Source organism: Lynx canadensis, chromosome B1 (genome assembly GCF_007474595.2).
Source record: "Lynx canadensis isolate LIC74 chromosome B1, mLynCan4.pri.v2, whole genome shotgun sequence".
In the NCBI taxonomy this organism is placed as follows: Eukaryota; Metazoa; Chordata; class Mammalia; order Carnivora; family Felidae; genus Lynx; species Lynx canadensis.
This window is the reverse complement of record NC_044306.2, coordinates 174,602,688-174,668,983: the sequence shown is the minus strand read 5'-3', so window position 1 is coordinate 174,668,983 and position 66,296 is coordinate 174,602,688. Positions and strand designations below refer to the sequence as shown.

At 41.2% G+C, this 66,296-nt stretch overlaps 1 protein-coding gene across 1 annotated transcript; it reads left to right on the top strand.

Annotated features, from left to right (window-relative positions):
- Positions 1 to 12,706: 12,706 nt before the first annotated feature.
- On the top strand, positions 12,707 to 52,537 carry PGM2 (phosphoglucomutase 2). Its single transcript, XM_030314054.1, has 14 exons — positions 12,707 to 12,832; positions 17,864 to 18,031; positions 22,498 to 22,604; positions 26,305 to 26,389; positions 28,422 to 28,505; positions 28,643 to 28,836; positions 32,505 to 32,694; positions 33,892 to 33,989; positions 35,342 to 35,522; positions 35,611 to 35,704; positions 37,147 to 37,276; positions 38,337 to 38,526; positions 45,470 to 45,603; positions 51,150 to 52,537. The coding sequence occupies exons 1-14, from the start codon at positions 12,782 to 12,784 to the stop codon at positions 51,250 to 51,252; spliced, it is 1,809 nt and encodes a 602-aa protein (XP_030169914.1). The 5' UTR covers positions 12,707 to 12,781; the 3' UTR covers positions 51,253 to 52,537.
- Positions 52,538 to 66,296: the final 13,759 nt, after the last annotated feature.

The following is a 66,296-nucleotide window of genomic DNA, read 5'->3' as shown; positions in this document are numbered from 1 at the left end:
TTCACATACAGCTTATTTGGCTTTACCTCAAAGCTTCTCCAATAGAGATTTTTTGGTTTATTTAATACTTTTAATTTATTTTTTTAAGTAGGCTTCACACCCACTGTGGGGCTTGAACTCACGACCCTGAGATCAAGACTTGCATGCTCTACTAACTGAGGCAGCCAGGTGCCCCCAATATTTTTTATTAAATAAAGTTACTATGTCTATAAAGAGTTATACATAATTCTAAAAGGGCTGTTATGAAAAGCAGCAGCCTTTACCACCACACCATTTCCAAAACACAAGTTCATTTAACTTTTTTTAACTGGTTATTTGTATTTTCTTCAATAATTCTAAATAGCATGCTAATAGAAATATGCGTTGGGGTACAAGTGCCCCTATGCATTCAGTACTCCTGTATCCTTTGGATAAATTCCTAGCAGTGCTATTGCTGGGTCATAGGGTAGGTCTATTTTTAATTTTCTGAGGAACCTCCACACTGCTTTCCAGAGCGGCTGCACCAATTTGCATTCCCACCAACAGCGCAAGAGGGTTCCCGTTTTTCCACACCCTCTCCAGCATCTATAGTCTCCTGATTTGTTCATTTTGGCCACTCTGACTGGCGTGAGGTGATATCTGAGTGTGGTTTTGATTTGTATTTCCCTGATAAGGAGCGACAATGAGCATCTTTTCATGTGCCTTTTGGCCATCTGGATGTCTTCTTTAGAGAAGTGTCTATTCATGTTTTCTCCCCATTTCTTCACTGAGTTATTTGTTTTTCAGGTGTGGAGTTTGGTGAGCTCTTTATAGATTTTGGATACTAGCCCTTTGTCTGATATGTCATTTACAAATATCTTTTCCCATTCCGTTGGTTGCCTTTTATTTTGTTGGTTGTTTCCTTTGCTGTGCAGAAGCTTTTTATCTTCATAAGGTCCCAGTAATTCATTTTTGCTTTTAATTCCCTTGCCTTTGGGGATTGTCCATCAACTGATGAATGGATAAAGAAATTGTGGTTTATATACACAATGGAGTACTACATGGCAATGAGAAAGAATGAAATATGGCCCTTTGTAGCAACGTGGATGAAACTGGAGAGTGTGATGCTAAGTGAAATAAGCCATACAGAGAAAGACAGATACCATATGGTTTCACTCTTATGTGGATCCTGAGAAACTTAACAGAAACCCATGGGGGAGGGGAAGGAAAAAAAAAAAAAAGAGGTTAGAGTGGGAGGGAGCCAAAGCATGAGAGACTCTTAAAAACTGAGAACAAACTGAGGGTTGATGGGGGGTGGGAAGGAGGGGAGGGTGGGTGATGGGTATTGAGGAGGGCATCTGTTGGGATGAGCACTGGGTGTTGTATGGAAACCAATTTGACAATAAATTTCATATATTGAAAAAAAAATACGCGTTGATTTTTTTTTTTTTTACTTTAAACATTATTTACTTATTTCCCACCATAGGAGATTATGATTTTACATTTTCTAACACATACACTCTCTCTCTCTCTCTCTCTCTCTCTCTCTCTCTCTCCTCAGTATCTCACCCTTCCAATGTGTTATATTTGGTTAGATCAATATTCAGAGTTTACATTTTATGGCCATGTAACATGTAAACACTATTGACAGCTAATTCATGGATTATTAATTTTTCTTTCCTGTGCCACTTATCTCTTGAGAGTTTTAGATGCTTTTAAAATTTTTGTTTAAATTTCTAATACTTATCACTAATTTATCCCCAATCTTGTCTCCAGTTGAGTAAATCTCCCAGCACGTCCAAATACGTCAGGCACTTTATCACTTTCCATTTTTTTAAAGACTTAATTTTTTAGAGCAGTTTTAGATTTACAACAAAATTGAGGTGGGGGGTGGTACAGGGATTCCCGATGTAGCCCCAGCCCCATATATCTTCAGTCTTTTGAAACCATATCTCTTGCTGCCTTCTGACCTGCAATAGACTTCATGCACTGACATCCGGGCCAGCTGCACAGAGGTCGCTCAGATGGCTTCCTTCAATATCACCTTAGAGATACCTTTCATCTTATTCTTGCAGATACCTGGTCCTCAGATCTCATGTCTTCCTCTCATTTGGTTCACTCCCTCATTTGGGCAGAGTGTTCTGAACTTCACTATCCCGTGTTTTAATGCAGGTCTTTCCAGGTGTACTTTGTCAGGTACTCAGTGGGCCATTCATTCTAGAACCTCATGTTTGGGAAATTTTCTTGAGTTATTTTTTTGATGATTTCCTTCCCTCTATGTTTTCTGCTCTCCTTTTCTGGAATTCCTAAAATACTCTAATTTCTTTACATGTTCCCGCTTTGTGTATTTTGCTCTACTTTTTGGGAGAGTTCCTTAACTTTTTCTTTCAACCATTCTTTAGGATTTTTAATTTCTATTATTATGCTTTTAATTTCCATGATTTTAATTTCCACTATTTTCTATTCTCTAAATCCCCTTTTGTTTTTTTAATCATCATGTTATTACTTAATAAATTTTCATTACTTTTTCAAGATACTAATTTTTCCCCCACATTTTCTTTCCCACAAATAATCTCTTTCATATAGGTTATTTCCTTTCTCTTGTTTTATTTTGTCTCTGTCTCTCAAATTGGAGGATGCTTAAAATCTGGTGATTCTTAGCTATCTTCTCATACTTAGGAGTAGAGCACATGGGCACCTGGCTGGCTTAGTTGGTGGAGGCGTGCAACTCTTGATCTTGGGGTTGTGAGTTTGAGCCCCATGTTGGGTGTTGATATTGCTTCATGATAAAATCTTAAAAAATAAAATCATAATAATTTTGGAAAAAAAAGAGTAAAGCACAAAAGAACTGGTTGGAAGTCTGATGTACTACATGACTTCAGGGTAAGATGACTTAGCTGCCCATTCCATTGGGCTTCCTTCTCCTTGGACTGGTTATATTCTCCAGATAAATCTCCACGCTCTACCCCATTCTGGTAAGATGGATTGTCAAGAAACCTGGGGCGGTATCAATATTCAGCATATAAATTTTTACTTATTCTTCCTATTTTCACTTTGGTAACCTGATCCTAACCCATATCAGGGATCCCTCAGTCAAGAGACCCTCAGTTTAAACATCAGAGTATAAACCTGCTGTCCTCTGCTGGTGTGTGTGTCAAAGGAACAATTGTCACTGGCATGAAGGGCAAGAAGTCTAGAGATCTAACTGCTTCTTTTTTATAATTTCTAAAATGAAAATTTTTTTTAGTGAAAGAGAGAGCGTGAGTGGGGGAGAGGGACAGAAGGCGAGAGAGAATCTTAAGCAGGCTCCATGTGCATCATGGAGCCCAAGGTGAGGCTCGATCTCACGAACCTAGGATCATGACCTGAGCCAAAATCCAGTCGGATGCTCAATCAACTGAGCCACCCAGGTGCCCAAGATCTAACTGCTTCTTAAATACACTTTCAACTGATCTTTCTATTCTTAGCCCCATCTTTACTCCCAGAAGCATCTTTGTCTACCAATTCCTGAGTCTTTTGGGGTTCTGCCTTTGAACTGGATTGTTCCTGGCTTTCTGCACCAGTTAAGGATTCAGTGCTCTTAAGGCTGCTAAGTCAGTTACTTTCTTCCAATGGCTTCCCAGCCTCCAAGATTTGTTGCTGTCTCCCACCTCTTCCCATACTCTTTGTCCGTGTGGGTTTATATCTTCTTAAAATGTCCCTTTCTTTGCATCCTGGTATGGCTTTAGAAGAAGGAGAAGGAGATACATAGCCAACCTGCTATTTTTGGTGCAAAGTCTCAATCCAGGTCTTACTATTAATAAAACTTATATCTTAATGCTTATCTATGGGATTGATCCTGTGGTTTCAGGTTGTTTACCTTTCTGTTTTTCTTGTTCATCATAATAGTTCCTGCATCTAGCCTTCTGTGTATTAGATTTATACCACCAATGTTGGAGAAAACTAAACCAGTCAATGTTTTAGCACATTCTTGTGAGACACAATAATGTTTTAAAACGTAGTTTTAAAGCTGAGTGTGGAACTTTTCCTGCATTACTAAAACAATTATAAAAAATTATACACACATACATGCGTACGTAACACGTAAGTGAATGCTAAGACATAAAGCTAAGCGATGGAACATTTGACATTCGGAAATGATAAAATTCACTGAAAACCTTTAATTATTTAGATGTCCAACTATATAATTATCTAAGCCTTTAATTTGAGAAGGAGCCTGTCTAGAGCAAATTACAGTTGTCAAGCCACATTTTAATAAGATTTCATCAAGTCAAAGTAGGACATAGCATTTTTCAGAATGTGATCATTACCAGTATTCAAGAACTGTGGAAAAAAATTCATTCGTGCTTTTTTGCATAAGCTATTTATCTGTGTGCTAGTCAGAGGACATTTTGAAAAGCCAAACATGAAAAATTTAATAGCAAAACTTTTCAGTTATTTAAGGCACGTGGTGCCTGGAGTTGGCTGAGAGACAATTGGGGTTTTTGCCATTGAGAGGAGGCTTTTCAGCCTCCTGATTGTGATAAGGAATGGTCCCCTAAACCCCTCGTGGTTCACAGTAGCAAATGTGTCTCTCTTGGCCACATTACACGGCAGTGGCTCTGGGTCAAAGCCAGACTGCTTCAGCCAGACTGAACAGCAGCACCATCTGGGACACGTGGCTCAGTGGCAGAGGGAAGGAGAACCGCCTGAAAGATGTGGCACCTGTTAAAACGTTTTTCAAATGGGACCCATGTCTCATGTGCCCACGTTCCACAGAGCAAAGCAAGTCACACGGCCAAGCCCAACACAGTGATGAGGAGGGGAAGTTTCTCCTCCAGCAGGAAGTCCCTGCATGTTGTATGGTAAGGGGTGGATATAGATCTACAGTAGAACCTTGGTTCGCGAGAATAATTCATTCCGGAAACATGCTTGTGATCCAAAGCACTTACGTATCAAGGCGACCAACGTCATGATCAGCGTCAGCGATCATGTGATGTTCAACGTCATGTCCTACTCCCGTATTGCAAGGCATCTCTCGTTTGTCAAGTTAAAATTTATTAGAAACGTTTGCTCGTCTTGGAACGCTCACAGAACAAGTTACTCTCAATCCAAGGTTATGAAAATAGTATAATCTCTACAGGTAGAAAAGACAAAGTGAGAGAGAGAGAAAATGAGAGAGCAAGAGCAGGAGAGAGTGAGGGAGCTTAACTGATTTAAGAAAGAAAAGAGGATTTGAGAAAAGTTGAACAGTGATTAGTACAGGAAACTTTACAGGTTGAAAATAGTTTGTTTTTTACTTCAAAACAGTGGTACCTTAAGGAATTTAAGGTTGGATTATCCACCTTAAATAATGATTTGTCGGTTGTCCTTGCAACATAATTTATCGGAGACCAGTATTTCTTTTAACAGTACGCTCTTGGGACTCCTTTCTAACGCTATCCGTTCAAGAAGTACAAACTAAATTCCACTTTAATGCAGGTAGAATTAACAGAGTGAGTTGAGAAGATTGTAGATCAAAATGATTTGGGTAAAAAAGCAAAACACAATGTATCAGCCGGCTTCATTCGGAGCACAGCCATTTACCCAGTGGCTACCCAAACAGAAACTGTGGGTCCTCTGGGTCCTGGCTTAAAAAGCGAGGCTCAATATTCAGTTGACAAAACAGTAATGTCTCAGAAACACCAGGAATTATGTGGTGCTCAGGAAAAAAAGAAAAAAGAAAACAAAATTTCCCTTCCTAGTAAGTCTCTTAGATTCAACACTTTGTAGGGGGATGGATACATTTTTAGTCTAAGGCTTAGTCCCAAGCTGAGTGTACTAGCACTTTAGCGTTAGTGTTTAGAGGGTGTTGAGCTTTTTTTTTTTTTTTTTTTTTTAATTTTTTAAGGTTTATTTATTTTTGAGAGACAGAGAGAGACAGACCATGAGCAGGGGAGGGGCAGAGAGAGAGGGAGACACAGAATCCAAACCAGGCTCCCCTGACAGGGAGCTCAAATTCATGAACCGCAAGATCATGACCTGAGCTGAAGTCAGACGCTTAACTGATTGAGCCACCCAGGCGCCCTGAGTTTTTAAACACAAACCTTTTAGAGAGTTTTACCCTCACGGACTCTGACAATGTGGTCAGGGCATCTCTGCATCTGACCAAGGCAGGAACCAAGACATGCAGCAGTTCGGTGACAGCACTTTCCTGAGTCTGCTGGCTCATCAATGCCTGGCCAAATAGCCCAATACCTCAGGCCAAAGGACACGGCGATGCTTAACTGGTCACCCAAGTTCTAATGAGAATGAACCACTCTTTCCCTGAGATCTATCTCGTTGTGACAGGTTGGAGGTGAGGGGTAGAGGGCAGTGTGCTAGACTGGGCACCACTGAGAAGGAAAAAGAGATGTGAAAATTTTGAAAGCAGAAGCTGGGGTGAGGGAACACAAACCAGGCCTGCTGTTCAATTTCTAATGATCAGAAGGCCTAGTGGGAATTCACGTGCAAACAATTATTAAAATAAGTAATCAGAGAGGGGCATCTGAGTGGCTCAGTAGGTTAGGCCTCCGACTCTTGATCTCTGCTCAGGTCAGGATCTCGCAGTTCGTGAGATCAAGCCCCTCAAGAGCCAGCCTGCTTGGGATTCTCTCTCTCTCTCTCTCTCTCTCTCTCTCTCTCTCTCTCTCTTTCTGCGCCTCCCCTGCTTGCACTCTCTCTTTCACTCTCTCTCTCAAAAATAAATAAACTTATTTAAAAAAAGTAATGAGAGGAACCTAAGCAGTTTCATGAATTTATTTAATGAAAATAGGCATAAATAACAGATATTTAAATCTTTTCACTGAGAAAGACCTTTGACCTCCAGCTGGTCTGCAGAAATAATTGCTCTGTTTAGGTTTATGGCCAGTAATGAGTACACTGATAAAGTCTATTGACGGATTATTATTCATTCTCTCGTCAACCTTGGAGTTGGGGCACTAGGGAATAGTGACAAACATTTCATTTTCTTGCTTAAATTCAGAAATGCTGGCTCGTCTTAGAGAAAAGGCTTGTATGGGAGTAACTTGTATTATTATTATAATCCATCTTTTTTCTTTCTTCACAAATATAAGGGAACCCAATGATTCATTCTTCAACACATACTTATTGAATATCTATTATGAACCAAACACTGTCCTAAGTGCTGGGGACTCAGACAAAAAAGAATTTAATTATAGCAGAGTAGAGAGACAACATTAAAATCAAATGCATAATATCATGGCAGCTACCGATAAACACTTTGAAGAAAAATAAAGTAGGATAAGAGTGGGGGAGATCCATTTTGGGAGAGGCAATGGTGTGCTGGTAACAGCTCTCACCACTTTCATCAGAGCTGACTACGAAAGTTTTAGGAATTCTGCTGGTCAGATGTTAAAAACAGCTATTATTATAAATTAAATTGTGCAACCTTATAAGTAAAAATACATTATAATAAAAGCAAAGGTAATAAATACTCAACACTCACCATTTATATTTATTTTTCTACTTGTTACTATCATCTATGCTCTTTATTTACATCTATTATATCTGTGTGTTGGAAATTTTCTTCCCAACTCTGTGTTTAGTGATGTCACGGTAGCTTGAAATCAGCCATGGCGGATATAATTACACCATGGAAATGGGCAAATAATACTAACCACGGTTTCTTTCTTTCTTTCTTTCTTTCTTTCTTTCTTTCTTTCTTTCTTTCTTTCCTTTTTTATTTCAGAGAGCCAGTTAAACATTTACCAGCACTTTACAGAGAGGAGTCCTTCCGATAAGGTGATATTTGAGTAGAAGCCCGAATTAAATGTGGGCATTGTCATCAGGATATCTGGGGGAGAATAATACATGGTCAAGTATCAGCACAGAGAACAGCATGGCTGTTGATTGCAGTCAGTGAGAAATGTGGCAGGAAATCAGGACAGGGACAGATTAAGTAGACCTTTGAAGCCCGTGGTAAAAGATACTTTTTATGATAAGTACATTATGAAGCCATGGAAGGATTGAAAATAGGAGAGGCACACGTGCTGATGTCTATCACAAAGGAGCATTCTATTGTATGGAGGAGACCAGACTGTTCTATTAAGTGATTTGTTCCAAATTTCAAGTGAATGCTGTCTGAGAATTACTCCTTGCTTGTTGCAAATCTCCCAGAACCGTTGATATTTGCGATCATGCTAACATTCAATCACAGGCAACATAGAGCATGTGGAAGTGACTATGAAGGCTCATTCCTATCCACACTCCTTCCTGGGCACACGGGTAGTCAACACATCCCAACACTCTTGCAATTAAGTGGGTTCATGTGATGCGTTTTAGATCATTAAACGTTGAGTCGAACTGATGTGTCACTACCAGGCAGAAGCATTTAAAAGCCACTGTGTGGCCGCTACACTTTTCTCTTGTCTTCCATGGTAAATGCAGAGGCCACATATTGAGATGAAGGAAACCACAAGATGAAAGCATCCTGATCCCTGAGGGACTGGGTGGCATATACCAGCCACCAACTTACTCTGGACATGTAACATGAGCAAGAAAAAAAAAAAAAAAATCATTGTATCTTTGTTTCACAAAGCCCTGAGATTTAGGGATTAACTTATTCCTTCAGCTTGACCTAGCCTATTGTGACTAATACAGAATTTCAAGTTCGCAGTATTTTGAATAATAGCTGACACTTGTTGAATGCTTACCCTATGCAAGGCACTCCAGTAAGCATTTTATATGTATTTCCTCATTTAAGACCCACATCCCCCCAGTGAGGTGGACACTATTACTGCTTCGTTTTACAAATAAGGAAATTGAGGCCAAGAGAGGTTAAGTGGTTTGCCCAGTGTTCCCCAGAGAACCAAGATTCAGCCCTGACTCTGGTGCCTTCCCTTTTCCTACATGAGGAAAGAACACACAGCCTTCCGACTTCATCCATTTCTTCACCCACTTGCCAGGCACCTACAGTGGTAGCCTCCTAGTAGGCAAAGATGAATAAAACACCTCTAGGAGCTCACAGTCTAGTGAGGGAGACATTTTGAAGAGCAGATTATAAAGAAGTGAATTTACAGGAAATACAGGTGACAGAGGAAGGTGCTGAGAGACTCCAGTCAGCAAAACCCAGATTGTGCAAAACCCTACAGGACAAATAACCCAGTTTATTCAACAAATAAATTGCAAGGAAATAGAGGCAGAACGTATAGATTAAAAGAGATAACAAAAGACTTACCAACCAATGGCAAGATTATCTGGCTCCGGATTCAAGCAAACTGTTAGCAAACAAACAAAAAGTGAAGGTACTTACTAGATACTTGAAAATTTGAGTACTAAGTGCACATTTAATGATATCAAGAAATTTTTAACTTTAAAAAGTTTGGGTCAGATAATGGTTTCGAGGTTATTTTTAATGTGTCCTTACCTTTTAGAGATACATGCTAAAATAGTTATAGATGAAATGATATGATGTCGAGAATATCCTTCAACATATATAGGAGGGGGGAGTGGGTAGACAGAACAAGACTGGCCATGGATGATCATTGTTGGCCTGGTGATAGTTACATGGGGGTCAATTTTAGTAAATATTTTAACCTTTCCAAAATAGAAAGTTTTAGAATTACTGTTCCTGGGTTGGATACAAAGGAACTGTCAGTTTTAGAATCACTGACAAGGTATTTGGGGAAGTTGGGAAAGCTTCCAAGGAAAACAGGACATCCACGTGTGAAATAGCTCTTAGGCAGCAGCAGAACACGCACAAACAAATCAAATTATTTTAAGCATCACCCAACATTATCAATGCCAGAGATGGTTAATATTTATTTTCCAACCACAGCTGGCTGCTAGCACAAGGAAACAGGTTACCAGAGTTCATGAAACTTCCTTCCATGGACATGTGCAGAAATGAGCTGAGGGAACAGGAGATTAAACAGTGGGTTAGAAAGTCAGGAGACTGGGCAGTGAGTCGTGGCTCTGTCACTGACCAGCTGCGTGTCTTGAAGAAGGATGCTTACATTTTGGGTCTCTGTTCCCTCGTCTGCAAAACAAGGAGGCTCGAACTGTTCCTGCTCCAATTATTCTAACAAATGTTATTTGGGGTCCTCTGTGGGAATCACCTGCCCCAGGTCACAGCAGCATCATTATCAGAACTGGAGAGACTTCCAGTTCGGGCATCTCAGTTACAGGAGACTCTGGGGAAGTCCTTGCACATAGAGATCCCCTGAAGCAACCATCTGGAAGAGTTCTGGCATAGGAGAGGGAAACAAAGGGCAAGTGAGACTGCCTGGTCTCTGATTCTCTGGGTCCTGCAATTTCTGTCCTAGCATGATTGGAAAGAAGGTTGGTCTGGGGGAGAGAATGAAACAACCCAAAGCAGGGCAATGTGCAGACAACCTGACAGATGGGGACACTCCATCTGCCCATCCTTCTTCACTGTCATTTGCCTATGCTCCAGTCTCTCAGGCCTTTTGGTTCAGGAGAAGGACCACACTCCCAGGGTCTATCTGAAAAGCATTTTCCAGACCGCCTCCTGCAACATTAACCGTGTCCTTCCCTCATGTCTCCACATGTGTGTAGGGAAGACTCCCAGAGCAGGACAGCCCCCTAATGAGCATCCTTCTGGAATTTCTTTGTTTCTATCCCAACAATTGCATCAGTCTGTAATTATGTAGAAACTGGTACAATTATATGATTAATCTGTCTCTATAAACAGATATCATAAATCCTGGATATTTGTTTTCTTTTTAAAATTGAAATAGAACCTATAGAAAATGTACAATTCATAAGGTCAGCCCAGTGAATTATTACAAAAGGAACACATGTGGGCACCCACTATATGGGTCAATAAAACAGTCCGGACATCCCAGAAGGTACTCTCCTCCTTCCTAAAGTCACCACTTCCCCTGACATCCATTGATTAATCTTGCCTCCTTTTTAAAGTTTTTAATTATTAAGATTTTTTTAAATTGAGATATGCGGGGCATTTGGGTGGCTCAGTCGGTTGGTCATCCGACTTCGGCTCAGGTCATAATCTCACTGTCGGTGAGTTCGAGCCCCGCGGTGGGCTCAGTGCTGACAGCTCGGAACCAGGAGCTTGCTTCAGATTCTGTGTCTCCCTCTCTCTCTGCCTCTCCCCTGCTCACATTCTGTCTCTCTCAAAAGTAAATAAACATTTAAAAAAAAACTTTCTAAAAAACTTTATAAAAATTGAAATATGTACCATGAGTTTGTGTGCAGTGAAATTTACCTTTTAGAGTATGCAATCCTATGAGTTTTCATAAACAGAGCTGTGTTTATCACAACCTCAATCAAGATACAGAACAGTTCCCTCACCCCCAAATTCCCTTGTATCCTTTGTAGTCAACCCTTCTCCTTATCCCCAGTTCTTGTAACCAACTGATCTTTTTTCTTTCCCTGTAGTTTTACCTATCCTACCATGGCATATACATGGAATGGTCCAGTATTTGGAGAGATGGGGATGGGGGACGGGTGGGGGGAGGTGGGAGGGAAGGCCTGGCTTCTTTCAACCTAATATTTGTAAGATTTGTTCATAATGTGTATAACAGTTGTTCATTTTCATTGCTGTATGAATCATAATTTAGTTACATTATTGAGTGAACATACCACAGTATTATCCAATGTATTGTTGATGGACATAAAATTGTTTCTAATTTGGGGCTATCAGAGATAATGCTGCTAGAAACGTTCTTGCACATGCCTTTTCATGCTCACTCTATGCATCTTCCTCATGGTTTAGTGATCCCAAAGTAATGAAGATGTTCTCCTACCTTAGTTTCTAGAATTTTCATTTTACTTTTCACACTTGGACCTACAACTGACCTGGAATGCGTAGTATTTGTATGTGATATGAAGCAGGGGCTCAAATTTCTTTTTCCTTTTTGCTACCTAGATATCCAGTTGACCACCACCATTAAATAAATAAATAAATAAATAAATAAATAAATAAATAAATAAAAAGTCCTTTCACCTTGCTCTACAGTGTCACCTCTGAAATAAGCTGTGTATACATGTGTAATTTTGTTTCTGGACTCTCCATTCTGTTCCACCGTCTAGTCATGTTAATCCTCCCCCTGTGTTCTTCTTTTTCCAAAATTTTCTCATTTATTTGTGACCCTCAGCATTTCTACATAACTTTTATGCTCCTATCTGAGTTTACTCATCCTTGGTCCCAGCACTGACAAGGTGCCTGCGCACACTAGGAACTCATTGAATAGCTGTTGCGTGAATGGAGGTGACCTCGGGAACTTTCAGGATGATGATAAAGACTTTCTCGAATGCCTGGTCTCAGCAACGCCCTCCCCACCCCTACTACCCCGGGCACCCCTCTCCCCCCCCCTCCACTACGCTGGCCCCCTCCCAGACCACCCACTCATCCGGCCCAGCTCCTCCTCCCCCACCCCCTCCCCACTCCCCGTCCACGCGGAGGCACTCGGCTAAACTGCTAGGAGACTGAGTTCATCACTTTCCTCCAAAACACACCCTTCCCAGCAGCGCGTTCTCCTAGTCCCGTCTCCGCCTCTCCCGGCCCCTCCTCCGCTCCTCTCGGCCCCGCCTTCGCCTCTCCCGGCCCCGCCTCCGCCTGGCCTGGCCCCTCCTCCGCCTCTCCAGGCCCCGCCTCCGCCTGGCCTGGCCCCTCCTCCGCCTCTCCCGGGCCCGCCTCCGCCTGGCCTGGCCCCTCCTCCGCCTCTCCCGGCCCCGCCTCCGCCTCTCCCCGCCCCGCCTCCGCGTCTCCCGGCCCCTCCTGGGCCTCTCCCTGACAGGCCGGAAGGGCAGTCCTTCCCCACTGGCTGCTGGCAGCGCCTGGAAGGCAGCGGCGGCGGCTCCGGGAGGCTGCGGTCTCGGCATGGACACCCGGCTGGACCAGGAGACTGCGCGGTGGCTGCGATGGGACAAGGTGAGGGACGACAGGGTGTGGGAGCGTCGGATGGAGAAGTGAGGTTCCTCTGCACGCCCCAGGAGCCCCCACCTTTCCTGCGGGGAGTGCGGGTGCCTGAGCTTCCTTCCCTCCGGCCGCTCGCACCTGCAGGGCCCACGGCCGGTGGAGAAACGGAGGTGGAGTACCGAATTACGAATATGCAGATTACGACCTGCTACGACCTGTCATAGGGAGACACCCCCTTGAGGCCACAGCTCGCTCCCTCAGCTGCCGGGCTTCCTCTTTGGGGAAGTGGAACCCACCGGGGCATATTGATGCAAGGCGCGGTTGCAATACATCCACACAAAGGAAGTAGAGCCACTCACTGGTTGTATTACTTACAGATTCAAGGGGAGGGGGGCGGTATGCAGAGAGCCGGGGCAAGGTCTGTCCTCCGTCCCAGGTATGACGTCCCGGGGAGCCGGAGAGAGGGTAGGGTAGCAAGCACCCAGTATAAGGTGGTTAGGGCGGCGGTCACTAACTTTTCCCCCGGGCTGAACTCTAAGTGGTTATTTAAAAGATGCCCCGAGAAAACCAAAGGAAAACTTGGGGCGGAAATCCCTCTGGGTGTGAGCTGGGTTATAAAGTAAAATGACTTGGCAGCAACCCAGAAAGACTAAGTTGTTTTTCTCATCAAATGCGGGAAGACGGAAGAGGAAGCTGGGGTGGCCAGGCCTCCTTGTGTTTGGCCTGCACGTGGCAAAGCCGGGGCAAGCCCGGAAAAGTTGTCCCGGGACAAAGCCAGCCCTCTGGCCGTCTGGGGCTCCAAGTTCGGGAGAGGGAGAGCGAGCCCGAGCTGATCTGAACTCGGCGGGGCTCTGGGGCCGCGTCCAATTGGGGCGTGCCCGCGTGCCCGCGTCACTCGGACCGCTGGCTCGTCCTTTAGTAGTACGCTGTGCATCCCCAGAAACCCAGAATCGTTCCGTCCAGCCTATTCCTTTTGCTCCTCGGAACTTTGCAGGGAGCAGTATTTCCATCCACCTCTCCCAGGTGCTTGGTTGAGAACGTGCGTGCTCCTGATTGGGCCCGCCTGGCTTCAGGCGTTGTCTTCTGGTCTCCGACTTTGTTGGAATGACAGAAGGGAACTCCTTGAGCACAGCACCGCTAGCTTTTCTCCTGTTCCCTCTCTTAGGTGCAGGAGCAAGGAGACCCCGCAGCAGACAGCACCTCCTCCCTTCTTTAACTCTCCTACTTGCCCCTTGGGGCAGGCTGTTTGTTTTCCCGGGAATGTTCCTTCCTCTTCTGCTGAATTTGTTTCTCAAGCTGTTAACTCCTGTTTCTGGCCTGAACTTACATGTGATTTATGTAGAGGGGCCTTCCCTGGCAACCAGGGATAAATTATGTCTCCCTAATTTGTCTGCATTGGTCAAAACAAAACAAAAAACAAACCAAAAAAAAAAAAAAAACCCCACAAAAACTTGTTTGTAAGTGTATTTGTTTAATGTCTGGCCCACCAGGGCTGACTTCGAAGGCAGGACATGTGTTGGGTGGCACGACCCTGTTCTAGGAGGGTCTAGCACTTGGTACAATCCTCTGCTGTCCTGTTTTGAAATTCACTTGTTGAACAAGGAGTCCCACATTTTCATTTTGCACTGGGCCCAGACAAATTATGCAGCCGTGCCTGTCCACTCCTCCACTAACATACATGGTTTTTAGAGCCTGACACAGGGCACTGGTCTTAGCAGACACCTAAAATACTGGTAGGGTGAAAGAGGGCAGATTGTAAGCTCTGTCAGCAGGGGCCAGGCCTTCCTCCTTCCCCGGGGCCCCTGTACTTGAAATGTGAGCACATCCCGCCCAGGATGCTATTGGCAACTCCTTGGGTGGCTTTTCTTTTCCTGGAAAGACAGCCTGGTAATTCTTTAGGGAGGGGAAAATGTTTCCATTTGTGATAACTTCGTAACTTGAGGTGGGTAGAATCCTTTTAAAGTCATAATTGATCCTGTGTTTTAAACCCATGAAACATTCTCTTTGAAGAAGTCAAAACCTAACTTCTGCAAGATCTTGTATCTGTATATGGAGAGAGAGTACTTCCCTGGGTAGAGGCAAAGGGGATGTTATCCTTTTTAGTTTTTAATTTCTACGGCTCCTCTTGCTTGTTTTTCCTGTCTCAGTGTCTTCCTTGGTTTGAGACAGACACCGGGTGGGGAATGTCCTGCCCACCAAAGGCACTGCAAGCCCTCTGGTCTGATTCCCCCACGTTGTATAGCTGACCCTGTCCACTCCCTCACTGGTGCGGAGGGCCTGACACAGCACACTGCACAAGGCAGGCACCCTCTGCATTTCCACTGTGCCTTCATCCCCTGTGTCTCAACTGTCAGCTTTAGTCACACTCAGGGCGGGTTCTGATCTCTGCCGCCCTCTTGACTTTGTATTCTTCTCTCTCTGCCTCCTTTGGTTTCTCTCAGGCTATTATTAGGCCTTTGATGGCTATCAAAGGCCAGGTGGCATTTTCCAAATCTACCCTGTACACAGGGGAATCACTGGATATTGGGTGTGACCTTAAAGTCTGTGTTTTCTCATTCACTCAGCAAATAGTTATTGAACCTCTTTAATGTGCCAGATCTGAGCCCTTCCTTGAGGGCACCTGACAATCTGGTTGCTCAGATGGTGCTCTAGGATCACCGGCTATGGCTCTTAACCCAAAAGGTGGGGTTTTACTTGATCCTAATCAAGGTAGAACAATATGGAAATGTGGGCTCCGTTCCAGAAAGCAAAGGTTTTATTGCAATAGCATTTCAAATTTTAATGGCGTGGCTTATCTTGGCTGCAGGTTCATTTAGTTGGATCGTGACTGTAAGATAAAGTGCTTACCCTCTTGTTCCTCTGAAGTCTTACTTTAAAAACCTGATGTGGAATTAATGTGATTGTCGTTTTCCTCCATTCTTCACATTTTCTGCAACTCTTGTACAAAGAAAATAGGGCAATGTAAAATGAACTTAAATGGTTCATATGAGCATCTATTTGAAACAGTTCATGTAATAGAAAAAGCACTAGATCAATGTTCAAGCAAGTCACTTAACCTCTGAGGATCCCCATCGACGAATTGGGGTTTTTGTTATTTGTCTCTTGCACCCACTGCATGCTTCACATTTGAGAGAATTGTACAAATTATAACATGACAATAGTAAGTTTTTTTTAAGTTTATTTATTTATTTGAAAGAGAGAAAAAGCTTGAGCGGGGGAGGGGCAGAGAGAGAGGGAGAGAGGCAGAGTCCCAAGCAGGCCCTTCATCACGGGGCTCCAACCCAGGAGTCATGAGATCATGACCTGAGCTGAAGTCGGACGCTTAACTGACTGAGCCACCCAGATGCTCTAGTAAGGTTTTGATTTAAATTGTGTAATCTCACAACTCTGTGGGAAAATTTGAAGATATTAGGGAAGAAAATGAACTAAATGCCAAGCAGAGAAAAATGTTTTACATTAATTTGATGTAAAGTACCTCCAAACCACCTTGTGAAGGAGGTTATAGACTGTTCCCATTTTACAGATGAGGAAACTGAGAATTCAAGAAGCTAAGTAGGCTACCCAAGTATACAGAGTTGGTACGTGATGATGTGACTGGCATGCCATTCTGGGTGTTAGATCCCAAAACCATGTGTTCGTTCCATTTCTCCGAAAGCACTTGCCTTGATGGGCAAAAAAAATAACGTATTATAAAGGAGAAAACAGGGCTCCTGGGTAGCTCAGTCGGTTAAGCGTCTGACTTCCGCTCAGGTCATGATCTAACAGTTTGTGAGTTTGAACCCTGTATCAGGCTCTGTGCTGACAGAACGGAGCCTGGAGCCTGCTTCGAATTCTGTGTCTCTGCCCCCGCCCACACCCCTGCTCATACTCTTTCTCTCTCTCTCAAAAATAAATAAACATTAAAAGAATTAAAAAAAAAAAATAAAGGAGACAACTATTTTCTTATACTCACAACACTTCCGACTTCCGACCCCAAATGTGTGGTTTTTCCACAGCAAGTTAATTTCCAACTCTCCATGGATACCAACTGGGCATCCTACAATGTAACTCAATTCCGACACTACCCAGAGTCAGCACAGACCTCCCTCTCGGAGTTTAGGGGCTCCGTCCCACAAAACTACCCCCACTTCAGATGTCAGTCCAAAGCCCCAGGTGGTCACCTGGCCAACCAGTGATAAATCAGGGGTTCCCGAGACCCCCTCCTCGGGTTTGATAATTTACCAGAACCGCTCACAGCCCGCAGGAAAGCACTTTACTTACTATTACCAGTTCTATTATAAAGGATACAACTCCGGAACAGCCAAATGAGAAAGCTGCATAGGGTAGGGTGTGTGGGAAGGGCTGCAGAGCTTCTACGCCCTCTCCAGGGATGCTGCCCTCCCAGCACCCCAAGTGTGCACCAGCCTGGAAGGCCTCAGAATCCAGTTGCTGAGAGTTTTTGTGGAGGTTCTGTTAACCTAGGCGCGATCGAATCATTGGCCACTGGTGAGTGGACTCAATCTCCGAGCCCACCAATCCCAAGCTGGTTCCCCTGCAACCAGCCCCACCCTCAGGAGTCACTCTATTAGCATAAACTCCCGGAGTGGTTTGTAGGGGCTTATTGTGAGTAACAAAAGATACTCTCACCCCTGCCTCTCAGGAAATGCCAAGGGTTCTAGAAGCTCTGTTCTAGGAGCCGGGGACAAAACCAAAATAGTATTTCTTATCATATCACAGTATCACACATTATAATTTTTAAAAAATTGAGTCATGGTGTTGTACACCTGAAACTAATGAAACATTGTGTTTAACAATAAAAAAACTTACTCATATTTCAAATTGCAAAACTGAGAAACCATATATATATGTCTCGTCAAATATATATATATATGTATATATATATATTTATATGTATACATATTTACATATATATGTATCTTTTCAGATATATACATTATTACTCTATAGGTTCAATCATTGTGGTTTTTTTATTAATACATATTTCAGACTTTTTATTCTGCTATTCAGCTGGCTGTGTCTGTTGTATACATTTCTGTTTTGCAGAATCCTTTAACTTTGGAGTCAGTGAAACAACTAATTGCAGATGGGAATAAAGAAGAACTAGAAAAATGCTTTGGGGCCCGAATGGAGTTCGGGACAGCTGGCCTTCGAGCCCCAATGGGAGCAGGAATTTCTCGTATGAATGGCTTGACCATCATCCAAACTACACAGGTACCACATTTTCATATTTCTTGGTCATTCTTAACACATCCCCAGCGTTAAAAGATAAAACTGAGGCATGGTAAACATTTTAAGAGTTCGTTTCTGTTTGAATTGGTCAGTGCCAAACCGGAAGTAGTTAGAATCCCACTGGCAGGGGCTGGAAGAAAGACTTACATAGGAGAGGAAGAGGCAAGGCAAGGCAATTCGCGGATTTGGGAGTGGTTGCCTTATTTGGGAATGTCTTGCAGGCAGTTTGTGATTAGCTGTCCTTAGGTGTTAATTTCTTAACCTTTAGGCATTTACAGGCTTGGCCTTTGGTTTGCTTCTATAGATAGACTACTAAGGCATTAAGCCTCCTCAGTTAATATAACCCCAGGCTCCTTTTGCATTTGAGGGACCTAATTTGTTTTAATTATGGCCGGGTCTTGTGGGTTTGCCAAGGCACAGGGACATTTACTCAGTCAAGTAAGGCTTGTGCAGTTGGTTAAAGGGGTAACTTGTTTCAAAATTCATACAAAACTCATACAAATTCAAAATTCATACAGAATTCATACAGCCTAGGTGGCTCAGTCGGTTGAGTGTCTGGCTGTGGCTCAGGTCATGATCTCACGGTTCATAAGTTCGAGCCCAGCATCGAGCTCGTTGCTGTCAGAGCAGAGCCCGCTTCCCTATCCTCTATCCCCTCTGTCTTTGCCTTCTCCCCGCTTGCGCTTTCTCTCTGTCAAAAATAAATAAAAACATTAAAAAAAAATCATACAGCCTTCCTTTCTTCCTTTCATTCAGCAGAGATTTATTGAATGCCTACTCTGTGCCACGCTTTGGAGATATAACAGTGTGACTCAAACAGACAGATTCCCTCGTGGAACTTTCATTCCAGTGCAAATCCACCTGCTAAACTGATGACTTTTATGGTTTTGTAATTTTTGCAATGGTGGAGCAGGTGCAAGCATTGAAAAACGTTTCTAACTACCAGAATACCCGGGAGCTGATTCTATTTCATTTTAATTTGTAGTATAGGTGGAAATTACTGCTGAGTTCCTTTGCCTTCATTTGTGAATTTTACTGTCAGAGTCTACACCCAACTGCCAGGAATAGACATGAATCCTTTGATGAAACAGAAGAGCTCCCATGGAGTACCCGGAGTTTTGTTTATGAGGGAAATGAAGAACAGATTATTCTCTTTCTTCAACTACATATGCTTGTTTAAAAATGAAGGTGGCTTTGGGGCACCTGGGTGCGTGAGTCGGTTAAGCACCCGACTCTTGATTTCAGCTCAGGTCATGATCTCACGGTTTGGTTTGTGAGATCGAGCCCTGTGTCGGCCTGTGCACTGACAACGTGTAGCCTGCTTGGGATTCTCTCTCTCCCTTTTCCTCTGCCCTTCCCCCACTTGTATTTGTGCACTCATGCACGTTCTCTCTCTCTCTCTCAAAAAAAAAAAAAGAGAGAGAGAGAGAGAAAATGTAGGTGACTTTAATTCTGAAAGGTAAAAAGGCTAGAAAAAATGACTAATGATTACGTGTACCTTACACGTATCTCCCAGCATAAAAGGGAGACTTGAGCATGTTCTAGTGAAACCCAAATAAGGAAGTCTTGTGTAAGGGTATGGACTTATGCCATGGGAACCCTGGCTACAAATTTCTGTAAGCCAGAGGGCTCCCTGAGATCTTCTTGGAGGGAAGGCTTAGAATGGAGCGAGCCTGGGAATCCTGTTCTAGTTTATGGTTTGCATGGGATCGTGCCGCTCGGGAAAGTCACCCTCTGCTCTAGGTACCAGGGCTGTATAACTAATCGCCCAAAACAGCGGTTTTGAACAACAACCACATTTATTTTGCTCACACATCTATAATACAGGTGGAGTTCAGTCGGGACAGCTCATCTCTGCTGGACCTGGCATCCCTTGAGCCAGCTTAGAGGCTGGAATCACCTGAGAGCTCTTTCAAGCACACGTGTGCAGTTACTGCTGATTTTGGCTGAGAGCTAAGCTGGGGCTGGAACGTTCTGTGTGCCCCGGGCTTCCTTACAGTATGGCTTGGAGAGCAGCCAGTGACAGCATCCAGAGAGAGTGTGCACAGGTGGAAACCCTATTGATTTTTATGACCTAGCCTTGAAAGTCACACAAATTCACTCCCATCATGCTCTGTTTGTTAGAACGACTCAAGGCTGTTCCTGTTCAAGGAGAGGGCACATAGATACCCACCTCTCAATGGAGGAATGTCACTGTCCCATTAGAGGAGCACAGGGAATGGGATGTATCCATATGGCTGTCTTTGGAAAGTCCAGTTGGTTACGTCTCCATTAGGCTTAATTGCTAGGGGATTCTTAATTCTATTCTAGAATTCTTAATTCTAAGGGATTCAAGATGAACTCGGAGCCTTTTCTCCTACATTCATCTACATCTAGTTTCTGAGTATGATGAAATCTATCCTCAGAAAGGTCTTAGGCCCTGTCTCACACATCGTCTCCCCTAGGGGAATTGGCCCCTTCTGAGAGGAGACCTTGTGATTGTTAAGAATCCCACAAAACTGAAATGAGGAGATCCTTTAAAGGTCCGCTGATTCAACCAGCCACCCCTTGTGATAATTTCTTCTACAGTCCCCACCACTTTGACCTGATTATCCAGCCTACTCTGGAACATTTATAATGGGAGACAAGGATGTTTAAATGTACGACAGTTTTATGACATCAGCAGGTACGTTTTTAAAGTCTTAGGAGTGGTTTCAAAATCAGAGAAAGAGGATTCCCAGGACAAACCACTCATAGTTTGAGATTTTGAAAGCGTACAGAATTCCTTTTTTATGTCCTTTGATAACATTTCAGTTCTGAAAACCTCCCTGATCCCACACTGAGTCCTCTCTAGAATAAACTTTCCCTCTTCCCTTAGCCATTTTCTCGAATCCTTAGTCTCAGCTGGCCCCAGTGTTTTTTGTTTTTTGTTTTTTAAATATTTGTTTATTTTGGGGAGAGTGCAAGCGGGGGAGGGGCAAGGAGAGGAAGACAGAGGATCCGAAGTGGGTTCTGCATTGATAGACTGACAGCATCGAGCCCAATGTGGGGCTTCAACTCATGAACCCAGGAGATCGTGACCAAAGCTGAAGTCAGACACTCATCTGACTGAGTCACCCAGGTGCCCCAGCCTCAGAGTTTTTTTTTAAAGAAGTTTGGTGCTGTGAGGGTTCTTGGCTTACACTGAGTGCTTTTTGTGCCCTTAAACACTGGGGCCATAGGACAGGGGTTGAGTGGGGCTGGGGAGAGGGTGCTGTCGCTGATGGAAGCCTTAGGAGCATCTGAGTACCTTCTGGAAAACCCACAAAACCAACGCACATGTGTCTTTATTTCCTATATCACTCAAACTCAGAAGATCAGCCCAACACAATATTTTGGGGGATAACTGAAGGTATTCTCAATTGGCACTGCTCTGGCCACAAAACTGTGAAGTATCTCCCCCACCAAAAATAAGTTATATTTATTTTTAAAAGACTTCCTTCAAGGGAGGGGACAAAAAAAAAAAAAGACTTCCTGCAGTCGAAGTGAAATAAGTAATATTCTTACCCAATCAGCCAGAGTTCTATTTGTTCTGTAATAAAACCTATTTTGTCCAGTGATATAAACCTATTGAGTTCAAAGTTCACTGTTTTCTAATCTTTCATATTTCAGATCGATGTGAGGTTATTGCACACACTGAGATACAGGAATTGCATGTTCCATTAATTGTAGGCAGATGATAATAGCCCAAACTCTGCACAATTTTTATGTGTATAATTGGCTATGCCATGCAATTAGACTGATAAGGCCTCCATAAAAGTTTGGCTTGCTAGAAAACAAGATCACAAGTAGAACAGGTTTAGACCAGATGATTGCCAAAAGCTTATAAAGCATATTAAGTTTCTTTGACCTTCTGATGTTACCGAGCAGGCTGAAACGTCTGAAACACCTCCCTGTCCCCAGACATTTTAGAACTAGTGTAAAGGGAGGAATATAGACTTTAAAGGAAAATAATAAAAATAATGTTCATAACAGCAAACACATAGTGCTTACTTGGTGTTGGATTGTCAGCACTTAGCATATTAATTCAATCCTTAAAACAGCCCTTTGGGGTAGGTACTGTTGTTTTCCTAGAAAACAGAACAGGAAACTGAGGCACCAAGCGATTAAGGGATTTGTCATTTGCTCATAGGTGGCAGAATGGAGTATGAAGCCCACAGATGCTGTGTGTTTTGAACCCCTGCACAATCCTGCCTGCAACCAGACCCAGGCAGAAATCCAGGCTCTGCTATTCATGTGTCCGGCAAGCCTCCCTGAGCCTTAACTTTCCCATCCATAAAATGGGATTCCTTGGCAAAACTGATCTGGGGGTTACCAATAATAGATACTAAGTATCTAGCACAGTACCTGATACATATAGTTAGACAATAACTGAAGCTGTTAGTTTCTTATTGTTCAGTGTGTTTCATTATCCATGGGATATTTTTTAGGGATTTTGCAGATACCTGGAAAAACAATTCAGTGACCTGAAGCAAAGAGGTGTGGTGATTAGCTTCGATGCTCGAGCTCATCCACCAAGTGGAGGCAACAGCAGAAGGTATTTAAGGATATGGAAGAAACCTTTTTTTGTAGTGTATTTGGTGGGTTTGTTTTTAATCACTTTACATTCATTTGTCAGCTACATGGCTTAACTATAAAAAGGAGTCCGTTCTGCCTTGCAACTTTAAGAATTCTGGTTTTTCATTTAAGGGAATGAAATTATTTAGACAATTTAGAAGTTAATATGTATCTAAATGAAAGACATTTTTTTAAACAGGCAACATTATTTCTCCCTCTCGCTTTCTTCCTCTTATGTCATTTTTTTCCTCCACTATTCATAAGCCGCAGGAGCTTCTTCCCATTCTTGAACACCTGCTTTAAGCCTCATTCTTATATTGTTTCCAAACCACTGGGACCCTTTTGTAGCCAAAGGCAGATGATGACGGTGATGAGGGGAATAGCAGTTATTTGAGTGCTGAATATGAACTAGGCCCTCAGGTGTTTACTCATTTCATTGTCACAACAGCCTATAAAGTGTACTTTTATCTCTGTGCTCTGAGATCATGACGTGAGAGAAGGAGCCACAATTTCAGTGTAACAAAGCTGACACCAGCGGTCAGCAACCTTTACTTCTAAAAGGTCAGTAGTAAACGTTTTACACACTGTGGACTGCACAGTCTGTCACAACTACTCGACTCTGGCGTGGAGCACAAGCACAGACATAGGTTATACATGCTGAGTGGGCATGGTGGTGTTCCAATAAAACTTCATTTACAAAATGGGCTGCAGATTGCCAACCGCTGCTCTCGACTCCCTTTTTTACTTGAACACTTCCCCTATTGTGATGAATTTTTTTGTCACTCCAGAGTAAGAGTATTAGTAGTTTCTGAGGTTGGAAGAACATACAAATATTTAATATTGATGAAAAGTCTCCATAACTTTAGATAGTGCAGGATGAGTTCATAGGGTCCTAATCTTTGCCCATCAGGAGTTTCTAATCTAAGAGAGAAGCATTGACGGGAACCAATGTGCAGCTTCAAGGAGGGGAGCATAGCCAGGGCATAAGATTAGATGACACCAGCCACCAGACTGAACTCAGAATGACGTAAGATTTTTGCTTTTAAGCTGCAGGCTCAAAAATGTGTTTTTTGTCAACAAAGCAAGAGAGAAACTGTAGCCCTGTGTTTGTAAGAGAGTGATGTAGTATCAGCCAGAATATCAGTTTGTCAGTTTCCACTTCATGAATTTACAGTTAGAATTAGGGCATAAGCATGCGCTTTCCTGGCCCCAGGGGCAGGTCATATCCTCCAGCCAGAGCGCACCCAGTGCACGTATGTGGCCAACGGTGCCTGCTTAGCTTCTGAAATTGCTTCAGTTTAGGCTGACTATCCTGCTTCTGGTTGATATATCCTTCAAACATGTTCACGTTATCAGTGAAGTTACAGATATCTCTTGCTCTGGCCTTGGAGCCATATCATTTCCTTGAAGTGACTGCCATATGAGTTTATGGTTCACCTCTCAGTGTTTGATGGGATGGAGTGGAGCTCAGGGTCGCTCTCGATCACCTACAACATGCAAGATGTTTAGAACTTGTAGCATAAATATTAAACCAATACCTGGTAAAACCTTCATGATGAGTAAATGGAAACTTCTTAAAGAGCTAGAAATGATTGGTCTCAGAATTTTATGTAAGGAACTGTTTATTCTTTAATCTTCCAATTTTAAATATCTGGTGGGAAACATAAACAGTAGCTGTCAAGCATATGCAGAGAACACATTGGATCTCTCTTGTGCAGATCTGTAACTTAGTTTGTATATGTAACGTATATGCTGAGTGTCTCCCTTGCTCCTTTTAAGTCAGCGCCTTTAAAAGCAGCCAGAACACATGATAAACATGTCAAGTCACTTCAATTCTAATAAATGAAGTTTAGACTTAATTCAGATTTTTATTAATATTGTTTTTGCTGAGTTTTATTTTTTATGAGTCTCCTTGTATGGAGCCTTTTTTTTTTTTAACTGTCAAAATCATTTTTGTGTTTCTGTGGATCCTAAGAATTTTAACGCTTGAGTTGTTAAAGCACAGAGATCTCTTTGTGCCCACCCAGCTCCAAGAAGAGTGTTGGATAAGGCTGGTCCTCAAGAAATACTTGGGGAGAGAATGAATATATATCTGGTTGCTTAATCCTGTAATAGTATAATGTAGTTCATTGGAAGAAAACTGCTCAGTTATTGTGATAAAATATTTCACCGCAAGCTGGAAGAAAGATGCAATGCCCAGTTCTGTCCTGCCCTAAGCTAGCCACCATGGAAGATGAGAAAAATGTCAGTGTCAAAGATTTAAATCTTCTTTTACTCTCTTGCACTGTTGGTGGGAATGCAAACTGGTTCAGTCACTCAGGAAAACAGTGTGGAGGTTCCTCAAAAAGTTAAAAATAGTACTACCCTGTGATCCAGCAATAGCACTACTAGGAATTTATCCAAATAGCCAGGAGTGCTAATGCATGGGGACACATGTACCCCAATGTTTACAGCAGCACTTTCAACAATAGCCAAATTATGGAAAGAGCCTAAATGTCCATCAACTGACGAGTGGATAAAGAAGATGTGGTTCATATATACAATGGGATACTACTTGGCAACGAGAAAGAATGAAATCCTGCCATTTGCAGCAATGTGGTTGGAACTGGAGTGTATTATGCTAAGTGAAATAAGGCAGTCAGAGAAAGACAGATATCATATGTTTTCACTCATATGTGGAAATTGAGAAACTTAACAGAAGACCATGGGGGAAGGGAAGGGGAAAAGTAGTTACAGAGAGGGAGGGAGGCAAACCGTAAGAGTCTCTTAAATACAGAGAACAAACTGAGGGTTGATTGGGGGGGGGCGGGGAGAGGGGAAAATGGGTGATGGGCATTGAGGAGGACACTTGTTAGGATGAGCACTGGGTGTTGTATGTAAGCGATCAATCATGGGAATCTACCCCCAAAACCAAGAGCACACTATATATACTGTATGTAAGCCAACTTGACAATAAATTATATTAAAAATAATAATAATAAAATAAATTAAAAATAAATTAAAAATGAATCTTTTCTTAAACAACTGAATGGAGCCAAGATGTATATATGCCATATATATGTGTGTGTGTGTGTATACACACACACACACACACACACACACACATCACATGCACACTCACATACATATGTCAATATGCCTTATGTTTTATGAGAACATCTAATCAAATGCTAGTCTGTGTGGCTCATGCTGGATTGTGATAACTTCAGACTGGGATTTCTCAGCCTCTGCACTGTTGACATGTGACTTCATACTGGGTTGGATAATTCTTTGTTGGGGACTGCTGTGTGCATTATAGGATGTGCAGCAACATCCCTGGCCTCTAGCCTGCTGGTAGCACGTATCCCAGTCCCCAGTGACAATCAGAAATGTCTCAGACACTGCAGACGTCCCACGGGGGCAGAATTGCCCTCCACTGGGCTCAGCCCTGGCTCAGCTGCTGTGTGGCCATTGGACGTGGGATGACTTCTCTGGCTTTCCTTGGCCTTAGTCCCATGTCTGTCAAACAAAAGGGTGGAACGAGACGACTCTTAAGATTCCTCCAGCTTGAATGTTCTATGCCAATGGAAATATAACAAATGAACCTAAAGAAGAGGGCGGGCATTCATTTCCTGCTTCACTGTCATGCACAGTCCTGACAGCCCTGTTCTCCTTTCTCCCCCATCACACTGCATTTCCAGATTTGCCCGACTTGCTGCAACCGCATTTATTACCCAAGGGATTCCTGTGTACCTCTTTTCGGATATAACCCCAACCCCCTTTGTGGTAAGTATCCCTTTTGTTTATAATTTTCTATCACGGGGTCAGGGATGGGACATGGCTGCATTTTAGTCTTTGGGCTTTGGGTATTTATGTGACAGAAGAGCCCCTTGGCATTTATCAGACATTCTCTCATCTCTCTGGATATGTTTTCCCACATTCTAGTAATATTTGTATGGTGTTCAACTTTCAATATGTCAGAATTGATTTTTTCTTTTTTTAAATTTTTTATTATTTTTTTATTTTTTAACATTTTATTTATTTTTGAGAGAGAGAAACAGAGTATGAGGAGGTGGGGAGCAGAGAGAGAGGGAGACATAGAATCCAAAGAAGGCTCCAGGCTCTGTGCTGTCAACACAGAGCCCAATGCTGGGCTCAAACTCGTGGGCCGTGAGATCCTGACTTGAGCTGAAGTCAGACGCTTAGCCAGCTGAGCCACCCAGGCGCCCCAGAACTGATTTTTTTCTGAGTGCGGTTTTCCTTTAGTTACCATTAAAAGGATATTTTAGCTAGTTAGCAAAATATTTTGTTGGTCATCTGTGTTTTCATTTGATTTGTAGTTCTTTTTCTCACTGGCACAATGTCTCGGGTCCCAAAGGAAATGTCTTGGGTCTAAATCTGAATTTACCTCAAACTGTGCCTTACCCCGAATATTTTTGACAAGTTGATGCACCAACTTTTTATACAAATGTTTCGTTCTAAATGCTATTCATGACCAGGACAAGAAGCATGCTTGGCATATTTTAGTAAGATTTTATATATATATATATAAAATATATATATATATATATATATATATACATATATATATATATATATACATATACATATATATATATATATATACATATATATATATGTATCTTAATAGCAGAACCTAAAGAAAAGGTTAAGAAAAGAACCTTAATAGCAGAACCTAAAGAAAAAGACAATAGGGACTATGACAACTGTTGTTTTTAAGTAGCTAGAACTTTTAGGAACAGGGCCAGATGCTGAGAATATGCACTTTCAGAAATTAAGCCAACAACATGCTTAGAATGCAGTTATTTACATGGAGTGGAGAAGAGAACGTATAAATACAGAAGGCAGCCCCACAGTGTGGTGCTTCCTGTCTCTAGTGAGCTGACAGGTAGGTGCATCACCTCCCAGATTGTAAATGAGCCAATTCACACGCAATGTCCCATGAGAACGTAGCTCAGATTTCATGGTTTGATGGAAAGATTGCAGTCTGTTCAAGCATCCTTGGGCTTCTGTACTATGTAAGTGTTAACTGCCATGATTTTTATATCAGACACGAATCATAGGAGTGTGTCGTGATCATTTTCCCATGCTGTAGAGTGGTTCTCCTTTTTTCTTTGCTTCGGCGATGGAAAATAACTCCTAAAGGGACAAATGACCACAGAGATGCTTGCTGGGAGGCTGGAGGGGGGCAGATGGTTAGAATCTCCGGTTGCCTGTGTGTAGGAAGTCTCAAAAGCAGTATCATAGGGAGGCTAAGCCAGCCCCTCTCCCCATTTGGAGAAGTAGTCTTGTAAAAGTGGGGGGGCTGAGTAGAAATACAAGAGAAGGATTTCTAACCCTGGAGTAGGACATAAGTGAGCAAGCTACAGGAGCAGTCTCCATTTCTTCATTTCCCTCCACTGTTTCCTAAAAGCAAATGGGAAAGAAGAGAAAGCCATTGGAGGGGAGAAACTGAATCCAGACGCTTCTGTCCCAAGCAGAAGGCTTAAAAGAATGTGAAATGAAAGATTAGACCTTTTTGTTTGAACAGTTGTCTCGCTCTACCAAGTGGAAGACAGAATGAGAAGAAGGCACCTAGGAAAATCCCCACGTGCCTTGTTAGGGTGCACATCCTAGAGTTTTGAGCCGTGAGTTTGCGCTAAGGGAAATGCAAGTATACTTGGGTGTGGCACAAAAATATTGAATGATGCGTTATTTATGTTTATTAAAGGAAACATTGATACAAATAATATACAATAAACACACTAAGTATATCCTGTTCTTTGTTTGAAACGGTTCTTTTTTCCTGCCTGCACAGCCCTACACAGTGCTGCATTTGAAACTCTGTGCTGGAATCATGATAACTGCCTCCCATAACCCAAAGCAAGATAATGGTTACAAGGTATTCATTCTGGTTTTTTTTTTTTTCTCTCCACACCTGTATCCTTCTATGTGCATCCTATACCTTTACGGTATAGGTAACAGAGGCTTTATTTCCATTGACCCTAAGCCATCTGGATATGTTCCTACATCCTCCAGGTCTACTGGGACAACGGAGCTCAGATCACCTCTCCTCATGACAAAGGGATTTCTCAAGCTATTGAAGAAAATCTAGAGCCATGGCCTCAAGTTTGGGATGATTCTTTACTTAATGGCAGTCCACTGCTTCATGACCCAAGTGCTTCCATCAATAAGAGCTACTTTGAAGACCTGAAAAAATACTGTTTTCACAGGTAAATGGATTGTAAATTCACCTCAAGTGAGTTGAAATTTGTGATTCAGCCAAGTTCTATCAGTTTTCATGAATTTTTTCTCTTCACTCGGTATATCTTCTGTAGCTGTATCTGGTTTTAGAGGCCGTAGGTCAGGGGTTGGGCATTTTTCTTGAAAGGGCAGATAATAAATTTTGTTGGCTCTGTGGGTATTATTACAACTACCCAACTGTTGTGGTGGTAGGAAAGCAGCTATAGATGAAACACGAGTGAATGACAACAAACATAGCTCGGTTAAAAAAAAAAATTATTTACAGAAGTAGGTGGCTGACATATTGGCCGTACTTCAGTGACCTCTGTGGTAGAATCATAGATACGTGTATATATGCATGTGAGTGTGTGTATGTGTATGTAAAAAAAAAAAAAACTTGCTGAAACATGGCAAAAGGAAACACTGATGTTTTGTATCTTTCCAGAAATTTTCTGTGCATATGCTAGCATATTGAATGTGTAGTGTGTTTCAAAACCATAAACAGGAATATAGCGTGCGTGTAGTTTGTTCCATGCCTTTCTCCCCCCAGTTAGTCATGGATACCTTCTGTGTCAGCCCCTACTAGTCCTGACTCCTCTGCTGTAAGGGATGCTGTACACATTGATTTAACCCGGTGGCTCAGAGACTTGATACGTATAGTTAGGTAACAAGCAGACCAGCTGAGTGACCGTGTGGTCCTTCTGTAGCATGCTGTGGGTCCCACCACTGCTGACTGTCCTCCAGCAAGAAAGCACTGGTTTTAAAGAAGCAGAATTTCTAGACCGTCTCTAATATTGTATTTGTTGGACCACTGGGACCAGTTGCAGCTGAAGGGAGTGGCCCTACAGGCTGGGTGTTAGCATGTGCAAATGAAAGTCCAGAGCGGCCAGATCGCCTGACTTGTTCTCCGTAAGAGAAATGAGAAACCTAAATTTTCCATGTGAAATCTCCTCATTTTTAAATACTGGCGACCATTTTGCAAATGGCGAGTTCGAGGGTAAGGGTCTCGAGTTGTTTGCTACTCAGAGCACTGGCGGCAGCACGCCTCGGTACAGTTCCTGGAGAACCTGTGTGTGCGCACCTGTGCGTGTGCATCATAGGAGACATTTCTGGCATCAGCGTTGTACGTGCATTTACAAAGTTGGCAATGATTAATAAGTTGCTCTCCAGAAATGTTATTCTAGCGGACACTCCCACCAACGTCATCATAACAATATCAAATACAATGATGGAATATATCGAGTATATCTTAGCAGTGTATGATCCACACATCTTACCCATACTGAGTATTATCAACTTTCTTATTCTGCTAGATGAAAGGAGTGTCTGGGGGCGCCTGGGTGACTCAGTTAAGCGTCCAACTCTTGATTTTGGCTCAGGTCATGATCTCCTGGTCCTGAGAGCTTGCCGGGAGTCGGGCTCTGTGCCCTCTGCACCGGGCATGGAGCCTACTTGACAGTCTTTCTCTCTCTCCCTCTGCCCCTCCCCCACTAGCACTTGCACTCCTGCTCTGTCTCTTAAAAAAAAAAAAGTAATATTGTATTTGGATTCTTTAAGTATGAATAAACTATTTTTTCATATTCATTTAGCCTATATTTTTCTATGTATTTATTCATTTTTTGCATCTGTGAAACCTCTTTGCTTACATAGAAAACTAGTCTTCATTTATTTCAAATATTGTTTTCCATTCTGCTCTTGTTACCTTTGGACTTTTTTATTGAAACTTTTGGATGAAATCTTATAAAAAAATTGATTAAAAAGTTGACTTTTTAATTTATGAGTTCTGAGTTTTATGTCAGATTTAAGACTTTCTCTACACCAAGATTATTTTTAAAAATCCCCCTTTTTTCCCTGGGACTTGCATGTTTACATTTTATAATGTTTAAATCTTTTCTTTCACTGGTGATTTTTAATTGTGCCTGAGACACAAAATAAAAAAGCAGATTGGGGCTTTTTTTTTTTTTTTTAAGTTTTGTGGTTATATCAATGCATTAAATTGAAGAATCTGTCTTTTTTAATTGGAAATTAAAAAGCTGTCTCTTTTAATTGGAAATATCACCTTTATCAAATAATTTCTTTTTTTTATTTTGAAGTTTATTTATTTATATGAGAGAGAAAGAGGGCATACCAGTGGGGGAGGGCCAGAGAGAGGGAGAGGGAAAACCCCAAGCAGGCCCTGCACTCTCAGCACGGAGCCCGACATGAGGCTTGAACTCACGAACCTTGAGATCATGACATGAGCTGAAACAGAGTTCGATGCTTAACCGACTGAGACACCCAGGCGCCCCTATGAAATAATTTCTAACAAAAATTGAGTGCTTATATAGATAACTTCTATAGGACTTTCACTTGTGCTAATTAATTTAATCTCATTTTAATCCTCACAGTAATGCTGAGGGTAAGTTCAGGTGTATTATCGTTTTATAGATGAAAAACTTGTGACACAGAGAGGTTAAGTTAATAACCAACAATCACACAGCTTATAAGTGGCAGAGCTCCTAAATTCAGAGTCTGTCTTCAAAGCATGTTAAGGATGAAGCTTCTCATATATATTTTCTATGTCAAATTTGATCTACTTCTGCTTTCTACTCTGTTCTTCTAATCTGCCTTTTTATATCTAGTTCTAAACCCTTCTATAATTATGATAGCTTTATAATTCACTTTAATATCTGAGTGATTTTTTTCAGGTTTGTTCTCACTAGTCTTTAGCATATTTATTTTTCTGGATGCATTTTATTTCTTATTTTAAGAGAAGACCTCGTGCATTTATTCATTTTCAAAAGAAATGGACAATAACCTAAGATTCCAGCAGTCAGAACACTGGAATTTTTCTAAGTCTTATTTTTACCTTTCTATTACCTTTACTTTTGATATTTACTGTTATTCTATTTTAAGTCTCCGGAGCCAGGCAGTTTGACCAATAGGATTGTTACTTTACAAAGAAAAAACATTTTTATACATCCCTATATAAGATGTTCCATCACATTTTGTTAAAAGGGACATTTTGAAAACCATTTTGAAGCTAGTTAAGAGTACTTGGAACTGAGGCCCTAGCACTGCCACAGGTGGGCACCCATGAGCAGCTGAGTCTCTCCTGGAACCTGAGCCCAGAGTTCTTTCTTTAATCCTACTCTAGGTGCTGCAAAAGCTATCGCATAAAACAGACTCTGAAAGTAATCAGATTTACTGGAAATAACTACAGAGTAAAATTTAAGGCATGAATATGTTGGGAGTAGGGTATATATTTGGGAAAGAGTGAATAAGTTTTGCTCTTTTGAAAAACTTTTTAATGTTTCTTTATTTTGAGAGAGAGAGAGAGAGCATGCACAGGGCAGGGGCAGAGGGAGAGGGAGAGAGAGAATCCCAGGCAGGCTCCCTCCGTGCCATCAGCACAGAGCCTGATGCAGGCTATCCCTTAACCCCGTGAGGCCATGACCTGAGTCAAAATCAAGAGTTGGACACTCAACCGTCTGAACCACCCAGGCACCCTGCTTCTTTTTTTAAATGGAATTAGATAGTTGTCTTGTACATCTTTATTACATTGATTTCTTCCTTTCTTAGCAATCTGGTTCCTTAATAGCAAAGTTTCTAGTTTTGCAAGCCATATTTAAATATTTTATCTATATTTTATCCTTTCCCATCATGTGTTTAATCCCAGGAGTGTGAACAGGGAGACCAAGGTGAAGTTTGTGCACACCTCTGTCCACGGCGTGGGTCATGACTTTGTGCAGTCGGCTTTCAAGGCTTTTGACTTTGCTCCTCCTGAGGCTGTTCCTGAACAGAAAGATCCCGATCCTGAGTTCCCAACAGTGAAATACCCGAATCCTGAAGAGGGTAAAGGAGTCTTGGTAACCTAATCTTTTTTGTCCTAAAACTTACCTCTTATATTGAAACTTCTTACTATCAAGTAAAATAATTTTTATGTATTTTTTTTAGTTTTGTAAAGTTTTATTTATTTAAGAGACAGAGAGAGTGAGTGGGGGAGGGGGGCAGAGAGAGAGAGAGAGAAAGAGAGAGAGAGGGAGAATCCCCAAACAGGCTCCACGCTGCCAGCACAGAGCCTGGCGCAGGACTTGAACTCACAAACCATGAGACCATGACCTGAGCCGAAACCATGAGTGAACACTTAACCAACTGAGCCACCCAGGGCACCCCTTTTTATGTGTTTTCATTGTGCTAAACAAAAAAACCAACTTTATCATGAGAAATATTTATATCTATTAGTCATCCATTTCTTATAGGAACCTTCAAAACACATATCTTAGCATCAGGATGTGAGAGCTGAAATTGAAATGATATTTTAAATTGAATTGAATTAATGAAGTTAAAATTTTGTTTACCCTGATTTTTTAATGTTAAAAAGAAACAGTAATGGAATGAATATTTATCACATGTTTTTTATTCCTTAATATTTTTATTCTGGAATTTTCCTAATATGAAGCAGAATTATTTAAATTATGGTTCCTTTAGCCTTTTTTTTAATTTATTTTTTTTAACATTTATTCATTTTCGAGGAACAGAGGGAGACAGAGCAAGAGCAGGGGAGGGGTAGGGAGAGGAGGAGACACAGAATCCAAAGCAGGCTCCAGGCTCTGAGCTGTCAGCACAGAGCCCAATGTGGGGCTCGAACCTATGAACCATGAGATCATGACCTGAGCTGAAGTCAGATGCTCAACCGACTGAGCCACACTGGCACCCCGCTTGTAGCCTTTTTAAAGGTTAACAGTGATATTCAGCAAATTGGCTTACTTTGGTTTGTTTTGAGGTCGATCACTTGGCAAGGCCTAGAAACACCAGTCCAGCCATACATACGCTATTAAATGTGAGGTGAACCCCACGGGCAGGTGTGGGTCGTGTGTTGATGTTCCCATTATCTGACCTCTGGCTTAGGAAGTAATTCGTGATCAGCCAAGACCAGCTCCAGAAATAAAACTCAGCCTTCGTTTGGGGAAAGTTTTTTTTTTCCTCAAGAACTGAATGTTTTTAAAGACGGCAATATGCTCAGTTCTTGACTGAAATAATCTTTTCTTTTCCTACTTTTTCAGACCTTATCTTTTGCCTTGGCTGACAAAACCAAGGCCAGAATCATTTTAGCAAACGACCCGGATGCTGATAGACTCGCTGTGGCAGAAAAGCAGGACAGGTACAATTGATTGGGATTACCTATGTAGTAGCAAACATAACGGGTGACATCTTGAGCAGTTAACTGCTCCTGGAAATATTTACTGTTCATTGTACACATCATCACCTCATGGAACTTCCTGTCACTGAACCTCTAACATACAGCAAAATGCAGTTCTGGGGCCCACACGATGATTGGCGAGCAGAACTGACAGAGTAAACAGCCCAGGGTGTATTTGGAATTGAAATTACTATTTCTCTTCTATCGTTTCATCATCAATTTTATAATTAATGACTCAGTTTCTAATGCAGGCAAGTACTTTGTTTGATGCTGGATTTACAGGTCAGTATTTACTGAAGGGTTTGCTGAAGGAGCTGTACCTTCAAGGAAACTTTGAATTCAGGTCGAGCGGACCAGAGAGGAATAGCACTGGGGTACCCAGTGTTTAAGACAAGTTTGGCCATAGAGTCTGTGCAGAGGAATAGGACGTAAGTGGAGGGAAAAGATGAAAAGCAGGCAGGGTCCAAGCAGTTTTGGAGGTCAAACGGCACACGTGATGTTTTGGGAGAAGCGAGCAAGCAGGTTTAATTCTAATCACTTTCTAGAAAGTTAAGCAAGGTGGTACATGCTAAAATGCAAGATGTACTGCTAGGCACCCAACTACGGAGAGGAAAATGAATCACACGTCTGTTCTGTGGTGTCCTGACCATTTTAGTGCAAACTCACTCTTGAGACACACTAGGATATTGACCTCCCAGAACCTCAATACTGACCAGACCGAAAATTGAGATTCACACACTATAATCCTGTGGGGGGCAGGGGAGGAAGGGGGGGCAGCATATTTCTGTCATCTTTAAAGCCAAACCCTTTGACAAAGACAAATAAACGTGTTATGTGTCGTCACTCTTCAAAGATGGGATGTTGGAGCAAACCGATTGAGACAGAGTAGCTGCTCAGATGTTTGTGGTGAAGTGACACTTTTTCGAGCAGTTATTTAAGCAAGAGTGACAAGAACACTCTTATAGAAACCGCTTTGGGTCTCGTTTGGCTTAATTGTCCCGTCCAGTCACTTCAGTGTCTGTCTTTTTTTTTCAACGTTTTTTTTTTTTTTTTTTTTTTTTTTTTATTTATTATTCTTGGGACAGAGAGAGACAGAGCATGAACGAGGGAGGGGCAGAGAGAGAGGGAGACACAGAATCAGAAACAGACTCCAGGCTCTGAGCCATCAGCCCAGAGCCCGACACGGGGCTCGAACTCACAGACCGCGAGATCGTGACCTGGCTGAAGTCGGACGCTCAACCGACTGCGCCACCCAGGCGCCCCCAGTGTCTGTCTTAAGATCACAGCAATGCATTGGTTGTTCTTTCTTTCAGCGGTGAATGGAGAGTGTTTTCAGGCAATGAGTTGGGGGCCCTCTTGGGCTGGTGGCTTTTTACTTCTTGGAAAGAAAAGAACCAAGATCATAGTGCCCTCAAAGACATATACATGTTGTCCAGCACGGTCTCCTCCAAAATCTTGCGAGCCATTGCCTTAAAGGAGGGCTTTCACTTTGAGGTAAGGTGTTTCTGGGACTCGCTCTTAAATTTCTTTTGCTCTGTAGGAGGTCTAAGGCATTTCTTTCTCTTTTGGGTTATCCCTTTAGGAAACACTAACTGGCTTTAAGTGGATGGGAAACCGAGCCAGACAGCTAATAGACCAGGGGAAGAATGTCTTATTTGCATTTGAAGAAGCTATCGGTAAGAAGCGATAATAGTGATTGTAGCATTAGTTAATATATAGAATGCAAATAAATGGGATTTGGATTTGGGTTCAAAAAATTAACAGTAGAACAGGAACACACCAGTGCTCAAAGAGCACTGAACTGTCCTACCCCAAAATTGGCATCTCAGACATGCTTTCAGCTGAAAAGAATATCTCTTTAAAAGCCAAGCCATTAATATAAGAAAGTGAATCCTTTCCCTGGATGACTGAAAACAGTGATGTTCTGCCCATGAATGCTCGTAGCTCAGGAATCATGTATTTGGGGGAGTTGTGGTATTTCCTCAACTGTGGTGTTGATCTCCAGGTCTGATATGGTTCACTCCTGTTCTAAAAATGCTGGGCAGACATCTGTCCAGAGGAAGAGACAAGGCCTGGTTGTAGGGCTTTCATCAAAGTGACTGTCACCCAAAAGGACAGCCCGAGTCAAGTCAGAATGACTGGGAAACGCTCGTCAGTTTATGTAAGGAAAAAGGGGAGCTAGGTGTAGAAACTTGAAATTCAGATGTTTATGTGAGGGATATTTTAGCTACATGTTTAGTAAAAGCTATTATACCTTATACTTATTATATAAGAAGATTCACCTATTCCCTGCAGCACAGATGCTCACATATTATTTAACAAATTAATAATAGCTCAGCTTTTGCCCTTTCGTCACAAATGTCAGTCTTATCTTTCTATAGCTTTTTATTAAAAAAATGTTTTATTCAAATATTTATTGCATATCAGTTAAGCAATGGATGAACACTGACCTCAGTCTATAGCACTTTGCATCGATCTAGATAGTAAACACACAAGATAGCATAGGCTAGGTGTCAAGGTGAAGGATGTAACTCACAAGAACTATTGGAATTCAGAGAAGACAGAAGAAGCATTGACTAGAGCACCTGGAAACTATTTTTGTGTGAGCTGAAGGAGTTGGGGCTGGACCTAGGGAATGAACAGTTGATCTAGGAGGGAGAATCTCCTTATAGGTTATTCAACCAGTACATCTTGAAGGCCTGCTATGCACTAGACATTGGCCTGGATTCTCGAATATAAAAATGATAAATGAGGGGCGCCTGGGTGGCTTAGTTGTTTAAGCGTCCGACTTCTGCTCAGGTCATGATCTCGTGGTTCGTGTTTGAGCCCCGCATCGGACTCTGTGCTGACAGCTCAGAGCCTGGAGCCTGCTTTGGATTCTGTGTCTCCTTCTCTCTCTGCCCCTCCCCCACTCATGCTGTGGTTGTCTCTCTCTCTGTCTCAAATATAAATATTAAATTTTTTTTAATTTAAAAAAAATGGTAAATGGGAAGCATTCACATATTCGTATTGTACAACCTCTTATGAGATGGGCAAGTTGCATATAGGTGTGTGCATGTACAGTGTTGTAAAGGAACTCACTCCTAAGCGTGTGTGTGTGACGTGTGTTTCTCTGCAGGATATATGTGCTGCCCTTTTGTTCTGGACAAAGATGGGGTCAGTGCCGCTGTCATAAGCGCAGAGTTGGCTAGCTTTCTAGCAACCAAGAATTTGACTTTGTCTCAGCAGCTAAAGGCCATCTATGTTGAGTAAGTGTCTATTAATTCTGTTTAATTGAAGTAATAGTGTTAAATATTTTCTTATGGTTCTACGTGTGAGATACTAATATTCTTTCTAATGCTCTTTGGTTGTGAATTCTATTTCTTTTTCTTTTTTTAATGTTTATTTATTTTTGAGAGAGAGAGAGAGATGGAGTATGAGCGGGGGAGGGGCAGAGAGAGAGGGAGATACAGAATCCAAAGCAGGCTCCAGACTCTGAGCTGTCAGCACAGAGCTCCACGCGGGGCTTAAACTCACAAACCATGAGATCATGACCTGAGCTGAAGTCGGACACTCAACCGATTGAGCCACCCACACGCCCCATGAATTCTATTTCTTATGAAACTAAATAAAGAATCATCTTTTCTTTTGATACTTAACCATGTAATGGTAATTATCATTCATGATCGCACGAATCCTTAACAAATGAGGGCATCAGTTGCAGAAATAGCTAATTGAAGAATGTGATTTTAAGTGTGTGATGTCAAAAAAGATTAAAGGTGTTCATGAAATCTCCATTAAGTTTTTAGAGCAATGACCCAGGTCTGCCTTTATAAAGACGTTGCAGTAAGACTCTTACAAATACAGGCTAAAGGCCAGGGAGCAGTTTGGCAATCCCCAGGGTCAATTGTTGTACCTCTTTTTTATGCTAAATTATTCCTTTGAAGGTACTCATGGCATTTGTTTCATTTGGTTTCAAATATACTGGTTGACAAATGTACACTGTGTGGAATTATGTGTTCCTCATTTTGCATATTTGTATTTCCTTAACTGAGATATAACTGACATTAGTTTCAGGTATGCGATATAGTGTTTCAATATCTGTATATATTACAAAATGATCATCACAGTACATCTAGTTAACAGTCGCACCACACATAATTACAAATATTTCTTCTTATGATGAGAACTTGTAAGATCTATGCTCTTAGCAACTTTCAAACATATAGTGTAATATTATTAAATATAATCACCATGCTGTATTTTACTTATTTTATTCTAATAAATTTTTTATTTAATTTCTAAAATGATTTGTGTTTGTTTCCATAGGTATGGCTACCATATTACCAAAGCTTCATATTTTATTTGCCATGATCAAGGCACCATTAAACAATTATTTGAAAACCTTAGAAACTATGATGGGAAGAATAATTATCCAAAAACTTGTGGCAGATTTGCAATTTCTGGTATTAGAGACCTTACAACCGGCTATGATGATAGCCAACCTGATAAAAAAGCTGTAAGTAATATCTTTTATCAGTTAAACACTTCTCTATTTACCTTCTATTATACTTGGCATAGTTTGACTTATTGAATCATGGAGTTAGTTGAAGCTGATTTTAGGCATCCAGGCATTATTATAAATAAGCTATCAAAATACATAGAAAGAGTAGGGCAGCCCACCCTGGTGTCTCTGAATGAGTAGATCTGGGGCAGAGGCCAAGAATTTGCATTTCTAACAAGTTCCCTGCTGATGCTGATATTACTGGTACACACTTTGAGAACCGTTGTTTGCTTCCTGGTTAGTTTTACCCTATTCTCTGAATGTCTGGGAGCTGTTAGCTATAAAGCATGAGTTTGCATTCTTCACATCATGTGGATCCTCCACTGGAGTCAAAAGAAGGCTCAGAGATGGGCGAAGAGTATTGCTAACTAAAGGCAGGAGATAGGAGGAAGAGAGTAAGAATAGCCTTATGAGATATTAGACATCTTGTTAGTTACCTTTTTTTAAAATTTTCATCTGCACACAATGTATTTTTTAAAAAGAAGTATTTTTGGAAGAGTCCTGATGAAACATGACAGCTCCAGCCCCTGCCATCTCTTTGCTATGCTGAGACAACCATGTTCCCTCTCAGTTGTTTCTCCTGGTATTTACCACCAGATTTTTTTTCAACGTTTATTTATTTTTGAGAGACAGAGGGAGACAGAGTGCGAGCAGAGAGAGAGGGAGACAGAGAACCCCAAGCAGACTCCACATTGTCAGTGCCAAGCCCGACATGGGGCTCAAACCCACGAACCGTGAGATCATGACCTGAGCCAAAATCAGACACTTAACCCACTGAGCCACCCAGGCGCCCTTACCACCAGATTTCTAAATAATGTGCTCATATGGTGATGTTTTGACTTCTCAGCATTGTACTTTATTAATTTTCTATTATGGAGGTAAGGATTTAAATCTTACATTTCTTACATTCACTATTCCGCCTTCTCTCCTGTCTTCGCAAACGCATGTGCCACAACATTTGATGAAATCAGATTCCGTGCTTGTATTATTATGACTAGTAACTATTGTTTCCTGCTTAGCTAAGTAGTGTACTTTGATTAGTTTCCCCTAAATTGTATAATTATTTTTCCTATAATTAATAGTTGCTTTGTTCTTTTGTGTGCTTGGATTTTTATGTAACTATCACCAGTCTTTCTCACATCCTTCAGATACCTCTCAGTAGGGTTTTCCACATGCCAGTGCTGTTTTATCAGTTCTGTGTTGTTTCCAGCAGCTTCTGTCCTGATCCCTCCATCCGGGCAGGGCCAACTGCTCTATGTGTTGAGTACACACACGTCATCCTGGGAATGTCCTTCACCACTTACCGAGTCAGGTCCTTTGCTCCTACACCCCATGACTTCTTCCTATATTTGTTTTCCTAAATCATATCCTCTAGTAGATTCCTTAAACGAAGTGAATAGGAGGTAAATTTTGAGAGGCATTTAAATCTGGAAATATCTTATTCTACCCTCACATTTGATTGACTCGCAGTTTTGAAAGCAGCAGTGCTCTGTCATTTTTTAGTTCCCAGTATTGCTGTGGAGGGTCTGATCTTTCAGGAAATAGTTGAGGCGTGCTGTGAGCCACATAAAGGGATGTCGATGCCATACTGATTCAGTCCTTTCCATGCAGCTTGTTTTTTCTCTATGGGAAGATTTCAGGAACTTTCTGCTAAAACTCTGAGTTCTAAAATTTCAGTGATTTGCTTTAATATGGGTCTTTTTTCAGTCATTTTTCTGGGTAGTCGGTGGGTCTCTGTTGGTCTTTGGAGTCATTTCTTTCAGTTCTGAGTAATTTTCTTAATTTTGTGTCAAAGAAGAGGGCTGCATGGTCATTTCCCAAGTATTCTCTTGCCCTGAGTTTCCGGCCTCCTTTTCTTGTTGAGTTCTTAGTTAGAGGCTGGCTCTCCAGGACTAATGTTCTCCTTTCCTTGTTTCTCTCTTTCTTACTGTCCATCTATATCTTCTTGCCCTACTTTTTGGGAGATTACATCAACATTAATTTTCAGTGCTTCTGTTCATAATTTTAGCTCTTATTGTCCAACTTATTAAAAATAACACCCTGACGCTTCCAGCTGACTCAGTTAGTGGAGCATGCGACTCTTGATCTCAGGGTCGTGAGTTCTTGAACGTTGGGTATGGAGCCAACTTAAATGAAAATATTTTAAAAATAAAAATAACATCCTATTCTTGTTTTATGTATATAATTTTTTTCTTTTTTTTAAATAATGTCATGGTTCAACAGTTCTTTACATTACTTGGCTGTCATCACAGTAAATGTACTCGTGACCCCTTTTGTCTGTTTCATCCATCCCCCACCCACCTCCCCTCTGGCAACCACCAGTTTGTTCTCTACGTGAAGAGCATATATTTTCTGATGTTGTTGTCTCTCTTTTTCTTAGTTCATTGTTTTGTTCCTTAAATTCTCCATATGAATGAAATTATATAATATTTGCCTTTGTCTGTCTTAATTCACTTAACATTATACCCTCTATGTTGTCCATCCATGTTGTTGCAAATGACAAGGTCTCATTCTTTTTTTTTTTTTTTTTTCTCTTAAGTAATCTCTACACCCAACATCAGGCTCAAACTCACGACCCTGAGATCAAGAATCACATGCTGTACTGACTGAGCCAGGCAGGTGCTCCAACATCTCATTCTTTTTAAAGGCTGAATAATATTCCTGTGTGTGTGTGTGTGTGTGTGTGTGTGTGTGTGTGTGTCCACACACATACACCCTTGGACTGCTTCCATATCTTGGCTATTGTAAATAATGCTGCAGTAAACATTGGGGTGCATATATCTTTTCTTTTTTTTAATTTTTATGCTGCAGTAAACAGTGGGGTACATATATCTTTTCTTTTTTTTAAATTTTTATGCTGCAATAAACATTGGGGTGCATATATCTTTTCTTTTTTTTTAATTTTTATTTATTTTTGAGAGAGAGAGACAGAGCGTGAGTGGGGGGAGGAGTAGAGAAAGAGGGGGACACAGAATCTGAAGCAGGCTCCAGACTCTGAGCTATCAGCACAGAGCCCAATGCGGGCTCTAACTCATGGATGGCGAGATCATGACCTGAACCGAAGTCGGACACTTAACCGACTGAACCACCCAGGCGCCCCTGCGTATATCTTTTCAAATTAGTGCTTTCATTTTCTTTGGGTAAATACCCGGTAGTGGAATCATTGGATCATATGGTAATTCTATTTTTAATTTTTTGAAGAACGTCCATATTATTTTTTATATTGGCTGCACCAATGAACTTTCCTACCACCAATGAACAAGTATTCCTTTTTCTCCACATCCTTGCTGACACTTGTTATTTCTTGTCTTTTTTATTTTAGCCATTCTTATAGGTGTAAGGTAATATCTCATTGCAGTTTTGATTTGCATTTTCCTGATGATCAGTGATATTGAGTATCTTTTCATGTGTCTGTTGGCCATTTTTGTGTCTTTGGAAAAATGTCTATTCAGGTACTCTGCCCATTTTTAATCCGTTTGTTTTTTGGTGTTCTGTAAGTTCTTAATTCATGTTCGATATAAACTGCTTATCAGATATATCATTTGCAAATATCTTCTCTCATTCAGTAGGTTGCCTCTTTGTTTTGTTGATGGTTTCCTTTGCTGTGCAAAAGCTTTTTATTTAGGTGTAGTCCCAATGGTTTTATTTTGCTTATGTATATAATATTTTATCTCTCTTAAGTATAGGCATTATAACTTGTTATTTTTTTTATTTTTTTATTTATTTTATTTTTTTCAATATATGAAGTTTATTGTCAAATTGGTTTCCATACAACACCCAGTGCTCATCCCAAAAGGTGCCCTCCTCAATACCCATCACCCACCCCCCCTCCCTCCCACCCCCCATCAACCCTCAGTTTGTTCTCAGTTTTGTTTTTTTTTTTTTAATATATGAAATTTATTGTCAAATTGGTTTCCATACAACACCAGTGCTCATCCCAAAAGGTGCCCTCCTCAATACCCATCACCCACCCTCCCCTCCCTCCCACCCCCCATCAACCCTCAGTTTGTTCTCAGTTTTTAAGAGTCTCTTATGCTTTGGCTCTCTCCCACTCTAACCTCTTTTTTTTTTTCCTTCCCCTCCCCCATGGGTTTCTGTTAAGTTTCTCAGGATCCACATAAGAGTGAAACCATGTGGTATCTGTCTTTCTCTGTATGGCTTATTTCACTTAGCATCACACTCTCCAGTTCCATCCACGTTGCTACAAAAGGCCATATTTCATTTTTTCTCATTGCCACGTAGTATTCCATTGTGTATATAAACCACAATTTCTTTATCCATTCATCAGTTGATGGACATTTAGGCTCTTTCCATAATTTGGCTATTGTTGAGAGTGCTGCTATAAACATTGGGGTACAAGTGCCCCTATGCATCAGTACTCCTGTATCCCTTGGATAAATTCCTAGCAGTGCTATTGCTGGGTCATAGGGTAGGTCTATTTTTAATTTTCTGAGGAACCTCCACACTGCTTTCCAGAGCGGCTGCACCAATTTGCATTCCCACCAACAGTGCAAGAGGGTTCCCGTTTCTCCACATCCTCTCCAGCATCTATAGTCTCCTGATTTGTTCATTTTGGCCACTCTGACTGGCGTGAGGTGATATCTGAGTGTGGTTTTGATTTGTATTTCCCTGATAAGGAGCGACGTTGAACATCTTTTCATGTGCCTGTTGGCCATCCGGATGTCTTCTTTAGAGAAGTGTCTATTCATGTTTTCTGCCCATTTCTTCACTGGGTTATTTGTTTTTCGGGTGTAGAGTTTGGTGAGCTCTTTATAGATTTTGGATACTAGCCCTTTGTCCGATATGTCATTTGCAAATATCTTTTCCCATTCCGTTGGTTGCCTTTTAGTTTTGTTGGTTGTTTCCTTTGCTGTGCAGAAGCTTTTTATCTTCATAAGGTCCCAGTAATTCACTTTTGCTTTTAATTCCCTTGCCTTTGGGGATGTGTCGAGTAAGAGATTGCTACGGCTGAGGTCAGAGAGGTCTTTTCCTGCTTTCTCCTCTAAGGTTTTGATGGTTTCCTGTCTCACATTCAGGTCCTTTATCCATTTTGAGTTTATTTTTGTGAATGGTGTGAGAAAGTGGTCTAGTTTCAACCTTCTGCATGTTGCTGTCCAGTTCTCCCAGCACCATTTGTTAAAGAGACTGTCTTTTTTCCATTGGATGTTCTTTCCTGCTTTGTCAAAGATGAGTTGGCCATACGTTTGTGGGTCTAGTTCTGGGGTTTCTATTCTATTCCATTGGTCTATGTGTCTGTTTTTGTGCCAGGCATTATAACTTTTTAAAATGTAGACTTTTTTTCCTGTATTGTCTTTATATCTCCCAAATTATTTTTTTATTATTATTCAGGTTTTTTGGATTTTGTCTCTAAGCTGTCTTTTCCCAAAGTCTGGTAATCCCTCATTATTTGGGGGCACTCAAAAACCGATCGGAAGTTCTACGTACGTGAGCAAACCTTGTCAACTGACAAACTTTGCTCTCAGGAGATTGGGTGCCAAGTTAACTTTTACACGGCGGGCTCCCTATCTGGGGAAGCCTAATTCTCACCCTGATCTCTTGCCTAAAGGCTGTAAGATGGGTGACAGCGGTGGAGAGTTGCCTGGGAGTCTGGAGGGAGGACGGCTGGTATTCAGGTTGTTGACTCTGAGTTGCTCTCTGTTTTCACCATATCCTGCCCTTCTACACCAGTGCCTGGTGTACCCAACTCCTGAGCCTTTCTTGTTCAATTATACCGGAGAATTAAGCCATCTCCTATTAAGGTGGTTGCCTGACTGCGTGGGCAGAGGGTGAGAATCTGGGAGGGTCTGATAGGTCTTTTCACATCCTTTCTTTGTTTCCCACCTGCCTTTCACAGTGCCTGGTGCCTCCAGGTAGTGAGCTTTGCCAGGGTTCTGCAAAGCTCATTGACCAGGGTCTTGTTTGTTCCTTGCAGGTGCTCAGCTGTCATTGTCCTGTGTTCCATCAGGTCAATTCTGCCCCTTCATCTGTTTTGTAACTCCCAGGATCGTTGGCAACCTAATTAACTACTGTTTTCCTTTTCCTCTTTGCCCTTGTGTTTTGTATATTCACACACACAGTTCCGTCATTTTAGCTGAGTATGGGGAACGATTAGCTATGAATACATCTGCCAGAAATGTTATATTTAAAAAGATCTCTTTATATAACTGTTTTTTTTTTTTTTTACAAAGTAAAATAAGGTCTAGTTTATTGTGGTTTTTTGGTCACATATTATCAATCTATTTAAATCAATTTCTCATGAAATATGTTTCCATGTTAGTAAAACTTTAGTAGCTTTGGGGTGCCTGGCTGGCTCAGTTGGAAAAGCATGAACTCTCGATCTTAGGTTGTAGATACGAGCCCCACATTGGGTGTAGAGATTACTTAAAATCTTTAGGGGCAACTGGGTGGCTCAGTCAGTTAAGCATCCAACTCTTGATTTCAGCTCAGGTTATGATCCCACAGTTCGTAAAATCAAGCCCCACATCTGGCTCCATACTGTCAGTGCAGAGCCTGCTTGAGATTCTCCGTCTCCCTCTCTCTCTGCTCCTCTCCTGTTCACTCTCTATCTCTCTCTCAAAATAAATAAATAAACATTTAAAAATAAAGTAAAATCTTTAAAAAAATCCCAAAAACTTCAGTAGCTTTAATTAACAAGACTAGGGAGGTAAAATGCAAGTATACAAGTTACTTAATTCCCCAAATCATTTTATGATTATTATTATTTAGTATTTAATTCAGTAGAAGAATTTTTTTTTTTATTTCCTCAAAAGTATCCTTTTCTCTGAAACCAGTATATTTGCTTGGCATTTATTTTCTTGCCTATACAGGGGAAACTATTATTTGAGCCAGAACATTTCATGTTACAATTTAAATGTATAACGTGTAAATTAATTCCTAGGTTCTCCCTACCAGCAAAAGCAGCCAAATGATCACCTTTACCTTTGCTAATGGGGGCGTGGCCACCATGCGGACCAGCGGGACTGAACCCAAGATCAAGTACTATTCGGAACTGTGTGCCCCTCCTGGAAATAGGTATGATATCCACGGCAGCACGTGTGATTGCTGTGCCCTAAAGTTCCTAATTGGTTCTGCACAAGTGCTAAGTAAAACCTTTTGCTTTGCCAGTGTTATGTACTTTAATTAGGAATGTTGTTTCAAAGCCTGCAGCAATACTGTGATATTAACAGCTGTTTGGAGCATCCACGGGCACAGGAGCTCATTTTTACTTACTTATTGCTGTCCTACCTTTCTTTGTATGGGAAAATTTCATTCCAGATTTCAGTAATAGTAATACAGTTTCCTTTTTCTAATACTTTAATTTGAGACTAGCACCCATGAGTTTTTCTCTTTTTCTCCTTGTCTCTGATACAGTAATTTAAAAAAAAATTTTTTTTAATATTTATGTCTTTTTGAGAGACAGAGTGTGAGCTGGGGAGTAGCAGAGAGAGGGGGAGACACGGAACCCGAAGCAGGGTCCAGGCTCTGAGCTGTCAGCACAGAGCCCGACACGGAATTCGAACTCATGAACCGAGAGATCGCGACCTGAGCGGAAGTCGGCCGCTTAACCGACTGAGCCACCCAGGCACCCCAATAATTTACATTCCACTGTACATGCCTTGAACAAATATCTTTGAGTATCTATTGTGCATAAGTCTGTGCCGGGTTCTGGGGAGGATAAAGAGCCATAGCAGAAGGAGTCTTGCCTCCAAAAAGCTGACGGTCTGTTAGCTTCAGGGTCATGTTTTTGTGACCTCGGTAAAGGGTTTGAGTTTACTTTGCAATACCATAACATCTTAAACTTTAACAAGCATGGTGCATGTAGTTAGCTTGTGTAAATGTGATCCCGCACACTCATTTAACCCCCAGGTAACTAGCACTTCTCCATTCGGAGTAAAGAATCAGGAAAAATTGTTTAAAGACTAATTAAGTCAGTACTGTGCAATGGAAATAAAATGTGAGTCACATAATGCAATTTTAAATTTTCTACTAGACGCATTTTTAAGTAGTGAAAAGAGGGGCGCCTGAGTGGCTCAGTGAATTGAGCGTCTGACTTCAGCTCAGAGCATGATCTCACAAACCATGAGTTCAAGCCCCGCATCAGGCTCTGTGCTGACAGCTCAGAGCCTAGAGCCTGCTTCAGATTCTGTGTCTTCCTCTCTCCCTGCCCCTCCCCCATTTGCACTCTGTCTCTCTTGCTGTCAAAAATAAATAAACATTTTTTTAAAAAGTTAAATAGTAAAAATAAACAGGTAAAATTAATTTAGTAATTTATTCTACTTAACATGAAAATATTGTTATTATACCATATATAATTTATATAAAATTAATGAGACATTTTACTTTTTATCACATTTTCAAGATCCATTTACTATTTTACACTCACCACGTATCTCAATTAAAATGCTTGATTTTTTTAAGAAACACTTGTTCCATACAATTGACCCTTGAACAACACAGGCTTGAACTATGAAGGTCCACTTATATGTGGAATTTTTAAAAATTTTTTTTCAATGTTTATTTATTTTTGAGAGACACAGAGAGACAAAGCGTGAGTAGGGAAGGGCAGAGAGAGGGAGACACAGAATTCAAAGCAGGCTCCAGGCTCTGAGCTGTCAGCACAGAGCCTGACGCAGGGCTTGAACCCACGCACTGTGAGATCGTGACCTGAGCCGAAGTCAGACGCCCAACCGAGCCACCCAGGCGCCCCAATATATGGATTTTTTAAATAAATACAGTATAATATTATAAATGTATTATCTCTTACTATTAATAACTTTTTTAGTGTATTGCAAGAATACATGTAACAAACAAAATATGTGTTAATTGACTGTCTATGTTATGGTATGGTTTCTAGTCAAAAGGAGGCTATTAATAGTGAACTTTTTGGGGTGTAAAAAGTTAATCATGGATTTTTGACTGCAATGGGGGGGAGTCACTAATGCCCTAAATCCCAGGCTGTTGAAGGGTCAAATGTATTAAGAGTTCATAAAATTTACCGTTGAAAAAATAGATTTGGATCCCTAAGTTGTTCCAAACATACTTCAGTTTTCCAATAATGGAATTAAATGGCAGCTTATTTTTTTTTAATGTTTTATTTTATTCTTTGAGAGACAGAGAGAGACAGAGCATGAGCGGGGGAAGGGCAGAGAGAGAGGGAGACACAGAATCCAAAGCAGGCTCCAGGCCCTGAGCTGTCAGCACAGAGCCCGATGCGGGGCTCAAACCCATGAACACAAGATCGTGACCTGAGCCAAAGTCAGATGCTCAACTGATTGAGCCACCCAGGTGCCCCTAAATTTCAGCTTTTAAATTTGAAAGTCAGTTAATTAAACTTAAATTCAGTTTTCAGTCCCACTAGTCACATTTCCAGGGCTCAGTACTGTAGTCAGGAGCATGGATCTGATGTTTCCCAACCAAAGCCTTGCTCATTGCAGAGTTTTTCTGATCTTGTGAATACAATTTGTACTATGTGGAAATAAAAGCAGAGGAAATTTTCTGAGCATCTTCAGTTGGCCAGCCAGTAGCAGATTAAATGTAGCAAATTAGAGAGGTGGGGGCAGAATTATTAGTGTTAGACTTTCCTCCGACAGGAAGAAATGACTGCTGATAGCAAGGAAAGAAACATTAAAACAAAACAAAAACATAAAACATGGACACGGTAACTCAGAATGTTTACTGCTTTATCATAAGGGAAATAGCATTCCACTTCCAAATGGCCCTGAATCTTCTTTTGAATAAGAGACCCAGGTCAACAGTTAAAGTCATGATAATGGCTCTCAAATATCATGATAGTCCAATATATTTAAAAAGTCATAGACTGTGTCCTATATTTTGCTACAAATTCCCATTCACAACCTTTTTGTGCTGAAAGGGCAAAAACTCAGCTAGTAAGCAGCTTGAACAAACACATAAAGCTTCCCATTTTCTAAGCATTCTGTATTACCAACATTTGATTGTAATATTGTGCAAGTATCACTGTTTCTATGTGTGTTAAATAGTAAGCTGTTTGCTACTCTATTGGGTATGAGTTTTTCCAGACATTTCTTTGTAATTCTCACTCTCATGTAATGTTTTCATATTTCTATGCCTTTCTTCTGAAAAAAAAAAGGGGGACATTAGTCCAACTTAAAGATCCATTTTCTCTATATATTAGTTCCTTCCTTGTCATTTCTCTGTGAAGATATAATAATTTGGAAAACTTTATAATAACAATACTATTTAATGTTTAAGGATCTGGTATTTTACATTTTTCACATGGCTTATTGGGTGGACTTAAATTCAAATATTAGTTTACAAATTCCTGAAGACACTTAGAAAAATTGTCCTTTTATTATATTCATCAAGATGCTGTTCTAATTTACTAATTGGGACATTGGGCACTAGGTCAGTCCACGGATATGCTATCAGGGCTCAAGCAAGTTACCAGCATACCTAACGTACAAGAGCAATAAAGCCATGGCTAAGGTTTCCTTACTGTCTGATCAGCTTAATATTATCGCTGTCTTTTATATCATCAATTTCATTTATTCATAGAATTCCATAACCTACTCATCCTTTAGAATGGAAAATCCTTTTCAAGTTTAAGTCCTGCTTAAAATATTTTTTGATCAAAATATTTTTTGATCGGTAGATGTCTTTTGTCCAACTTTTTATTTTGGAAATTTTCAACAAATGCCCACATACCTTTCGCCTAGACCAAGGGTTGGCAAACTTTCGGTAAAGAGCCAGATAGTAAATATTGTAGATTTTACAAGCCATATAGTCGCAACTACTCAGTTCTGCTGTTGCTCAAAAGCAGAAAGAAGGAATACACACAAAGGAATAGGTGTGACTGTGTTCTAATAAATCTTTATTTATAAAAACAGGCTGTCAACAGACTGCCAGCCATAGTTAGCCTACTCTAACCTAAACAGTCGCTAACATTTTGCAAAATTTGCTATCTCTCACATATATTATTGTATATGCAGGTTTTGTGCCTGTATTGTATATGCAGGGGTTTTTCCTGAGCCATTTGAACATAAGCTGCAGACCTTAGTACAACTGAACAAGGATGCTCTAAGGATGTTCTAAGGAATTCTTGGAATTCCTTGGATACTGGAATCCTTGGATACTTGGAATCCTTGGATACTGGATTACAATATCACAATTTAGGTAACAATTATATCAGGCAAGCTTCTAACAGAGAAACAAAACCAGTAGGAGACATACACTGTACTTATATATTTATGTTTGTGTATTCACTGGGGAGTTTAATTTTAGGTATATTGTTTAAAAAAAAACAACAGTAGTTGTTTAGTTGTGTGCCTTCCTGAGAAATGTTGTTTTCTTCAAAACACATTTGTGGAGAAGGAAATAACAACCAATGTGATTCATGTGTATTTATGAAGCATAATTACCTTGTATGTTACCAGTGGGGGTAAAAATAATTTTAATGACAGCTACATTTATTGAGGTTTTTGGGCCAGGTTCTGTGCTAATTGCTTTATATAATTTATCTCAATCTACACAACAACTCTCTTGAGAAGATAAAGTCTTTATCCCAATTTTACAAATGAGAAATCTGGGCCTCTGAGAGGCTAAGAAGGGCATACAGCTAGTAGTAGAGCCAGAATTCATGTCTGCAATAAAATGGATTGTTTTAGTTGTACCGAGTAGCTCTCACAGTGTAACAATGAACTTAACTAATTACAAGAATTACCATTTCCATTTAGATAAAGTTGCATATATTAAAGACAGTCGATTATGAAGTCATGTAAGTTAGAATTGAAGGATTTGGTTTTTTAAATTCAGCTTTTTGGTTTAAAGTCCTTCCAGTAAACGCACCGTGCTAGGAGCCTGACCCTAACACGGGCTGCTGGAAACCTGTCTAATCACAAATTCATTTTATCATGATCTACCTTCCAATTGTTTGCATGTAAATGAGTGTTGCCCGCATGCTTGAAAGTTTGGTTTCCTTAGAGGGAACCAGTTCCCTGGATTTTTGCTTATACTTCGTTGTGACCCTGGAGGTAGAATAAGGAGAAAAGCTGGGGGAACTGAGTGCCTGGTATGTGATTAGCAGGCCCACTAGGAGGCTCCCATTCTCTGCTGCTTAGCTTCCAATATTCTGAAGACAAACTGCATCGGGAACGTTCCTATCCTGGGAGACTGAGGACTTAACAGAGGGGTCATTGGTAAAAGTTTAACAGGATTGAATGACAATTGAAGTTATAAAGTTTTCTTTGCACTGTTAGGTACAAAGTTTGCAGATCCTACAGGGATGCTAAGGCAAAAACTGTGCTTCTTAAAAATTCTTGTAAGAAATGCAAAGGGGCGATTTTATTTCTAGTAGAGACCTTGGGAAAGCCTTTGGGGGAAATAATGGATATTGTCTCATGGGTTTTTTTGTTTTGTTTTGTTTTGTTTTTTTGTCCAAGTCAACAGATACATTCCCATGCTTAAGTCACTGGAGTTCTGTTTTGTCTGATTTAGCCTTCCTCTTAAGGTTAAATTTCAGTGTTACTTGGCCAATACAGGGAGAACTTAAAATATACTTTGGAATAATCCACTGACCTGGAATTTCCCCTCTTATCTTCCAGTGATCCTGAGCAGCTGAAGAAGGAACTCAATGAACTAGTCAGTGCTATTGAGGAACATTTTTTCCAGCCACAAAAGTACAACCTGCAACCAAAGGCAGAGTGAAATATATCAGCCATGGGCGTAATTACAATCAAGCTACCGGTGATTAATTAAGCAATATTTTTGAGGACCAAATGATTTAAATGGTCGCTCTAAGTATTTATATTTTTTTAATAGGCCTACATTCCTCATTGTTCTATTTTTTTACCTTTAAGACGAATAAAGAAAAGATGGCCAAACCCAAGAAACCAATTAAATTTAATTCCTATTAAAAGGTTAAGCCTGGGCATTTCCTGGATTAAAAAAATGAAGATTTTAAAAATAGCAAACTTTCAAAACTGTACTGTAATTCATATGCTTTAATTAGAATAAATAACAAATGTGTCTTCTCTATCATTCTTTTTATGAATAATTAAAATCACCAGAAAGCCTATACAATTACTAAATTCTGGGCTGTCATATCATAGGATAACCACTTTTTAGGTATATGTATATTTACATTTGTATCAATTGCTTATAAAGCAAAATATATAAACAAATTGAATGTCCTGTTCATGTTTAGGGAAAAACAGGAACCTATAAAGTGGAGCAAAAGATACTTTAAAAAGAGAAAATTTTTCATCTAAAACTTTTTAGTTGTAATAATCCATCATTGTACAGTGTTTACATGCTAGGAAAAAACAGCCTTATCATCTTCGTTCAGTACACTAACATTCATTTTATCTCTTTAAATCTTGAATTTAAAAATTGGTTATTTGAAACTGCAAAGTTCTTTATTGTACAGTTGTTTGCTTTCGTACAAGTTAATGTAACTGCTTTTTGGGACTGAGGCACAAAGACTATAAGCTTTAACTATTTGCCTGACTTTGCTTTTTTTGCTTTGATCATATGTAATTAAAATCTAAAACTATTAGATTTCCTTTTCAGGTTTATATTTAACCTGTGCCTTCTATTCTTCTCATAACCAATGGCCTTAAAACCATCCAGAATTACTCCCTTTGAGCCCCCATGAATCAGGACCAAGCCGTTCTTTATATACTTTGAATATTTCATGTGGTTTTCTGTTTTTAAAACAAATGATTCCCCATTATTATTATGACTAACCTAAATGCTTACTAAGTTTCAGAACGATGAAAAATTACAATCCTATTGGCATTTTTTCTAAAGTAAAGGGGAAAATGTTTTTATGTCTTAGTGATACATAGTTTGTGCCCTATCAGAACTTTTAAATCTGTAATATTCGATATATTCTGTCAGCTGCTTCATTGTAGCTGTTATGTATTTTTGTTTTATAATGTTTTGTAGTCTCACACTGCACCCTAGAAATAAAGTCTGTATCCTCTCTACAGTTTTTGGAGCTTGTAAACTATACCCCATCATGGAGTTGGTTTCTGGAAATACATCACCCTACTGTGATGATGCTCACAGTTTGGGGGGCTAGTGAGTAAACGTCAGGCTTACACATTCTCTAATGGAGTCATTTGCAAAGCACTCGGGGTTCAGAAGTGCGAGAGGGGGATCCCTTCTGCCCGGAGAAAGCCTGGAAGAGAGGTGAATGACTGCTTTGCTTCTGGGGGTTGGGGAGCTAGGAGCTGGGGATGAAGGAGAAGGGCCGCCAGGCACAGAGCACAGCACCAGCAAAAGTATAGAAGTGCTGGCATGTGTGTGTGTGCATGTGTGGGGGGGTGTTTCAGGTGGTGAAAACACACCCCAGGTGTACACTTTAGGACAGACCCTCACTTCTCTGCCACTCACGTGAGCTGCTGATTAAACTGGACCTGGAGGGGGGGGTCCCCCGATTCTATTTCTAAGGAATAACACACCATGGGGGTGCCTGGGTGACTCAGTTGGTTAAGCGTGTGACTTCGGCTCAGGTCACGATCTCACAATTCTTGGGTTCCAACCCCGCCTCGGGCTCTGTGCCGACAGCTCAGAGTCTGGAGCCTGCTTTGGGTTCTGTATCTCCCTCTCTCTCTGCCCCTCCCCCACTCACGCTCACTCTCTGTCTCTTTCAAAAATAAATAAATGAACATTAAAATTTTTTTTTAAAGAAAAGAAATAGCATAGCACACCATGTATGCACACTATTTTATGAGTTTTTTATGTTATTATGGGATGCCAGGTAGCCTAATGTGTGATGCATAAAGCTTGCAACATAAGATCCCTCTGGGTTCTAATGATGGTCTGCTGTGAACCATCTTTGTGACCTTGGTCCACTTAACCTCTCAAAGTCTCAACTTTGTTATTCTTTTTTTTTTAATTTTTTTTAACATTTATTTATATTTGAGACAGAGAGAGACAGAGCATGAACGGGGGAGGGTCAGAGAGAGGGAGACACAGAATCTGAAACAGGCTCCAGGCTCTGAGCTGTCAGCACAGAGCCTGACGTGGGGCTTGAACTCACGGACTGCGAGATCATGACCTGAGCCAAAGTCGGCCGCTTAACCGACTGAGCCACCCGGGCGCCCCTCAACTTTGTTATTCTTTTAAAAGACTTTTTTTTTTTTTTTTAGGGCAATCCTATGTTCACAGAAAAACTGAGAAGAAGGTGTAGAAATAGCCCATCTCCCCCCTGCTCCCCCGCATAAGTAGCCTCCCCCATTATCAACATCCCCACCAGAGTGGTGCATTTGCTGTAATTGATGGAATACACTGGTATGTTATCACCAAACTGTGGAGAGAAAAGATCATTGGTTGCCAGGGGTTGGGAGGGGAGCAGTGAAGAAGTGGAGCCCAGGGGATCTTAAGGAAAGTGAAAATACATCTTAATGGTGGATGTGTGTTCTACATTTGTCCAAATCGATACAGTGTACAACACCAAGAGTGAACTCTAATGTAGACCGTGGGCTTTGATAATTTTCAGTTTTTATTATTATTTTTTAATGTTTATTTATTTACCTTGAGAGAGAGAGCAGGGGAAAGGCAGAGAGAGAGAGAGAGAGAGAGAGAGAGAATCCCAAGCAGGCTCTGGGCTGAGAGCACAGAGCCCAACGCAGGGCTCGATCTCACGAACCGTGAGTCGGACATTAGAGTCGGAAATCAAGAGTCGGACATTAAGTGAGCCATCAAGGCCCCCCAGGTCAGTTTTTAAATTAAAAGATTTTAGGGGCGCCTGGGTGGCTCAGTCAGTTAAGCATCCGACTTCAGCTCAGGTCATGATCTCATGGTTTGTGGGTTCGAGCCCCGTGTCGGGCTCTGTGCTGACAGCTCAGAGCCTGGAGCCTACTTCAGATTCTGTCTCCCTCGCTCTCTGCCCTTCCCCCACTCACGCTCTCTCTCAAAAATAAATAAACATTAAAAAAATTTTTTAATTAGAAGATTTTATTAAACGATGTCTGAGGTCATTTCATTCGGCAAGTCTTCAGATGATGTGGAAAATACATAAAGGACACTATCAGCAACAATAAATCATGGACAATTCTCTTTGGCAGGATGCTTAACTCGTCCTCTTACAAGACCCAGCATGGGAGACGGGGGGGACACACTTGGTAGCAAAGAGGGGCAGGCAGCCTCGTGTTCACATCCTGCCTTGCCTCGCAGCCTGAAGGGTGTGTGCTGAAACTGGGGACAAGCAAGGCACCACGTGGCCTGCAGAGCAAGGAAAGTTCTGCAGGGGACTAAGGGGAAGGTCGGGACTGACCACTGTCACACCTACACCGGCTTGGGGAAGGCGGTCTGATTGGAGTGGAGTGGTGGCATCGTTTTCTCTTGGTGCCTAGAAAGGACAGATCCCAAGTTTAGTCCGAGAGACTGAGTTGCAGGAGGAAATGCAGGCCAACTTATTTTCTTTGTGGGCTCGGAAATAACAGCTGTTACTCTTTAAGGAAAAATGGGAGTGCCTTTCATTTATCTGATCAGTTTACCTCAATCATCATACTATCATGGGAAAGTACCGTTCTTTTCTGACATTGGAAACGCGACTAAAAATTAAAATGCTTTGGGGCGCCTGGATGGCTCAGTCAGAAGAGCATGAGACTCTTGATCTTGGGGTCATGGGTTCAAGCCCTATGTTGGGTATAGAGACTACTAAGAAAATAAACTTAAAAAAATAAAAATAAATAAATGCTTTAAGTGATGGAACAAATGTGTATGTCCTACTCTGGAGGAATTTTGAAAGGATGGCATCTAAATCACATTTACAGTAAAACCTTGGTTTGCGAGCATAATTCGTTCTGTAAACCAAAGCACTCATATATCAAGAACCATTGGCTCATGGGGCGCCTGGGTGGCGCAGTCGGTTAAGCGTCCGACTTCAGCCAGGTCACGATCTCGCGGTCCGTGAGTTCGAGCCCCGCGTCAGGCTCTGGGCTGATGGCTCAGAGCCTGGAGCCTGTTTCAGATTCTGTGTCTCCCTCTCTCTCTCTGCCCCTCCCCCGTTCATGCTCTCTCTCTGTCCCAAAAATAAATAAACGTTGAAAAAAAAATTAAAAAAAAAAAAGAACCATTGGCTCATTTGTGATCATGTGACACTTGGTATCACGTACTACCTGTATTGCAAGACATCATTTGTTTCTCAAAATTTAGTAGAATTATTTTCTCGTCTTGCAGAACACTCACGGAACAAGTTACCTGCAATCCAAGGTTTCACTGCATAATTTCTATGTTCTAAAAGACCGGATCTGGGGCGCCTGGGTGGCGCAGTCGGTTAAGCGTCCGACTTCAGCCAGGTCACGATCTCGCGGTCCGGGAGTTCGAGCCCCGCGTCAGGCTCTGGGCTGATGGCTCAGAGCCTGGAGCCTGCTTACGATTCTGTGTCTCCCTCTCTCTCTGCCCCTCCCCCGTTCATGCTCTGTCTCTCTCTGTCCCAAAAATAAATAAACGTTGAAAAAAAAAATTTTTTTTTTAAAAATAAAATAAATAAAAGACCGGATCCTCAGTGCTATTTGTGCATTCGTTCACATGTTCACTGAGTCACGTTGGAATCCTGCTGTGAGCCAGCCACTTCTCTGGACACTGATGACACACTTGCTGTCCTGAATTCAGACTTAGTCTAGCAGGGGAAATACACACACACACAGATCACCGCGGTTGGGTGTGCGGAACCACACTAGCGAACTATCCCAACCGTGGGCAAGCAGTTCTGTAACGCCTCCTTTTGGACTTGTATTTTTCGACACCACCAAATTCAAATCCCTAACATTTTTGTTTAAAACGGTTTCATTCTGCGAGGCTATTTGCAGCTCATTTCCCTGCATCATCCTTTGTTCCATCCTTGCTCCAAACACATTTGTGTAGAATGACAACCATTGAAAGCAAGGTGTCTCCAGGGCAGGTGAGCATCGAAGTTTAAAATACTGTCACTTCCGGGGCGCCTGAGTGGCTCAGTTGGTTATGCGCCAACTTGGGCTTAGGTCCTGATCTCGAGGTTCGAGCCTCGTGTCAGGCTCTGTGTTGACAGCTTGGAGCCTGGAGCCTGCTTCAGATTCTGTGTCTCCCTCTCTCTGCCCCTTTCCCACTCACACTGTCTCTGTCTCCCAAAAATAAATAAACATTAAAAAAAAATAAACATTTAAAATACCATCACTTCCATAGACTTCTTGTAAGCAGAGTGCAATAACTACCGGGATGAACTGGAGGAGAAAGACAACTGTCTGGAGAGGTGAGACCCTCGGGCTGACCCTCCAGGACCAGAACATGGGCACCAGGATGGAGAACAGTGTTCCAGGGGCCAGGTTTATTTTGACCTGGCTCCTCTTTGTCAGTCCTTGAAAATACACAGTGGAAGACAGAACTGTTTCTCTGTCTCTTCCCATTCGGGTCCAGTTAAAACGGCACAGGTATGTGGCCCGAACGTGGTACAGAATGGAGTTGGGCACACAGACTAAAGAGCCGGTTCCAAGTCTAAGTAGCTCTTGAAACCATTTCAAAATGGCACAGTGAAACTCCCAGAGGGAAGTTCGGGTTGCAGTTCAGAGACAATGAGCCTGATTGTGTCCTTAAAATACATATTCTGAGTTATTTCTCTTACCCAGGGGGAAAAAAAAAATGAAAAGAAAATCTCTGGGCGGCAAGAGTGAAATGCAGCTCATCTGTCTGACAAGTGCTCCTATCATTTAGTACAACTAACGGAAACTTTAGGAGGAGGCTTGGGCTAATTATCTGCCTTGTTGGCTCAGCAGACTTCCTTTTATTTTTTTTTCCTTCTGAACCCTGTGGTTCATTTCCTAGGGTGTGATTACTGATTCTCTGCACTCTTGGAAGCTTCTCTGTGCTTGTGGCTGTAATTGTCCTAAGTATAGGACTGCAGACCTCTTCCAGGCTCCGACCCTAGGTTCCCATCTGTCTACTTAAACCTTCCTACTCAGGGGTCTCAGACTGCGTTCGGTGCAGCTCTGCCCCAAGTCAGTTTTCCCCACTCAGGTCACCAGCTGCGCTCCTTCTGATCCATTCAACTCACCTCGGCTTCAAACACCTGCCCAGAACCTTCAGTAACTTTAATGTCTGACTTTAACCCAACCTTTTTTCTAAACACTTATTATGGAGAACTTCAACATAGAGAATTAGTACAGTGGACCTTGGAGCATCCATCACTGAGCTCCACTCATGGCCAATTTTCCATTCATGGCCAATCTGCTTACATCCACAGCCCCCTCATGTCCCATTCTGAAGCAAATCCCAGACCTGTCCTTACATCTGTAAATATTACCATAAAAGCTAGGACTCCTTACTTACACCCATAGTTATATTGTTGTCACAACTAAAGACGTTTACAGTTCCTTTCTCTATCTACTCTTTTCTTTCTTCAATATCTTTAAATCTATAAATCCTTAATCTCTTTTTTTTTTTCCTTTTTGTAATTTGTTTCCACCGACCAAATCATTTGTCCTGTAGGATTTCCCATATTTTGGATTTTGCTAGTTGCCTCATCATGGTGTATTTCACATATTTCTCTGTGCCTTACATTTCCTGTGAAGTGATATAGAGGATGGAGAGGCATGAGCTGATTCAGATTTGATTTTCTGGCAAGAATACTTGACAGAGGTGGAAGAGGGGTGCTACTCATACTATCTTTTTTCCAAGTTCCCTGGATTAGCTGTCATCAGCCAGTTTGCCTGACCCTTGCTCTGCCCTGCATAATGAAAGAGTCACCACGGAAATGACAACGGGGCTTAGTTAAGAAGAAGGATGAATTGGGGCTCCTGGGTGGCTCAGTCAGTTAAGTGTCTGACTTTGGCTCAGGTCACGATGTCATGGTTTGTGGGTTCAAACCCTGCACCGGGCTCTTGCTGTCAGCTTGGAGCCTGGAGCCTGCTTCGGATCCTCTCTCTCCCTCTCTCTCTGCCCCTCCCCTTTCTCATTCTCTCTCAAAATAAATAAATAGAAGAAGAAGAAGAAAAAGAAGAAGGAGGAGGAGAAGAAGAGGGATGAGTTGATGTATCCAGTATTACACAGAATGCCAAAAGACTGGTGGAGGCCAGCCTCCCGCAGAAGGAGCGGGAGTTGCTGATAAGCGATCATGGATGGCATTTGCAGCTTATGTCAACCTTGAATGAAGGGGCACTGCCCCCAGTTCTCTTGGGCTCCAATGGCACACACACACACAAAAGTGAGCTGGCACCCCTTAAGGATTTTAGTGATTTCCTTTTTTTTTTTTTTAAGTAAACTCAGTGCCCAACATGGGATTTAAACTCATGATTCCAAGACCAAGAGTCACATGCTGTACCGACTGAGCCAGCCAGGCACATCTTTAGTGATTTCTTTCAATAGATGACTTGCCTGTTAAAGAACAAAATTGAGTTATGAAGACCAACAAAGAAAGGGAGGAGTGTGAATGAGGTGTAAGAATCCACAAAGAGATCCAATGAAGGCTTTGCTTCAGTGGACCAGCCACATGGTGGATGGACCCACAAGTCAGGAAATATGATCATCTTCCCTCAGACGGTGTGTACTCTGGTGTGCAACCAGAATTGCAACCATGATCTTTGTGTATAAGATATCAAGAGATTTAAATGAGCATTTAAATGAGATCATTTGAGATCTACATTCTATGTCTATTCAGAGAGTATGCATGTAGCACCTGCTGCGGAGAGGATGCTGGACAGAAAGCTGTTAAATTATGCAATGCCATGAAATCTGCCTTAGAGTATGCATTTGTGTAGCAAGCAACAAAAATAAATTTCACAAAGTAAGACAAAGAAAGAAATTCTGAAAGAAAGAAGTCTGTGAAGCCATCGCATTTCGTCAATGTTGTTCTCTATCATCAGTATCGTCTTTATCACCAATACCAACATTAAGATAAAAGGGTTGTTCTGCTTTGAGAATCACCAGTCACCACACAAGCCAGAGGCGGGCTGATGAACGGACACCTAAAAGAATAGAGAAGTATAGTTGCGGTTGAATCGACTGACCTTGTGAATGAAACACATCTTGAGTGTGGCCAAGGTGTATGTCTTAAATGGGACAGTCTTTCCTATAACAATGATGAAAGACATATTGAACAGACCATTTTCTGAATTTAGAAACTCAGATGGATGAAGAAGTTGAAATATGCATTTGCTCACAAATGGTAGCACGATACGCACATTGTTCTGCTCTGCTTTTCAGTCCGTTAGAAGAAGGACATCTAAGCTGTTTCCAGTTCTTCGCTGATATAACAACAGTGAATAACATTGTACATACGGCATTTTCCCTCTCATTCTACTATAGGATAAATGTTATTTTAACAGCTAAAATACCTGCTGTTGAAAGAGTAACATTAGGTGATCTTTGTGAGAACACTATAAATTGCAAAGTGTTAAGTGTTACTGTCAGTGGATAAATGAACAAATCAGATTTATACACTATGTTCCATAATTCACCCATTTAGTATTTGTAAGTCTGTTTTAGAAAATCACTTATCTTTTTGCTGCCCTCATTTTCCAGATATTGACAGCAATTTTTAAAGAGAAAAGAAAATCAGTATTTCTAGGTTGTACCCACTCTGACCTTTGGGGTTAAGGTTGTGACTCTGTAGCAACTACCTGAGTTTCGATTCCAACCCCATTACTTTCTAACTGTGAGATGCTTCTTAACATCTCTTAACCTCAATCCCCTTATCTCTTATGGGGATGAAACCAAATTATTTTTCAAACTCACTGTTGACACTTTTCCATTGTCTACATCATAAAGGACACTAATGGGTGATTAGAGAGAAACTGAAGATTTCAGGAGAAATTTATTAACTACAGGAGAAATCACACGAAGGACATTAGGCCCCATGGACGGACATGCAGATGTATCCACTACTGCTCTTGCCTGTAAGAAAAGTTTGCCCGGGGAAATGGGAAACTCATGCAGGACCTAGGGACGCATTGGAAGAAAATATGGGATCGTTTCATTTGCAGCCTTAGAGTGAGAAAAGCCTTTCTAAGACTCAAAAGAAAGTATTGAAAGCTGTCCACATTAAATAAAATCGGTGACAAACTGGGCAAAAATATTTACAACTTCTATCATAAAGGGCTTCTCTCCCTAATGCACAAAGAGCCCTTGGATATCAGTAACAAAAAGGATCAACAATCTAATAGAAAAGAGGGCAAATGTGTGGAAAAACAGTTCACAGAAAAGGAAACATATGTGAATTTCAAATCATTTTTTTTAAAAAGGCTCAGGATAATTTGTTTTATCCCTCTTTGTATCCTGTGCCATCTTAGTTGTATGTTCAATTCCCTGTGTGTGTGTGTGTGTGTGTGTGTTTACTCTTAAAATCTTAACATGTATATCTCCTTAAACATGTCTGAAGTTACTACCTATAGTCTCCACCCAAACAACACAGGACATTGAATTCTTGCTGAGATAATATATCCAAATGATAGGAAATTCAAAAGGTATAAAAGGGCATATGGAGAGTGAAATGTCTCTAGTCTACCAGTATTCATGGCCAGTCATTTCCTCTGCATGAAGGCAATCACCTTTGCCAGTTTCAAGTTGATTCTTCTAGAGATATTGTATCTAAGACAATTATGTGATGGATTCTTTTGTTTTGATTTGACCCAAATGGTAGGACATTGTGCACTGTGTCCTGAATTTTTTTTAAACTGAGCAATTGTGAAAGTGTTTTTTTTTAAGTAGGCTCTATTCCCAATGTGGGGCTTGAACTCATGACCCCAAGATCAAGAGTAGCCTGCTCTACCAAAGGAGTCACCCAGGTGCCCCTGTATTTTAATGTTTGCAATTACTCATTCCTTCCCTGTAGATGGAGTGTATGAAACTATGAAAAATCCGTGTTCATCATTATAGCCAACTGACACGTTGTAGCTGTTAATGAGTCGGAAAAATCTGACTCATATGGAAATACATTTATTCTATGCCATACTCAAAAAATTAATGGTCAAATAGTATTTCAATGTATGGATGAATATTGAGGTTCTTTCTAATTTGCTATTTCAAACAACACAGCAGTGAATAACCTTGTCACGTGTCCTTTTGTGTGCGTGCACATGTGTGTGTCTACGGTATAACCCACCTAATTTTGAAAACCCTTCAAAATAATTATTATTGAAACTGGTGCTTATATATATTCACTAACCTTGTTTGCTAATGTGATTTGCTTCTTGCTAAAGCACACATTTTAGAGGTTGTTTTAGTTTTGACCTGGAGATGTCTTTAGTCCCCTTCATCTGTTAATGATAGCTCTGCTGGGTAAGGACTCTAAGCTGATGTTTATTTTCCCTGGCACTTTGAAGTCACCATTGAATTATATCTTGGCCATTTGTGTTTCTGTTCATTTAGCTGTCATCCCTTTGTAGGTAATTTTCCCCCTCTTTTCTGATTGCCTTTTTAAAAATATTTTTTATTTTTATTTACTTATTTGTTTAATAAATTCTTTTTTAAAAAATTTTATTTTTTTTTTAAATTTTTTTTTCAACGTTTATTTATTTTTGGGACAGAGAGAGACACAGCATGAACGGGGGAGGGGCAGAGAGAGAGGGAGACACAGAATCGGAAATAGGCTCCAGGCCCCGAGCCATCAGCCCAGAGCCTGACGCGGGGCTCGAACTCACGGACCGCGAGATCGTGACCTGGCTGAAGTCGGATGCTTAACCGACTGCGCCACCCAGGCGCCCCTGTTTATTTATTTTTGAGAGAGAGAGAGTGAATGGGGAGGGGCAGGGAGAGAGGGAAACACAGGATCCAAAGCAAGCTCTACGCTGACAGCATAGAGCCCTACAGGAGACTTGAACCCATGAACCGCGTGATCATGACCTGAGCTGAAGTTGGATGCTTAACCAACTGAGCCACCCAGGTGCCCAAAAGTACTTTAATTAAGGAATAATATACACAAAGTTCATAAAATTGTAACTGTAAAGCTCAGTGACTTCTTACGTATTTATACAGCCATGTAACCATGAAGGTGTAAAACATTTCCAGTGTCTGAAGGGTACCCTTGTGTCCTTTTCAATGGGAACCCTTCCCTCTCGCCCTTCCCGCCCCACCACCCCGAGATAACCACTATTCTAATAGTTAACATCATAGGATTAGTTTTGCCTGTTCTTGAACTTCATGTAGGTGAGATTGTATCTTTTGCTCACTATCTGCTTGCCTGTAAGACTTTTTTTGTGCTTGGTGATTTGTAGTTTCCTTATAATTCTAGGAATACATGTATTGTTTTCCATTTCTTTATCTCTGAGCTGCTATCTCAGCAATTTCCTCGGAGCTGTCCTCCAGTTCACTAATCTCTGGTTAGCTCTTCCTAATCTGCTCTTTTACCCTTCTTTGAGTTTCAGTTTTCAATTATTTTTTTCCCTAGAAGTTCTGTTCGATCTATTTACAAAAGCTTCCTTTTCTTCATTATTCCATTCCATTCTCTGGGCTCCCATTTTTGCTTTATGAGTTTTTAAAAATAAATTTTCATTATGCTTGTTTTATTCTCTCAGATAATTCTATCATCTAAAATTCTTCTGATATTTCTTCAGATTGTTGGGTTGTTGACTGTCTCTTGCAGCGGATGGTTTTCTTGTGTTTGTGAATTTGCTGGTTTTTATTTTCAACAGAAGTTCATTTTTTGTGTTTTGTTTTGTTTTTAAACTTCAGGGAGTCCCTTGTGCCCTATTTGGAGAAATGTGATTAAAAGGCTATTCTGTATTTACTTCTGCAAGATCCCACAGGGCTCTCTGTTTTGTTGCTATAGTTACTGTTGTTTTTTTGTTGCCTTTTTAAACTATTTTTGTTGTTAATTTGTGGTTTCTCTTTATTTATTTTTATTATTTTTTTAAGATTTTATTTTTAAGTAATCTCTACACCCAAAGTGGGGCTCCAACCAGAACCCTGAGGTCAAGAGTTGCATGCTTTACTGACTGAGCCAGCCAGGAGCCCCTGTGGTTTCACTTTAAGCTGTTAATTGCTTTGCATGCATATAATTATGGTTATTAATTAATTTTAAGATATTATTTATATGTGGTTGTAAAATGTATATTTTTAAGTGATTTGTATAGATTTATATCTTGCAACAGTTTATCCAAAACAACTATGCAAATTGATTTTATTTATTTATTTAATTTTTTTAGTGTTTATTTATTTTAGAGAGAGAAAGAGACAGAGTACAAGCAGGAGAGGGGCAGAGAGAGAGGGAGACACAGAATCCGAAGCAGGCTCCAGGCTCTAGGCTGTCAGCGCAGAGCCTGACGTGGGGCTCAAACTCACTAACCAAACCACAAGATCATGACCTAAGCCCAAGTCGCACACTCAGCTGACTGAGCCACCCAGGTGCCCATGCAAATTGACTTTAAAATTCACATGGAAGGGAGTGCCCGGGTGGCTCAGTCAGTTAAGTGTCTTACTTGGGCTCAGGTCATGACCTCACAATTTGTGAGTTCAAGTTCCGAGTCGGGTTCTGTGCTGACAGCTTGGAGCCTGCTTGGTATCCTCTCTCTCTCCCTCTCTCTGCCCCTCCCCAACTTGGGCACACACACACACTCTCTCTCAAGAATAAACATTTAAATCAAATCAAATAGAATTCATATGGAAGAATAAAGGGCCACAAGAAGCAAAATAATACCAGAGCAGAACGGATGCTGGAGGACAATGCTCCATTGGGGTCCTACATCTGAACACAGGCACTGACAGCTTTTTTTCGAATTTCAAGGACATCTGTATGGCAAATTGCCTTGGAAGACAGAGATAATGTCTCCCTCCAGGGCATAGGGCAGATTTGTTGGACGTACAGGATATTTACGAAATGTCTCTCCCTGGGTAAAGGGAAGGATAGGTTTGCTAGCATTACCCCCCACTTCAAAGTTTCAGGTTTCCTAACCTTGGTTTTCTCCCGGAGATGTGTGCAGCACTGATTTCAGCTCTTCTGGGTCACACATGGGACTTGGAGACCAGGGTAGCTGAGGTGAATCTGAAATTTGCACTATCTGCTACACTGTAAGTGCTGAAGTCCTTTGCCCCTGATCTGTCCGCCTCTCAGGTCTTGGGGTTGTATCCACGGACCAGCAACAGGCTAACTTCCTCGCTTGCCAATGAGATAAATTCTCAGACTCTTCAGTTAACAAGAAGAGAGGAATCGTACTACCAAATATTAAAATTTACTGTAAAGAAATATTGAGTAAATGCGGCAGAGAGATAAATAAACCAACGGAAAAAAAAAAAAAAACAAACGAGCACATGTATGTAGAAGTAGAAGAAATTGGTATATGACCAACATGACATCATAAGTCTGTAGGGAAAGAACTTTTGAGTGAAAAATTCTGGACAATTAGTATCCAAATGGAAAAGCTAAAGTTAGATCGCACCTCAAGCCATATCCAAAACCATATCCAAAAGTGAATTGCAGTTGGACTTAAAATCTAAATGTGAATAAGCATTTTAGAAGAAATTGTACGAGACCTTCTCTATGATATCATGGTAGAGAAGGATTTCTTAACCAAGACAAAAAGCCTAAGCCATTAAAGATCCAACCACATTGGAATTTAAAGCTTTTGTATAATAGAAGCCATAATAAACAGAGTTAAAAGACAACACACAATCTGGGAGAAGATATTTGCAACTCTTCTAACAATGCTAGCTTTTATTAGCTTTGGATTCCTTTTTTTTTTTCTTTCTTTTTGTTTCTGTTTTTTGTTTTGTTTTGTTTTAACTTTGGATTCCTATAACAACTTGTGAGCATAAATTCACACTTCATCCACTCAGGCTTGGAGTTTTGATTTCCGGTCATGAACTCGTTCTCCTCACCTCTGCCCCTGCCCATCCTCCCCCAACCCTATCTCCCCCCAACCCCCACCCTCACCCAGCATCTCAAGCAAACTACCAGCTTCCCTGATCCTGGATCAGGGGTACTTTTGTTTTGAGTTCCCTCTCACAGAGGAGCATCCTTTCAGGTTTCTTGGACACTAAGGGATAAGATAGGACGCCATTTAGCGGAACAGGAGATTTGAAAAAAGAATCCAGTAGAAGTTTTTTGGGGCTCCTGGCTGGCTCAGTCGGAAGAGCATGCAACTCTTGATCTCGGGGTCATGAGTTCGAGCCCCACATTGGGTGTAGAGATTTCATAAATAAAAACTTAAAAACAAAGAACTTTTTTGTGGGGGCCGGGAGGGACAAAAGCCACTGAGTTCCAACTCCCTGCCTGCTACCAGCCTGGGGCCCCCAGTGTGTGTGTGTGTGTGTGTGTGTGTGTGTGTGAGAGAGAGAGAGAGAGAGAGAGAGAGAGAGAAAGGAGGGGAGAGAGAGAGGGGTGACAGACTCCTAGCCCTTGAGGCCATGGATGTTTCAGCTGCTGTTTCTCTGCACTTCCCAGTTCACCCAGGAAACTTTTTTTCAACACCTAGGAAGCTTTTTTTCTTTCTTTCTTTGGAGTTCAACTATATATTTTAGAGCATTTTACAAATATCTTATCTAGCACTAATATGCACTTTGTGAGGCTTCTCCACACCTGCACTGGCCTGCATGTTACCCGAACTGACTCTCACCCCTGACGGTCCTTTCCCGCACACCCTGCCAGCTTCGGGCAACATCTCATTTGGGGGGAACAGGGCTTGAAAGAATTCTGAAATCTTTGCAAATTGTTGTTACATTTTAACTTGATAAAATGTTATAGGCTTTGGATAAGCTTGCCTGGCAAAATCCTGACCATTTAGAAGAGAAAATAATTTCAAACTTTTTTTTAACAGTAATCATGATACTGTTTG

Bases quoted from the DNA above. Each gene is read 5' to 3' on its own strand.
- PGM2 (XM_030314054.1), top strand. From the start codon at position 12,782: ATGGACACCCGGCTGGACCAGGAGACTGCGCGGTGGCTGCGATGGGAC. The intron at 26,390-28,421 runs GTAAGTATCCCT...CTGCCTGCACAG, and splicing joins TAACCCCAACCCCCTTTGTG to CCCTACACAGTGCTGCATTT. The intron at 33,990-35,341 runs GTACAATTGATT...TCTTTCTTTCAG, and splicing joins GTGGCAGAAAAGCAGGACAG to CGGTGAATGGAGAGTGTTTT.